Source organism: Amblyomma americanum, chromosome 4, assembly GCF_052857255.1.
Source record: "Amblyomma americanum isolate KBUSLIRL-KWMA chromosome 4, ASM5285725v1, whole genome shotgun sequence".
NCBI lineage: Eukaryota > Metazoa > Arthropoda > Arachnida > Ixodida > Ixodidae > Amblyomma > Amblyomma americanum.
In genome coordinates, this window is record NC_135500.1 from 79287548 (window position 1) to 79359397 (window position 71850).

The window sequence follows — 71850 nt, forward strand, 5'->3', positions numbered from 1 at the left end:
GCTATAATAGGGGCTGCCTGAATAAATCGTTCCTTCTTGTTGTGTCATTCCTGCGTGATGCTATATTGCAGTGGCGACGAGATAGCGCGCCGGCGCTAGGCGAACTTACGTGCGCAAGAATGAGTGCCGGGCGGCCACCGGAATTCACGGATGCAGAAGGTACGTGGCCTACGTATCGTGTTCGGCTGGAGGCTTACTTCGAAGCCCATAGCATAGCGGAACCAACGAAAAAGCGAGCGCTGCTCATAGCTTCGCTCACAGACAGTGCGGTGCGAGTGGTGCAGGGGCGGTGTCATCCAAAACAAGTGAATGAGCTGAGTTACCAAGAAGTCGTCCAGCATTTGGAAGACCACTATGCTCCGCAAGTTAACGAGATCGCTGCAAGTTATGCTTTCTTCAGGCGCTCGCAAAAAGACGGGTAGTCTGCCCAGGACTTCATTGCGGAAATTAGGCGGCTAGCGGAGAAGTGCAACTTCGGAACGTCACTGGAGCGCATGTTACGGGACAGAATTGTGTGCGGTGTGCAAGATGAAGACGTCCGGCGACACTTACTGACTCAACGGAAGCTTACACTAGAAGAGGCGGAAGACTTTGTTGTCTCGGCACAGAAAGCCTCCCAGAACGCCAAAAGCATGCACTCTTCAGAGCCAGGAGAGGTACATTTTGCCCGTCAAAAGAGTCGTTCATCGAAGCCGCGCCCAAGGCTGGAGAAGTGCGATACATGTGGCAGGTGTGGTGGCGAGTCGCACACCGAGGCGGAATGCAAACACCTTCACGCGGTGTGCTACCGGTGCGGCAAACGAGGACATCTGCGCCGAATGTGCCAGTCCAGCACAAGTTTCCTTCGGCACGCATCGCACCCGGGAGGCCAACGACGCCAGGGCTCCTACGCAATGGCAGCAGCAGGGGACACGAGCTCGGACGACAGCGAAGCCCTGTACACTATTGCAGCGGTTCTCCACCAAGAAGCCAGCATCCGCAAGGTTCGGCCAATTTACAAGGACATTAATTGGAATAACGTCCCTCTTACTATGCTGGTGGACACAGGATCACCCGTGAGTGTCATCTCCGTAGCGACGTTCCGGAAGTACGAGGCGCTGTGGCCGCCGTTGCGCAAATCACAGCTTAAGCTATCCTGCCTCTTGGGCGAACTTCCAGTTGTCGGACAGCTCAGTATGACGGCTACATGCGACGGGAAAGGCATTCCGGGTACGGTCGTAGTGGTCGACAGCGTCGGACCATCTTTGTGCGGCAGAGACACAATCAAGGCATTCAACGAGGCTGGGGTGGCAATGCTGTCGCGTGTGGTCGCGAGTGTGCAACCAGTCGAGATAAAAGCTGACAGCACGGAACTGCAAGAGCTGCTCAACGAATATGCTGACGTGTTTGCTCCAGGACTCGGCGTATGCAAGGGACCACCGGTCACATTGCAGCTGAAAGAGAATGCGTGTCCAAAGTTTTTTAAGGCCCGTACGGTTCCCTACGCTTTGAGGGACAAGATGTCTGAAGCGCTGGACCAACTGGTTGCGCAAGATGTCCTGGCGCCTGTGAAAACCGCCGAATGGGCAACACCAGTGGTACCCGTTTTAAAGGGCGATGGGTCTCTCCGAGTGTGCGGAGACTTTCGTATGACAGTGAATGCAGCCACAGTGATGGAACAGTACCCGTTGCCTCGAGTGGACGACATTTTTGCTAAGCTGAATGGCGGAGAAGTATTTACGACGTTGGACTTAAGCCAAGCCTACAACCAGCTACCTTTAGACGCGGATGCCAAAAAGATAGCAGTGCTGAACACTCAGAAAGGCCTCTTCTGTTTCAACCGATTACCTTTTGGCATAAGTTCTGCTCCAGCTATATTCCAGAGGCGGATGGACGCGCTGCTGGGCGATATTCCAGGAGTTCAGGTGTACCTGGTTGATATTATCATCGCTGAAAAAAAGGACGATGTATCAAGGCTGAAGAGGGTGCTGCAACGCCTGCGGGAGTACTGTCTCCGACTGCACAAGGATAAGTGCAAATTCCGGCAAGACGAAGTCACTTTTCTCGGCCATCGGATCGACGCTAAGGGTCTGCGACCAAAGGACGATAACATCAAGGCTGTTATCGAAGCCCCAGAACCTACTTCAGTGAGTGAGCTGAAAGCTTTTCTCGGACTTGTAAATTATTACGGCAAGTTCTTGCCCAATCTGGCCACTGTGCTGGCTCCGCTGTACGCCCTCCTAGCTAAAGGAGCCAAGTGGGAGTGGAACAAGGAACAAGAAAAAGCTGTTCAGAAAGTTAAGCAGGCAATTGTGGCTTCCAAGTTCCTTGCTCATTACGACCCGGATAAGCCACTGCGGCTTGAGTGCGATGCGTCATCAGTAGGCATTGGGGCCGTTTTGTCCCACCGTGTGAACGGTGTTGACTACCCCATCGGATTCCGGTCCAGGACACTCACAAAGGCAGAGCGTAACTACTCTCAGTTAGAAAAAGAAGCACTAGCACTGGTGTTCGGCGTCGCACGGTTCAAGGACTACTTGTATGGACATCGGTTCGTGTTAGTAACCGACCACAAGCCTCTTACTGGTTTATTCAATCCAGGCAAACCAATACCACCGATGGCGGCTGCGAGAATCCAGCGCTGGGCCTTGTTCCTTGGCAACTACAGCTACACATTGCAGTACCGCAAGGGCAGCGAGAATTCCAATGCAGACGCCCTCAGTCGCTTGCCATTGCCGGTTACGGAGCCGCGGGATGTCGCTCCCGACGAGTACGTTTTGTATGCCCAGTGTCTTGAGGAAACGGCGGTCGGCGCCCGGGAGGTTGAACAAATGACAAACCGAGACGCCACTCTTCAACAGGTCAAAAGGTGGATTGCCGACGGAAGGCCTCCGTATCTACCGCAGGATCTTGAGCATCTCCGGGCGTACTTCAACAGAAGAACAGAGCTAACCGTGAGCCACAATTTGGTGTACTGGGGACATCGCAATGTTCTACCTATGGCGGCGGCAAAGCGTTTGTTGGGGCTGCTCCATGAGACGCACCCTGGTATGACGTCCATGAAAAGCACGGCGAGAACGCTGTTTTGGTACCCGGGTCTGGATTCTGACATAGAGCGACTGGTGAAATCATGCTCTATTTGTGCACAGGCCGCTGCGATGCCACCGGCACAGATACCTTTGGCGTGGCCAGCAACCGGGGAAAGATGGAGCAGACTACACGCAGATTTCGCAGGCCCAATGGACGGACATATGGTATTGGTCGTCGTAGACTCTGAAACAAAATGGATAGAAGCAATTCCAATGAAAATTGCCACATCGCAAACAACGGTGGACGCACTACGGTCAATATTTGCACGCTTCGGCCTTCCAAAAACCTTCGTTTCAGATAACGGTCCACAATTTGTGGGCGCCGTTTTTCGCGAGTTTCTGGCACGAAACAACGTAAAACAACTCACAACAGCCCCTTATCACCCACAATCGAATGGTTTAGCCGAAAGAGCTGTGCGCACGCTCAAGGAAGGGCTAAAGAAAAACCCTGGAAAAGACCTGGAAATGCGTATAGCTCGGTTTTTGTTCCGATATCGCCGAACGCCTGTTAAGCATCGCAAGTCGCCCGCGGAACACTTATTCGGCTACCAGATAAGAACAAAGATGGATTGCATCACGCCCGGTGAGAAGTCGGCAGAAAGCCAGCGAAGAGTAGGTGCGACTAAATTGGATGTGGGAGAACCGGTCTGGATGCGCAGTTTCGGAGCAGGTCGCAGGTGGATTCCAGGAGTAGTGCATGGTCAACAGGGCTCCAGGATGGTCTCCGTTGACTCGGAGCAAGGTCTTCAGCGGCGGCACTTGGACCAACTGAGACGTCGGACTGAATCAGAAGACAGAGCCCCTGGAGAAGTTGGCAAGCGGGAACCTGCGGACGACGCTCCGACCACGTCGCAAGATAGCCCAGAAGCATCCGGGACGGAAACTGGCCCGCCTGGTTTGCGAAGATCAACCAGACAGCGACGGCCACCTGTACGCTTTCCTCTTTAACGGGGGAGAGATGATGCGTCGTCGGCAAACCTTGGCTTGACCACGTGATCACAACGTCACCTCACCGGCGGGCTATAAAAGGGGCTGCCTGAATAAATCGTTCCTTCTTGTTGTGTCATTCCTGCGTGATGCTATATTGCACCACAATAATCTGCAATATAGCTATATAGCAAGCTACGCTAGTGGCGCATTGGCGGGAAGGTCCGCGTAGCTACGACAAATGCCCCTCGACGAAGAGACGCGTCTCTGCTGAAGGCGTTCGTCGCCCGTGTGACCCAGATAGGGACGACATTGCGCAAATGCACTCGCCACGGGCAGAATCCGCCTGGCGGACCGAATCGTCGGTGGTTCAGTGGTAGAATACTCGCCTGCCACGCGGGTCGCCCGGGTTCGATTCCCGGCCGACGCATTCTTTACTGTTTTTCTTTTTAAAAACGTCAAGCGCAGCTTTCAACAACACGCTTACCAAACACAAGGCAACAGCGACGGCACGCAAGCCGTTTAATGTCCCGATACGGCACGTGGGCTGTGAGGAAGCCGTGTTAGAGAACTGCCCATTTATTTCGATCACCTGGGGCTCCTTAACGTCCAGGTAACATCAGAACGTTACAGCAAGGTTGATTTTTTCATTTGGGCACAAGTTAATAAATTGTTTGTAATTTAGTTTACTGCTAACGCTTGTGCAACATTATGTATTAAAGTTAATATATTTTTATTTTCATTCATTCAAATACCTACATATCACCCTTTTACCTAAATAACGCCATTATTGAAGGATGTGACATGAGCCGTATTGGTAAGTGGGCAATAATGAAAGCTATGTAACAAAACTAAAGCGGCGCATGCAAGCTATGGCAGGCATGATCTAACAGATTAATTGCGAAGGACTACTAGTTGAGGCAGAGCTTTACTGTAAGAATAATGGGGAAAGTTCGAGAACTATATGTTTGTAATGTTGATTTATAGTTATGCCTCAAAGATTGCAACGATATTTAGAACCCAGAATAAAAAAATGCTAATTTCAGCGATGAAGTAATGCTTATAATAAACAGGGAACATATTTGTTCATAATTAGAATTAATTAACATTTGTAAACGAAGGTTAGCAATATGTTTACTTTTAACTTAATATATAGTGTTTCTGATAGAACATACAGCTATTAGTAGGGCTTTTTGGTTTCTATTGTTTGAAAATTGTGCGGAACTTTTTAGGTGCTTACATAGGAAAGAAAGTATATATTTTTTTAGTGTCCAATATTGCCGTTGGCGAAAGCTGTACTGACTTTTTTCGGAGATTTAATAGGATAATCATGTGAGCTAAAAATTCAGAATCTATTTAAACACCTTTATCAATTTGTTTAGCAGTAATGAACTTGCAAATATGAAGACTTGGAGCTGAGGTTGTACAACGGCTTGCTATCTTTATTAAAACAGTAAGGCGGAAAATGCAACAGGCGGCAGACAAAAACGCAAGCGGAAGTTAACGTCCAAGAACTAGGTTGACATGTTGGGTTGTTGAGCTGGGTTGGGCGAAAAGGCCTTGCAGCAGATGGTCTGCGTGGTGATGGCGGCGACGAATCGGCAGCTCAGTCGTCGCCTGAACATGATACTTTCTTTGGCCTATGCACGGCTTCGTTCCAATGTGCTACGTGCATTTGATGAACCTACTTAACCGAGTAACTCCTCTAGGTCGGCCACGTTAGCTAACAAACCATGATTTAGCAGGCAGAAAAGAGGTGGTTGTTCTATGTCTGCAGATGCGCGGAAGCTAGCGGAACAATACCTCACATCGCACAAATGCGCTGCTTATCCAACAATGCCACTGATGCATGACACCCATAGCTTTCTGACTTCGTTTATTCCCAATTTCGACTGAGCTAACCCTTACTAAACGCTGAGCTACCTATGCCTCGCATGCCAAGAATGCTAATATTTCGGTTAAAACCGAATTTCAAGATCTGAATACGGCGTTGTTTCGTCGTCTTTTTCTCCTGCTGAAATCGAGTCAAGCGTTCGGTAATATCTGCAGTGCGGCGACTTTGTATAGCACTCGAGCGTTTCTCCATTTCACCTTCTGCGAAAGGCGGTCGCCTTTGTCGGGATTTGTTTCCGTCGCCTTGGGTTCAGCTGTGCAAAATGTTGTTCTTTTATGGCTGTGATTACGAGACATCTATCATATGTTATCCTTACAAGAGCCTGATGGAAGTTGTCGTTGCTGTTGTTGTCCTCGCCGAGTTAATGGCGGGTACCCACTGTGGCCGATTGGCCGAGACACTGGCGGCGGCTGACTGACAGGTGGTGAAAATTGTTTTTCAAACTGGGAAAAACAATGAGAATTAAGGAATGCAGACTTGTGTGATTTAAATAGAGAACAAATTGGAATCTGTGAGGTTGGTGACTTAGAATGGAAACGGGTCTATTCGTGCAATGTTTTTGATTACAGATGAATTTTAAACATGAGTAGACAGAAGATAGAATTCAGAAAGGTGTTATGGTGGCAGCCGTTTCGTGTCTAAAAGGAAACTTAGAATGGCGGAGAGCTCATTCTTGTTGCTGTAGAAACGGGTATTCTAGCAGGCATCTCCGTAAAGAGGCGAGGCTGCGGAAGAACAACATTAAATGGTCGATCGTTTCGAGTTTGATGCTCATACTGCTTTTTTCTTTCATTCTTTTGTGAAGACCTTCTTACCTGCGGCTAGACCGTGCACTGCGGGCATACATACTGTTGTGTATCAGACGGACGCCAGGCTGGAACTGAACAAACGTTTATTGAGACAGTGCCTTTTTATAGGCCGATGAACATGTGATCTGCCGACGACTGCTTGCGTGGCTGATAAGCGATACATGAAAATGCAGTTTAAAACATGCGCTATCAGTATACCACACTCCTTTCTCCTAAGATTTGCACAATCCAAAACGGACTAGCTAGCCATTAATGCCATAACGCAGGACAGGCCGTCGAACACGCGTTGATCTTCGCGGCTCGACCGGTACTTGGGTGGCTTGGCCTGGACTCGCCCCAGGGGTTGCTTCTGGGCTAGCAGACAGCGGCTGTGGCTGCCTAGCTGTAGGAGGAAGCCTGACGTGGTAGTCCTCACTTGTGACTGGGTCAACTACGAGCCGCGTCCAGGCGCTCCTCAACTGGTTGCGGTGCCTGTGATGACGCTCGCCGTTGTTTAGCTGTACCACGTACGACACCGGACCTCTGACTGCCACAACACTGGCAGCCTTCCACCTTGGACCTGGGCAAAAGCTTTTAGCGTAGACCGCGTCACCGACACGAAACCTCTTAGTCTCCGGTCGTTGTAACTCAGGCGCGTGTTGCCGGTCCGGATGGAGTCTATCTAACGCTGACCTCAGTCTTCGTCCGAACATTAACTCTGCTGGCGATTTTCCCGTGACCGAATGTGGCGTCGTGTGTTGCTTAAACAGAAACCGGGAAATCTTGCACTGTGTCGAACCTTCCTGCTGCTTCTTCAATGCTTCTTTAACTTCTCTTACCATCCTCTCCGCCCTACCATTGCTGGCTGGATGATAAGGTGCAGTGAAAATTGCACGCACGCCATTACACTTCAAAAACATTTGCAACTCTGTGCTAGTGAAAGCTGTGCCGTTATCTGAAACGATAACGTCCGGTACACCATGTGTCGCAAACATCTTCCTTAAGCTGTTGACGACAGCCGTAGCTTTCATGGATGGCACGATTTCGACTTCAGCCCAATTGCTGTACGCGTCTACCACGACTAAGAAAACGTCTCCTTTGACTGGGCCAGCGAAATCAATGTGCAGTCGACTCCAAGGCTGATCTGGCTTGATCCAAAAATGCACTGGAGCCTTGGCATCACTTTGCCGGTTATTCTGGCACGGATGACAGTGCCGAACAAACTCCTCAATTTCGTGGTCCATCTTCGGCCACCACATGAGCCCTCTAGCTGATGCTTTCATGGCACTCATCCCTGGATGATTTGCATGCAGGAGTTGCAGCACATTCTCTCTTGCTGCGGTTGGAATTATGACGCGATTCCCCCACAGTATGCAATCACGATGCAATGACAACTCCGACCGTCTCACCTCATAAGGCGCAAACTTGCTGTCCACTTGTGTTGACGGCCAGCCACTGAGTAGCCATTCCTTTACCCGGGATAGAACCGAGTCCTTTTTGATCAGCGCAGCAATGTCCGCCGCTTGCAGCGGTGCGCAGTCGACCGCTTCCAACAAGAGCACGTCCCCAGGCGGTCTTGGCTCGTCCTCGTCTCCCGGGGCTGGTAGACGACTGAGTGCACCGGCGTTGGAGTTGTCTTGGCCTCGTCTGTACTCAAGGTGGTAGTTATACGCAGACAACAGTAAAATCCAACGCAGCATTCTGGGCGACACAACTTCGGGCACCCGCTTGTCCGTGTTAAACAGGCCGAGTAACGGCTTGTGGTCTGTTATCACTGTAAATTCTCGCCCAGCTAGGTACTGGTGGAACTTTTTTACGCCAAAGACCACAGCCAAACCCTCTCTATCAATCTGAGCATAGTTGCGTTCACTGACGCCAAGAGTGCGAGAAGCATAAGCTATGGGCTGCTCCTTCCCGTCATCCGCACGATGGGCTAGCACTGCCCCCACCCCCACAGGCGATGCGTCGCAGCACAAAATTAAAGGACGCTTGCAATCGTAGGGCACAAGTACGGCGTCTGAGCTGAGAAAATTTTTCAGTCTCTCAAAAGCCCGCTGATGCTCACCTGTCCACTTCCATTCGTGGTCACGGTCTAGCAGTCGATAAAGCGGTTCGGCCGCTTCCGTCCTGCCCTTGAGGAAACTGCTGTAGAAATTCAGCAATCCCAAAAAGGCTTGCAGCTCCTTTTTGCTTGCGGGCGCAGGCGCTTGCTGGATGGCGTCCGTCTTGCTTCGGCTGGGATGTACTCCTGAGTCATCAATCCTGTGTCCCAAGAATTCGAAGCTCGTCTGGTTAAATTCACACTTGTCCTTGTTTACTCGTAGCTGTGCCTTCTGCAGACGCGATAGCACAGTCTCTAATCTCTCGGCGTGCTCTTCGGCGTTACATCCAGAAATTAATATGTCATCCAGATAAGCTTTCACTCCGGGAACGCCCGCTAACAGCGTGTCGATGACTCGTTGAAAAACCCAAGGTGCGACCGAAATGCCAAACGGCAGCCGCTTAACCTTGTACAGTCCCTTTATCGTGTTAACTGTGAGCACCTCAGCCGTCTCGTCGTCTAGCTTAAGCTGCTGATAAGCTTGGGCTAGATCCAACTTGGTAAAAAGCTTGCTTGAACTTAGAGCTGTGAGCATTTCCGCTGTAGTGGGCAAGGGGTATCCACTGCTCTTAATAGCTTTGTTTACGGTACTGCGATAGTCGCCGCAAAGACGTAAAGTTCCATCTTTTTTTCTTACCACTACCAGTGGTGTTGCCCAGTTGGAGTAGCTGACGGGCTCCCATACACCTTGTTGCACCAAGCGGTCCACTTCGTTGGCCACGTCGTCCTTGAGGGCCAATGGAACTGGTCGACTTTTGAGGAACACCGGTTGGGCGTCATCTGTCAGTTCGATGTGAACTGGCGGTCCGTTGAAGCCAGGAAGGTCTCTGCGAAACACCTCGGGAAATCGCGAAGGCACGTCCTCCACGTTTACTTGCTGTATACCCCGCAAGCCAATACCTAACGGGTTAAACCAGTTTCTCCCAATCAGGCTGTTGCCTTGCTTCTGTACTACGAGCAAAGGTAGCTTTGCCTTCCTGCCTTTGAATTCCACCAAGACACTTGCTTGACCCAGCACGGGTAACGCCTCCTTTGACCAGGTTACGATAGTTGTTCCAGAATCTTGCAGTGGTATTTTACCGTGATTCCTTTCCACAACCCTGAACGTATCTTCACTCACAATTGAGCACGATGCGCCAGAATCAACCTCCATCGGAACTTCTTGCCCCTCAATCGTTACTTGAACCATGAACTTCTGTTCTTGCTCATTCACTTCGCACAGGGAAAACAACGCACTCATTTCGTACACGCCCTTGCTCTTATCTCCTTTCTTCTTTTGCTCATACGCTGTCTTCCGAGCAGTTCTACTGTCGTCTTTCGACCGACAAGCCTTAGCTATATGTCCAACCCTTTTGCAGTTGAAGCATGTCGCCTTTCTAAAACGGCACAAATGTGGAGCGTGCTTACCGTTGCACCGGTAACAGCTGGACCCCTCCGCTGGGGTGTCTTGCTTCGCACGGGTTGCTTGTACCATTTCCTGGCAGTCCGTCTCGTATCGACCGTGTTTGCGTATGTCTCGCTGTTGCTTAGCGGTTGCTTCTGCAGTTGTGGCCAAGTCATACGCAACCTTAAACGTAAGGCTGTGTTCTGCGAGAAGTCGCTGTTGAACCCCTTCGTTCCGGAGTCCGCATACGAAACGATCCCGCATCATGACGTCCAACGGGAGTTGGGCGCTGCCAAAACCGCAGTCTTCGGCTAGCTTCCGAAGCGCCGTGACGTAGTCCGCAACCGATTCCTCGGCAGCCTGGTTTTGCCTGTAGAACAAAAACCTTGCATACAGCTCCGAAGGCTTTGGATGCAGGTGCTTGCGAACGGCAGTCTTGATTTCTTCGTAGGTTGCTGCTGTCGGTCTTTCTGGCTTCACCAAAGTTACGATGAGCCCGTACACTTCTTCGCCGCAGCTGCTCAACAGGACTGCTCTTTTCTGCTCTTCTTTCGTTATCTGGTTCGCTTCGCAGAACATTTCCAGGCGCTCGACGTATTCGTCCCATGACGCGTTCGTGCCGAGACGATACTCGCCGATCCTGCCGACGGCCATCGCCGTCGCTGCCTCGTCGCCAACTGTTGTGTATCAGACGGACGCCAGGCTGGAACTGAACAAACGTTTATTGAGACAGTGCCTTTTTAGAGGCCGATGAACATGTGATCTGCCGACGACTGCTTGCGTGGCTGATAAGCGATACATGAAAATGCAGTTTAAAACATGCGCTATCAGTATACCACACATACTTTTTCCAGTTTTTCATTATTGGGTGGGGAGGAGGAACGGCTTTTTATAAACTTTTCTTTTATTTAACATTTGTTGCATTCTTAAAAATGAGGGAGGCTATTTAGCCTACTATAGGTCTTTGTGCGTATGAGCTCGTTATGCAGTTTGAGAACTGATAAATCTGCGCTTGAGTTTATGCACCAGGAAACAGCAACACAAGTTCTCTTAAAGTGTGCAACAACGAATCGCCGACGTTTAGCGAAAAACTTGCACTCTGCAGCTGCGGCGAACTATCATCGGCTCATATAGGCCTGTCACAACGGAGCCATTATTCTTTGACCGTTAAGACTACCAACAAAGCATCCGCGTTGCCCCCAATACACAACACAATACTCTACGGCTTATATACCAAGCTATGCTGTAGTGGCGTGTTGGGCTTAGTTCCGCTTTGCTATGACAGGACAGTTTTGTGTAGGAAAAGAGGCGGCGCGTCTGTGCTGAAGGCGCTCGCCGCTTGCGTGACCTAAATAGGGATAGGATTACGCAAATGCACTCGCCACGTGCGGAAGCCGCCTTGCAGAAAGCACTGTTGGCGTCGGTGGTTCAGTGGCCGGAAGCAGACTGCGTGACGGACGCGGGATCATGAGCTCCGGCGGAGCGGCGATTGCTGGCCGCGGAAACAGGCTTGTTGCCGACGCAGATAAGGACTACGAGATTGTTCTGCCTACTCTGCCAACAGGACGTGTTGTGTTTAACACGGTGTTTCTGCATGGTGACGTGCGAGCGAGGCCCTACCGGGTGGAAGATTTTCGGGACGCCCTCGCCAACGCTGGTGCGCTCCCCGACGTCGTGGCGTTGGAGGCGTATCAGATTAATCATGTGTGGGCGGTGACGTTCAGCAGTGCTGAAGCCACGAAAAAGCTTGCTGCATTGAAGGAGCTACAAGTGAAAGGACGCCGGTGCATCAATTTCGACCCGGAGGATCAGCAGGTTAAGCTGCGCCTGCATTCGATGCTGCACGGTGTGGCTGACGAAGACATCAGGACTGCTTTCGCGGCGTTCGGAAACGTGACGGAGGTGACGCGGGAGCGTTGGCGCGTCCAAGGGATGAAGGAGAAAGGCTCAACCACCGGGACCGTGCTACTCAAGTTGAAGCCTGGAATGAAGGTGGATGATTTGCCACACCAGTTGCGAGTAGCCGGTGAGCTGGCCCTCGTGGTTGTGCCTGGGCGACCGATGCAGTGCTTGCGTTGTCACGGCACGGGCCACGTTCGCCGAGATTGCAAGGTTCCCAGGTGTTCCCAGTGCAGGCGCTATGGACACACGGACGCGGACTGCGTCCGTACCTACGCGTCGGCTACCGGTCTCGGAAAGGCGAACGACACCGTGGAACTCATGGACGTCGCCGAGGCGGAGGAAGCAGCGACTGGCACGGACGAGGCGGGAAGCCGCCTTCGACGCTTGCCACGTGTGTGAGCTCCGAGGATAGCACCAAGGCGGCTGACGAACCAGCGAGCCAACCGCCGACGGTAGACTGCCCCCGCTTTGCTAACGAGACGTCAGCGAACGGGGTCTGCCCAACAGAGCCTGAGGACTTCGAGGCAAAAGAGCCGAGCGAAAACATCCACGAGACGAGCGGCGCCCGTGCAATTAGCGTCACGCCCCCCGTCACCACACTGGCGAAGCGTCCCCACGACCAGACCAGCCCCGAAGGGGACAAGGTGGTAGCGCCCGGCGTCGAGGAACCCCCTACAAAGACGGCTCAATCCCGGCGTCCGAAGTTACGGCCGCGCCCGAACCTTTCGGATGACAAGCGTAAACTTCCGCTTGCGTTTTTGTCTGCCGCCTGTTGCATTTTTTTGTCTTACTGTTTTAATAACGATAGCAAGCCGTTGTACAAGCTGAGTTCTAAGCCTTCATATTTGCACGTTCATTACTCCTAAACAAATTGATAAAATCATTTAAATACATTCTAAGTGACTTTTTAACGCATATGTTTATCCAATTATGACTGAAAAAAGTCAGTACAGCTTTCGCCAACGGCAATATTGGGCAATAAAAAAAGATATACTTTCTTTCCTATATAAGCACCTAAAAAAGTCCGCAGAATTTTCAAAGAATAGAAAACAAAAAGTCCTACTAATAAATGTATGTGCTATCGAAAATACTATCTTAAAGTAAAAAGTAAATATATTGCTAACCTTGGTTTCCAAATGATAATTAATTTCAATAATGAACAAATATGTTCCCTATTTATTATAAACATTACTTAATCGGTGAAACTAACATTGTTTTAATGCTGTGTTCTAACTTTCGTTGTAATATTTGAGGCATAACTATAAAACAACATTACAAACATATTTCGAGAATTGTTGTCGCGAACTTTCCGCGTTATTCTTACAGCAAAGCTCTTCCTCAACTGGTAGTGCTTTGAAGTTAATCTGTTAAATCATGCTTGCCATAGATTGCATCCACAGCCCCTTTATTTGGTTACAAAACTTTCATTATTGCCCACTTATCAATATGGCTCATGGCACATCGTTCAATAATGGCGTTATGTAGGTACCAGGGCGATATTTAGGTATTTTGAATGAATAAAAAATAAAAATAACTTTAATACATAATGTTGCAGAAGCGATGGCAATAAAGGAAATTTTGAGAAATCTATTAACTTTTGACGAAATGAAGGAATCAACCTTGCTGTAACGTTCTGATGTTACCGGGAAGTTAAGGAACCCAAGGTGATCTAAATAAATGGGGAGTTCTCTACCACGCCCTCTTCACAGCCCACGTGCCGCATCGTGACATTAAACGGCTTGCGTGCCGTCGCTGTTGCGTTGTGCTTGGTAAGCGTGTTGTTGAAAGCTGCGCTTGACGTTTTTAAATAGGAAAACAATAAAGAGTGCGTCGGCCGGGAATCGAACCCGGGCCACCCGCGTGGCAGGCGAGTATTCTACCACTGAACCACCGACGCCGACGATGCCGTCCTCAAGGCCGATTCTGCACGTGGCGAGTGCATTTGTGCAATCTCGTCCCTGGCTATCTAGTTCACACGGCCGGCGAACGCCTTCAGTAGACACATGTGTGCTTGTCGACGGGCAACTGTCGTAGCAAAGCAGACCCTCTGGCCAATGCGCCGCTAGCGTGGCTTGTTATATATGTCGCAGAGTATTATGCTGCGCTCGGCATGAGAGAAAATGAGCTACCAACGCGGTTGTTTTGTTTCGAGTGTCAACAGCCGCACAATAACAGTGTCATTGAACTGATCCAGGTCCATACGGGCAGATGTTCATTCGCCGTCGCTGCATAGTGAAGTTTTTCGCTAAATGTCGACGTTCTGTTTTGCACAATTTAAGGGAACGAGTGCTTCTTTATCCTTCACATCAAGGGTAAATTCCTTGCTCCACAAACAGTATAAGAAGGTCGTATGCACTAAGACTAATAGCAGGACAAATGGCCTCCTTCTTCACGATGCAACAAAAGCTGTTTAAAAAGTGAAAGTTTATAGAAGGGTCCTATCCCAAAAATAAGAAACGGGATAAAGCATATTTGCTCTCAGTGCGCTTTCTAGCCGCAGGAAGGAAGGTCTTCACAAAAAAAAAACTGAAGAAAAAAGCAATGTGAACACTGAACCTTCGCCAGGCTATAGTAAGGGCAAAATACGGTAGATTTCTCGTAAATCACGAACATAAAAGAACAACATTTGGCACAATTTGTATTTCCCGGCCGGGGTGGGCATCTTTCGATGGAGGTGAAATGAAAAAACACCTGTGTGCTATACCATCTCACCGCACTCCTGATATTACCCAACATTTGAGTAATCCTTTAAAATTAGTATGTATAAGGTCGAGTAATTTTGCATGTTACATTAGAGAAGTTACGTTAAGGTTAAACACGAAATCGAAAATAACGTTACACGTAGAATTCGGACTTCTGTTTTTCACCCGCAAAAAAAAAAGATTAAAAAGCGACGAATTAAGTTTGCTAAATTACATTTTAACCGAAAAATGTCACCAGTCTTGTCATGCAATGTATAGATAGCTGGTGGTTAAATAACTGTTACTCTCCGCTAGAATTGACAGTGAACAAAGTCGGGAAGCCAAAGGCACCATGTGACAGCGGCATTGTTGGATATGCAGCGCAGTTTCGCGAATTGAGCTATTACTCAGCTAGCTTCCACGCATCTGGAGACCGGGAAGAACCACTATCTGCCTGCTAGATATATTATGATTGTTCACTCTCGCGAACCGCTTAGAGGAGCTACTCGGCTCAGTAGAATTATCAGTTGCCTGTCGGACATGACAAAAAATCGTCTATGGGAGTCACCACGTTCTGGCTATAACGACGACTGAGCGGCTGTTTTATGGCGGCCACCAACACGCAGACCACGTGTTGCAAGGCCCTCTCGCTCAACCCAGCCACACAACCCAACTGTAACTCGTCAACCGAGTTCTTGGATATCAACTTCGATTTGAGTTTTTGGCTTCCAGCAGTTTTGTTTTCTTTGACCAACTTTTGTTAATATCCGAATGAGAACCTGGGTATTCAGCATGGTATGATATGGCAGGGGAGTGCCGGTCTTATGCAGTTCTCTCAATATCCCTCAACATAAAAGTATATAGCAATTATATCTTACCGGTACTCACCTATGGGGCGGAAACGTGGAGGATGTCGAAACGGGTACAGCTCAAGTTGAGGACAATGCAGCAGGCGATGTAAATGAAAATGATATGTTTAATATTAAGAGGCAGGAAGAGAGTGGTGTGGGTGAGAGAACAAACGCGAGTTAATGACATTCTAGTTGCAATCAAGAAGAATAAATGAGTTTGCACAGGGCATTTAGTGCGAAGGCAAGATGACCGCTGGTCATTAAGTGTAACGGAGTAGATCCCAAGAGAAGGCAATCGCAGCAGGGGGCAGCATGAAATTAGGTGGACGGATGAGATTAAGAAGTTAGCAGGGATAGGGTGGCCGCAGCTGGCAACGTACAGGGTTAGTTGAAGAGATTTGGGAGAGGCCTTTACCCTGCCGTGGGCGTAGTCAGGCTGATGATATGATGACTTTCCTAATAGCGATAGCAATTCCTTCTGTAAGCTCAGCTCCTAGTATTAAAATTTGCACGTTTATTACTCCTAAACAATTTGACAAAAACACCGAGAAAGACTCTAAGTGACTTTTTCCCGCACAGGATTGCCTCACTGAAGTACTAAAAAAGACTACATCTCTCGTTGAAAGCAATAGTTACCAATAAAAAACATATAAAAAACGCATATAGTCTGCGGAATTTGAGAAAATAAAAACCGAAAAGTCCAACACCGTAGTTATGTTGGCTATCGGAAACATTATTTTGCTGGTCATAACCTTGGTTTGCAAATGTTATTAAGCTCAGTTGTATTCCTTAAAGGCCTCCATTCAACTTGGTGTTACATAATGATTGGAATTACAGTTGAGTTCTGGACAACAAACGGCGATGATTATGTATCATTGAAGATGATCAGTTACACAATATTTAAAAGCAGAATGATGAGGCGATGACGACGATGTCATTGGGTAAGCCGTTTCCGTCTGTAGCTGCTCGAAAAAAGAGAGAAGCAGAAAACGTAGCAGTATGCGATGGCGTGCGCGCAACTTGAAGTCGATGACGATTTGCGCTTAAGTTGATGCACAAAGAAGCGGCAACACAAGTTATCTTAAATTGAGCAACCACGAATCGCCGTCGTTTAGCGAAAAACTTGCACTCTTCCCCTGCGGCGAACGAACATGGGCTCATATAGGCCAGTCACAACGGAACCATCATTGTGTGACCGTTGAGAATACCAACAAAGCATCCGCGTTGCCCCCATTACAAAACACAAAACAATATGGCTTATATACCAAAGCTATGCTATATTGGCGTGTTGGGCTTAGTGTCCGCTTTGCTATGACAGTTGTGTAGAAAAAGAGGCGGCGCGTCTCTGCTGATGGCGTTCGTTGCCCGTGTGACCCAGATAAGGAAGGCATTGTGTAAATGTACTCGCCATGTGTAGAATTAGCCAAGTGGACTGCAGCGTCGGCGTCGGCGGTTCAGTCATTCTGCTTCCGGCAGCCGAGCTGATCGGATCGCAGTATTGTGGGCTCCAGCGGAGCAGCGACAGTGGCCTTCGATGGCCACGGAAACAGGATTGATGACTGCGAAGATAAGGAGTACCAGAGAATTTTGCCGACACTGCCGACAGGACATGTTGTTTTCAACACAGTTTTTCTTCACGGAGACGTGCGAGCGAGGCCGTTTCGCGTCGAGGATTTCCGCAACGCCCTGGCCGAGACCGGTACGCTCCCCGACGTGGTCGCGTTGGGGGCGTACCAAATCAACCATGTGTGGGAGGTTACCCTGCGGAGCACAGAGGCAGGAAAGAAGTTGCTCGCCTTCAATGAGCTGCAAGTTAAGAGACGCCGCTGCCTCATGTGAAGACCCCCATAATGCGCAGGTCCACACGGGACGGAGAGGCAAAGAGACACCGTATGGCTCAGTTTAAACAAACAGGTATATTCAATAATTACACATGATTAAGATTATACATCAGAGGCTGGGGCGTCCGAGCTTACGTGCCGACGACTTCATGGGGGCGATGGAGTGGCTCCGGAGTTGGGCTCGAGCGGTTGCTGGCAGAAGCTGCACGCCGTCGGGCTTCGGCGCTGAAGGCCCTCTTGGCGAACGATGTCGTCCTGAGCGTGTATGCAGTAGAATTTCAATAGTCGTCCGTTTCTTCGAGGATGGTTCACAAACCCTTCCTCTAGTGTCGTTCGGCTTGGAAGATGAACAGGAGGCGAGCTTGTAGATGATGACAGCAGAGCATAATTTTACAACATACATATACAGAGAGTTAAACTGGAAAAAGCAGAACTGAATTTACAAAAGAACAAACTTTGCACTACTTTACTCATCGACCGGGCAGGTTAGTGCCTAAGTAGCATCACATTACATGCTAAGCATGGAGCCCCAGCTCAGACTGCACTGCATCCGTTTACATGCGCTTTTAAGCACTTGATTAACAAAGGACTAAGGGCGGTCATTTCCAGTGGCCCGCCCAAAGCATCAATTCTCCAATCCAAAATAACATGCGAGATGGGGACCACCCCTTGGGTTGGGCTTAGCCTCGAACCCAGAGTCTGTTAACAATAAAAACTAAATAAACAACAAAAACGCCACCACTCTCTCTCAAGTGAGAGTATACACAGGCTCTCTCTTCGGAGCTAATTCACTAGCGCCCGTCTTTCCACCTTCTTGGCGAGTACTGCCTGTCCGCCATGACAGGTGTCCGTCACGGCCCTTCTGGGAATGCGCTTTTGTTCACGAGGCACGGCGGGAAGCTGTGGGTGCCTTCCCGGCGATAGCCCGCGTCGAAAGGGGAAGGAGGGAAAGAATGTTGTCTTCGCGGTAGCGCATAGCGTCGGCTGTGGTACGGCGCGCTCTGGCCCGCTGACAGCTCCCTTGTCCTGGAATGTGCCCGGAAATTGGGGAGGATAAAGCCTGTTTCCCCGCGGCGGCGGCGGCGGGTCCGGTTGTTCTGGTCGTCTCTCAAAGAGCATGGCTGGGTAATTGATGATGCCGCTGTCACGGCGGCGGGTCCCTTCGTCTACGCCGCGCCGTCGAACGTGGATCCTCGTAGCACACACAAAGAAATACCTGGGTTTCCGTCTACGCCGCGCCATCGAACAATGTACCTCGTAGCACACAAGGAATGTCACACTCGCTCACCCTCCAGAAGAATGTTCTCCGAACATTTGAGTCCCTGCAGCTCCCCTTGTCTTTCTGAATCGCCTCGCACAGTGCGTCCGACAAAACACTTTTCGCTGCACTCAACACCACTGCACAACACCATATGCCTCCGCTGTCATAACTGGCGTCTCCAGGGGCAGCACTGATCTTCTTTTACAGATAAACATGAAACTCAGCACCCAAGCCTCTCCTTTCTAGTCCAAACTGGACGAAATAAATTTACCACAGTTACAAAGGAGCTCCCACTTCTAGCACGATCACGGCACAGACAAAAATATAGATAACGAAAGGAAGTAGGGCAGGTTCTGCATGCGCTCCGCATGCTCTCCTGTGAAGGTGTTACTTAATGACAGAAAGGTTTAACTACCAACTCCGATAACTTAACACATAAGCACATAGCAATGTTATGAGCTGCGGCATTACACAATTCTAACCAGTTCACAACTCCGCTCTGTTTACGCCATTAGTCCGACTTAGCTTTCCGATTTCGCAGCGGATATCGGCCTTCATGAGTCATACTAAGTAAGTCTGTGCCCCTTTGTCTGCTTTGGGACTCGCGAGGGCTCGTGGCAGGAGCCTCTCCTGGCGTTATCTGCGCGGCAACCTCGCGCGCTTCTTCTTCTAGCAATGCATGAAGTAAATCCGGTGGCATTCCGGCCGTCACCTCGGGCGCCTGCCGAACAAATGCAGGAGAGGGCGTTTCTTGCGAACTACCTGCGCGCTCCGCTTCACTTCTGTCCCCATCAAAATCCGCGCTTTCCCTTTCCTCATTTCGTGAATACTGAATCGGTGCCGACTTGAGGCGATTTGCGTGTATCCTTATCAAACGCCGGTTCACGTCTCGGACTCTGAAGTTTACCGGAGAAAGCTTCTCGACAACCTCGCACGGTCCTCTCCACTTCGTCTGGAACTTACGAGCTAGCCCAATCTGCCTTTGGCAGTTTTCAATGTACACGCTGTCCCCCACATCAAACGGCGCGTCTCTAGCACTGCGATCGTGCACCTGCTTCCTGCGCTTCGCCGCTTTCTTTAAGGACTCCTTTGCGATGTCCCTCGCCACTTGCAAGCGCGATTCTAGCTCAACCTTATAGTCGTCCAGTGAAGTGTATGGGACACGACGGGGGCCCTCTGGCACTTCACTAGACTGGTCCGGGTCTCGGCCGTAGAGAAGAAAGAATGGCGATTCGCCCGTGCTCTCGTGTGCTGCGGAATTGTAGGCAAACATTGCATACGGGAGCCACAAGTCCCAGTCCCGCTGGTCGCGTGAAACAAAATGCGACAGGAACCCGGCCACGGTTTGGTTCAGTCGCTCCACCGCGCCGTTGCAAGCCGGATGGTACGGTGTTGTCTGCTTCTTAGCGATCTTAAGCAGCTCGCAAACTCTCCTCATTAGCTGCGACACGAAGTTCGTTCCCCGATCTGTCAAGAGTTGCCTCGGGGGTCCATGTCGGAGCACGATCTGTTCGACAAATGCTCTTGCAACCGTGTCTGCCTTCTGATCTGGGAGTGCTACCGCTTCCGCGTATATTGAAAGGTGATCGACAAATACTAAAATGTACTTGTTTCCGGAAGTGGTCGTGGGCAATGGGCCCATTATGTCCATACCTGTCCGCTCGAAGGGAGCCGAAACCTCAGGGAACGGCTGAATTGGAGCTGGTCTTCGTCCCTTGGGTGTTTTTCTTTCGAGACAGGAATGACACTTCGCACAGTAGTCTCTAACATCCTGTCGCATGCCACTCCAAAAGTACAAACGCTCCACACGCCTGCGTGTCTTCGCTACGCCAAAATGACCGGCGCATGGCGCATCGTGAAACGCGCGAAGAACCCTTTCTGTCCACGACCGAGGTATGACGACTCTCTCCCAAGCGGTTTTATCTGGTCTCCCTTTCCTGGTTGGCCTCGTGCGCCGACACAGGGTGCCGTCTTTGCCAATGAAATAACCTAGCTGTTCGGGGTGAGACGGTGCGTCCTCTAAGCTTTCGATTATTCGCTTCAGGTCCGGATCTTTGCACTGCTCTGTGCGTAATTCGGCGGGGTCGACTACGGAGACAAACTCATCTATAGCTGCCACGGCAGCTGTGCGGCTGAGTGCATCAGCATTCAGATGCGTCTTTCCTGACTTGTGCTCAACTTCAAAGCAGTATTCCTGCAGGTGTAGATTCCATCTAGCGAGTCGCGAGCTAGGGTCCCTGACACTCATCACCCATTTCAGAGGATGGCAGTCTGTGACTAGCTTGAATTTGCGGCCGTAAAGGTAGCATCTGAAGTGCTTTACTGCCCAGACAACGGCGAGGCACTCCCTTTCCGTAGCTCCGTACTTTTGCTCTGTGGGGCTCAGCTGTCGGCTAGCAAAAGCAACGGGATGTTCTTTGCCCTCGATAACCTGAAATAGCACGGCACCCACTGCGAACTTTGACGCATCTGTGGCCATAACGAAGGGCAAATTAAAATCCGGGCGGCGCAAAAGCGGTGCACTCATTAGCTTCCTTTTCAGGGCCCCAAAAGCATTCTCCGCGTTTTCGTCCCAGCGAAAGGCGACATTTTTGGCTGTTAAGGCGGTGAGCGGCTTAGCGAGCTTGGCGAACTCCTCTATGTGCCTTCGGTAGTAACCGATCAGGCCGAGAAATTGCCGGACCTGGCGGACGCTAGTCGGGGATGGAAAATCCGAGACACACCTTAGTTTCTCAGGGTCCGGTCGCACGCCGTCAGCTGAAACAACGTGCCCGAGGTATTTCACCTCGTTTTTGAGGAATTGGCACTTAGAGGGCTTCAGCTTGAGACCCGCTCCTCTTAGTCGCACCAAAACCTGCTCAATATCGTTCAAATGGTTCTCAAAACTGTCACTGTATATGATAATGTCATCCATATACACGAAGCACAGCCTCCCCAGAAGACCTGCCAGGATAACATCAGCGGTTCTCTGCCAGACAGCAGGGCTGTTGGCCAGACCCATCGGCATTCTTTTCCATTCATAGTGCCCTGAGGGCGTGTTGAATGCCGTTTTCTCGGCATCTGCCGGATCCATTGCTATCTGCCAGAATCCCGCCGCCATGTCCACTACCGTGAAGTACCTGGCAGAGCCCAGCTGAGAAAGCGTCTCCTGTATATTGGGGATGGGGTATGGATCGATGCGAGTTATGGCATTTAGTTTGCGGTAGTCCACTACCAATCGATACGAGCCATCTGGCTTTTCCACCAATAGTGCTGGTGCTCCCCAGGGTGACTTTGAGTGTTCGACAATGCCGCGATCAATCAGGTCCTGCACCTGCCGCTCCATCTCCTCACGTTGGGAGTAAGGAATCCTGTACGCACGCTGGTAAACAGGCGATGAAGTGCCGGTTTCTATCCTGTGCTTTATAACGCCACAGCAGCCCAAATCCAGGTTGGACGCGGCGAATACCTCCGAGTAGTCGTTCAGCAAACCAGCCAGAGCCTCCCTCTCCCTGGATTTTACGTGAGAAAGATCGAACGACACCTTTGGAGCAGCCGAAGGACTAGCATGCTCTACAGTTGCGAGTACCGTATCGGTGGGCTCACGTTGCTCTATCGCAGAGGTGAAGAAAGCCAATGTTTTGTTCTTGGGAAGGCTCAGTGGCTGCTGGCTACAGTTAACCACCCGTAGGGGCACTCTGTGGGCGTCATTAACTGTCACGAGGCACGCGGCTGCCTTCAGGCCATTGCTGAGAGAGTCGACCGGCTCAAGCACTCCCACGGCGCCGCTCTCTACATCTGAAGGCACAAACGCGTACAAAATGTGCTCCGACCAAGGAAGGACGACCGCCTCCTCGACCAGCCGGACGGCAACCCGCGAATATACCTTCTCCAATGATCCCACTGTTTGACGGGTGTCAATATCGGTAATGCGAATCTCAGCCCCTCTCCTGTTCAAAAACGGAACTTTTGAGCCGCCCGCATTAACCTCTTCCTCAGAGAATGAGACTACTACCTTCCCTTTTCTCAAAAAATCCTGCCCTAATATACCTGACACTCCGTTTGGCAGAGACACCGTGTCCGGGCATACGTAGCATGGGTGCTCCAATGCAATTCCGCCGAGAGAGAAGTGTAACCGGTAGAGTCCACTTATGCCAAGAGGATCCCCCGTTATGCCTACAAATTTGGTTGCCATACCACCAGACGCTTCCAACACCTCGCGGTCCCCCTTCCTTCGAAGCGTGTTAAAACTGCTCTCCTTAAGCAATGTCACCTTTGACCCCGTATCTATCAACAATTCCATACAACAACCATTTAACTTGCAACGCACAACAGGGCATGCCTCGTCGGCCACACAAACTACCACCACCTCATCATCTACTGCTCCCTCCCCACGCTCCTCAGGCTGGGGAGGACTAACTAGTTTTTTGACTCGGTATCTGGAGCCCCGCTGTAGGCTTGCTTAGGGCGTGTCTCGCCTGCTTCTCTTTGTGGCTCCCCACGGCGCACGTTTTGGCAGAACCTGGCGATGTGTCCGCGACCCTGGCAAGCGAAGCATACGATTTCTTCAAAATCTCGCATACCGCGCCTGTAGCTTTGTGGCGGTCTCCGGTTTCCAGCGAATGGGCGCTGTTGAGCGCGCGCTTCAACCTGGCATTCTACCTGCTGAGATAGCAGCTGTTCTAAGCGATCTAACCGCTCTGTCAAGAGAGCAACCTCAGGGTTGAGCACCGCTCTCTCTATGACGCGTACTCTCGCTGCGGCTGTCGTTAACGCCTCATTTTGTTCCTCATCCAATGCGGCCTCCACGGCTTGGTCGAAATTGCTCGGCTTGCGCGAGAGCACGAACCGGCGCACGGGGTCTTGCAGACCAGCCACGAACAAAGCGGTCATTTCCTCTTTAAGTATATCCTCCGCGTATTTCTTCTTAAGCTGGTCTCCTTCCTCCTCCCTGCTTAACGTATCGCGCGCTAAGCGCTGAAGCCGCGACGCAAATGTTCGCACAACCTCCCCTACCATCTGTCCGGCGTCACGGAACCTCTGTACCCGCACGTGACGTGGTTCAGTGTCGAAATGCTCAAACGCGAGCTTCTTAAATTCCGCAAATGATTTTGTGGATTTTACTTTTTCGTCTCGCCATGCAAAATCATGAGCAGCTCCTGCCATCTTACACCTCGCCATTCCCAGCATTTGAGCATCGGACCATCCCCCCATTTTCCCAATCTCTTCTAGCATGGAAAAGAAATCGCAGATTGGAACCCCTGTCTTATCTCCCGTAAACGTCGGAATGACGCTTCCTAATGCCAGCATGCTTGCTCCGAGCGACGGCTGTGGAGTGGGAGCTCCCTCAGATACAGTCATTTTTTTTTTCAAGCCCTCCAGTGCCTCAAGCCTCTCAAATGGGGGTAAAAGTCCCACAATCAGTCCCGTGATTTCCTTTTGATTACAATTTTGAAGTCATGAATGTCGCAGCATTCAGAGGACATTTGCTTTTGAGACCCCACTTCTGACACCAGTGTGATGACCCCCATAATGCGCAGGTCCACACGGGACGGAGAGGCAAAGAGACACCGTATGGCTCAGTTTAAACAAACAGGTATATTCAATAATTACACATGATTAAGATTATACATCAGAGGCTGGGGCGTCCGAGCTTACGTGCCGACGACTTCATGGGGGCGATGGAGTGGCTCCGGAGTTGGGCTCGAGCGGTTGCTGGCAGAAGCTGCACGCCGTCGGGCTTCGGCGCTGAAGGCCCTCTTGGCGAACGATGTCGTCCTTAGCGTGTATGCAGTAGAATTTCAATAGTCGTCCGTTTCTTCGAGGATGGTTCACAAACCCTTCCTCTAGTGTCGTTCGGCTTGGAAGATGAACAGGAGGCGAGCTTGTAGATGATGACAGCAGAGCATAATTTTACAACATACATATACAGAGAGTTAAACTGGAAAAAGCAGAACTGAATTTACAAAAGAACAAACTTTGCACTACTTTACTCATCGACCGGGCAGGTTAGTGCCTAAGTAGCATCACATTACATGCTAAGCATGGAGCCCCAGCTCAGACTGCACTGCATCCGTTTACATGCGCTTTTAAGCACTTGATTAACAAAGGACTAAGGGCGGTCATTTCCAGTGGCCCGCCCAAAGCATCAATTCTCCAATCCAAAATAACATGCGAGATGGGGACCACCCCTTGGGTTCGGCTTAGCCTCGAACCCAGAGTCTGTTAACAATACAAACTAAATAAACAACAAAAACGCCACCACTCTCTCTCAAGTGAGAGTATACACAGGCTCTCTCTTCGGAGCTAATTCACTAGCGCCCGTCTTTCCACCTTCTTGGCGAGTACTGCCTGTCCGCCATGACAGGTGTCCGTCACGGCCCTTCTGGGAATGCGCTTTTGTTCACGAGGCACGGCGGGAAGCTGTGGGTGCCTTCCCGGCGATAGCCCGCGTCGAAAGGGGAAGGAGGGAAAGAATGTTGTCTTCGCGGTAGCGCATAGCGTCGGCTGTGGTACGGCGCGCTCTGGCCCGCTGACAGCTCCCTTGTCCTGGAATGTGCCCGGAAATTGGGGAGGATAAAGCCTGTTTCCCCGCGGCGGCGGCGGCGGGTCCGGTTGTTCTGGTCGTCACTCAAAGAGCGTGGCTGAGTAATTGATGATGCCGCTGTCACGGCGGCGGGTCCCTTCGTCTACGCCGCGCCGTCGAACGTGGATCCTCGTAGCACACACAAAGAAATACCTGGGTTTCCGTCTACGCCGCGCCATCGAACAATGTACCTCGTAGCACACAAGGAATGTCACACTCATCATCGACCCGGAAGACCAGCAGGTAATGCTGCGGCTACACTGGATGCTTCATGGTGTGGCCGACGACGACATCCGGACGGCATTAGCGGCATTTGGCAAAGTGACCGACGTTACGCGAGAGCGGTGGATCCAAGGCGTCAATGACAAGAGCTCAACGACAAGGACTGTCCTACTGAATTTGAAGCCCGGTTTGAAAGTGGATGACCTACCACACCAGGTACGCGTCGCCGGACAGTTGGCTCTTGTCGTGGCACCTGGACGTCCAATGCAGTTTAAGGTTCAAGGTTCGTTTATTATATGTTTATGGTACAAGGCTAGAGAAAAACATTGGAATACAGAAGGATGTCCCAAGTCAGAGACTGTGGACGGGACCTCCTGTAAGAGCTATTGTAAGTAACTTTATTTGCAGGAAGTAATACAATTAATCCCTGCATGTGGCGTAAGGCTAAAGGCTCGGAAGCCAGACGAGGCCTTAGCCCCCAATTGTGTACAGCCTGCAGCAGCAGAATCACATTTTCTTTACATAAAACACTTACGCGGCTACACTAGCACAAACATATTCCTGCACTATCAAATACAACACGAGTACAGCAGTTAAACAATACAATAGAGCAATACAACACAAATACACTTGAGGGATTTTGTTAAGGAAGAAGGGTACAGATACATTCATGTACGGCCGGAAGTAAGTTGTCAGAAATCAAGGGAATCAAAAAAGTATGTTAGTGAGAGTTTCTAATACTACCATCAAGTAGAACTGAGCCTTATATTGTGTGGTGTAAAAACAGAATAGCAGCTACAGACTGCATGATAGCCATCTACGGAGGTTTATGGATTCTTGTAGTTTAGTCATGGCTCTAAAAATATTTTTGAGAACAATAATCGTTGATATGTTCTTTTAAAAGCGCTGATTGAAGTCAATATCAGATTCGTGTAGGTCAAGTATTTTGGCTACTTGGTAGTCCATACCCTGTTTGCCATAGTTAGTTCTAAATTTTTTAATCTTTATTTTAGGGTTTCTAATATCATATTTCGAGGAAGTATGGCAGATTTCTTCAGTATACAATTGTTTTTTTTTTGTAAATATATTGCATTAGCCTTAAATTGTATACTTTTATACCTGGAAGGATGTTATGTTTAGAGAAAAGGGGTTGCGTGGCTGGGTTTTTTATTGGGCCTTTGTAGTTTTCAAGGATTCGAAGTACGCGCTTCTGCAGAATTAATATTCTCTCGTAACTTTTGGTGCTAGTACCCCACACAAGCATGCCATACAACAATTTGGAATAAAACAACGTGTAATAAATAGATCTTTTCAACCATAAAGGTAAAATATAGGATATTTTGGTTAGGCATCCAACGGTACTCGCGAGTTCCGAAATGAGGTGATTTACATGAAAATTCCAAGACGTATGTTCGTGAAACCATACTCCAAGGAACTTATGCACCTGCACTTCTTCCAAGGAATGGTCTTGGAACATTACCTGAATATCAGTTGGGTTTTTGTTGATGGGCCTGAATACTATGTACTCAGTTTTTTGTGCATTGAGCCGTAATTTATTTTTTTTCAGCTATTGCGACAAATCTACCAGATAGGCATTAACCTCCTCTCTTATTTCTTGAATTTTTCCACCTGTAAAAAATATGCTTGTGTCATCAGCGAATAGTGTGATGTCAGGAGTGTGTTTTAGCTCAGTAATGTCATTATTATACAACAGAAATAGACCTGGTTCCAGTATTGAGCCTTGTGGGACCCCTGCTTTTGTAAGTAATTTTTGGGACCTGACTTTGTACAACAAAACGTACGCCTGCCTCAGTGTCAAGAAACTCCGGAACACCCTAACGCCATATCTGTGCAATTTCTTAAGCATGATATGGTGGTTTACCGAAACAAATGCTTTTCGCAAATCGAGAAATATACCTAAGGTGTACAGCCTCCTATCAAGGTTATCAATTATTTGGTTTTTCACTTTTACAAGTGCATCTTCTGTTGTTTTATTTTTTTGAAAACCATATTGGGATGGCGAGAGTATATTGTATTTATTAAGGTATGCTATCAGGCGCTTATGGATGCACTTTTCATAAATTGTTGAAAATGTGGGCAAGACGAAGATTGGACGATAATTTGAGATATCATTTATAGGACCACCTTTATGGAGAGGAATTGCTTTGGCCACCTTCAATTTCTGTGGAAAGATTCCAGTCAAAAACGATAGGTTTATTAAGAACGCAAGTATTGGACTAATAGTTGACGAGACATCTTTTATTGGTTCTACTTTAATATCAACACATCCACTAGCAGCTTCGGCATTTAATCCTTTTATTAACATGTTGACTTCAACCGGGCTGACATCAAAAAGTACAAGAGATTTCGTTTGACGAGTTTCATCATAGGTACAGTAGTCTTCAACCTCGTCTGTTTCAGGTATTGCTGCATTCACAAAGTAGTTGTTTATGGCATCAACTAGGGGCTGCCCCTCTAATATGATGTTATTAATTTTTATCTGTTGAATCGTGCTGCCAGCCTTGTTTTTTCCTGTCAAGTAATTGACCTCTTTCCATATTTTTTCGCGTCAGATTTTATTCTGGAGAACAAGGACTCATAGTAATCTTTTTTTTCTTTATTTAGGCCGCTATTTAATTTGTTCCGAACCTCTTAAACTCAAGAAATAAAGCATAATCTCGACTCTCGAGAAATTTATGAAACATTGCATTCTTTTGTTTTATTCTGTGATGAAGCCCTACAGCGATCCAACGCTTACGAATTTTACATCTCCGCAATTTTTCCCTTAGCAACAGAAAACAGCCTTATAGCAGGATAGAAAAACGTCTAGAAACCGGTCGTACGCTTCATCTGCAAGGTGGCGGTTTGGGCTTGTTGGTAGTGCATGACGAATAAAAAAGCGCAACATCAGACAAGGACATGAAAGAACACACACGAGCGCTAACTTGCAACAGTTTATTGCGGAAGAGAGCCTGTAGATATATATGACATGGAGATACATTGCGCAAGCGCGGCAGACAGTCAATTGTTTAGTGGCTTCTGACGTAATCCAATTTCTTACGAGATAGCCCAACAGAGGGTTTCGCTATGCAGTTATCACCTAAGCTATCTATCATTTCAGCTTCGATTATTTCTCGCGTGAGTTTACAAGTGTTTTTGACAATGACCGTGCATGCTTGAGAAAGAGGTTTACACTTGGATTCACATTTTCTGCTGTGCGCATCTAAAAAAACCACCTTTCGTTTCTTTAACATTGTAGCGATGTTCACGAATGCGCTCGTTTAAGCACACTCCACTTTGACCTACAAGCTTCTTTCCACATGTCAATGGTATGCTGTACACAATGGATTCCGTACATTTAACGAACTTAGTTTGATTATTTATCTTGCACCCACTCCTTGGGCTTGTCAATCGGCAAAGTTTCTGCAGCTTCTCTGGAGCTGAAAAAATGACTTTCACTTTTTCCCGTTGTCCAATCTTCTTCAAGCGGTGGGACAAGCCGTGAGTTTACGGAATCACAGCAAGTTTCTGTTTGTTTAGTGAATGGGACGGTGGTAGATGCATGAGGGTAACAGACCTCCTTTAAGAGCCTTTCGGCAACACTTACAAGGATATGCACACGAAAACCGGCTTCAATTAGCCTCTGTACTTGTTGAGCGAAAACTTCGGTCATTAGCTTAGGGCAGGATTTTTTTATGGCATTTGTGAAGCATAACTTGGCAATGCCCCTCTTGACAAGTTTGGAATGCGCAGAGTCATACGAGAGCAGTGGGTTGTTGGCACGTGGTTCGTATTTCCAGTAAATCTGATCGTCTTGAGATAAAAGCCTGATATCAAGGAAGCTAAGACTGTCCTCTGATGGCAATTCATAGGTAATGATAAGAGGCGATAAGTCTGCACATACTACGTTTAGTGTGATAGTGACAAGTGATTCGCGTCATCTGCGAGATCTGCGTTTTCCTCCGTATACACTGGAGACCAATCTGCTTGTTCGATCAGTGTTAGAAATTTCCTCATTGAGGATTCGCATATACTCCGAAGCTCAAAATAATGATTGCTATCCTTAACTTTCTGAAATAGACGTCGGGTGCCAATGTATATCGGCTAATGATCACTTAGATCACTTGTCAGAACCCCTGCTGCATAATCCGAATTAATAAGATTTGTTATTGCGACATCTATACCTGTGGAAGAGTTTGAATTGAATTGAAAATTTATTTCTCCACACACATTACAGTGGAAAAAGGGGACACTGGGCAAAAAGCTGCATAATGTAGCTTGAAGTAGCACCCAGTGCCCCATGAATACTACGACAGCAGTGTGTTTCGCGAACATCAGGCTGAAGTTGAGCTGAATATCCCCATCAAAACAAACAAAGAAAAAGGACAACAATAGTGTAACCCTGACCGCGTACACAACAGAGATGCACATAAACAATAGGAACAATAGACGATATAATACACCAAACCTATTTACATTGATGCCAAAATATATTCGAAAATGCACATGACAGATAATAACTGTTTCTTTGAGATGTCTTCTATACAAACATTTTTCTCTGCCAATGTGTTGAGGTAATTTCCTAGGTTATAGGATAAAGACTGTTTACGGTATAAAGTACGGCAAAAGGGTAGAAGCCAAGGTAAAAGACATCGGGTATTGTACACTGGTGTGTATTGATGTAGACTAAAGGCTGCAAGGAACAGTTGATTGTTTGTTTTAACTGCATTTTTGTATGCACATAACAATATGAACGGGTGCAATATATCAACAGACAAAATACCATATTGTTTAAAGTAAGAAAATGCATGGGAATGCCATGGTACATTTGCAATCAATCTGACAGCACGCTTCTGTGCAACTAAGATCTTGTGTTTGTTATGTTTCGTTGTGGTACCCCAGACTCTTATACAGTAGGTAATGATTGGAAGTAAGTATGCATTATATATAAGAATCTTTATCTTTGTTGGAAGTGTGTATCTATGTCGACACAGGGCACCATTGACTGGGTTCATTTTTTTGCGGATAGTGTTTATATGTTTGTCCCAACTCAGGGTTTCCGTGAGCACCATACCAAGGCATTTTATAGTGTCTACAATTTCAATTCTAGTGTCACCAAGCATGAGGTCAAAACTCATTGAGATAGGCTTGTACTTTGGACGGAAGATAATGGCATTAGGTTTCTTAGCATTTAGTCTTAAGCAATTCTTTCTCGACCATTCGCACAAATATTCTAAAAATTGGTTTCCATACAGTAATAGATTTCTTTCATTATCACCGGGCAAAAGCATTGTGAGATCATCGGCGTAAGCTATTAAAGTCACAGGTAAGGGCATGTAAAATATATCATTAATATAGATATTGAAGAGTAAGGGGCCTCCAGAAAAAATAGGTTTTAATGTTGACGATGTGCGGTCATTGACAACCATTTGCATGCGGTTTGCTAGGTAGGATTCCATTAAGGATAAACCTATTCCTCTGATTCCATAATGGAGTAGCTTATGCAGTAGTAGACGATGGTGGACTAAGTCAAACGCCTTTGTAAAATCAATATAAATTCCAAGAACGATTTTTCGGTCCTCAAAAGAATCCATGATCAGTTCCTTTTGTTTATTAAGCGCGATCTCTGTTGACCTCTCTTGCCTGAATCCGTATTGACAGTCAGAAAGCACGGAGTGTTTTCCTAAAAATTTGGTTATTCTGGTATAAATAATTTTTTCTAGGCCCTTGGATAGTACAGGAAGAACTGAAATGGGTCTATAATTGGACAGTTATGTTTTCGCACCACCCTTATATATAGCCACAACCTTAGCGATTTTCATTTGGTCTGGAAAAGTTCCGGTGGAAAGAGCAAGATTGTAAATGCCTACCAGTACCGGTGCGAGTAAGTTAATCACATACTTAAAAGGCCTGATTTGAAAGCCGTCTTTGTCCTCTGCTTTACTAGTTTTTAGGTTTGTGAATACCGTTATTATTTCGTGCTATGTTACAGGCTCAAAAAACATCGACTCAGGAACACTTGGCGTTTGATAATCTTACCCTGGGGCACCAGTAAAAGGACTGCAAAGGTCCTTTGTGAAAATAACCAAAAAACTGTTTAGTTCATTTCAAAGCTCTTCGCCCTAATAAGTTTACCATCCCTTATGATACTATCAATTGCAGTCTTTGTATTATAATTCAAAATTTTATTCAGATGATCCCACGGTTTAACAGTTTCGCTGGGCGATCTAGAAAACTATTTAGTAAAGTATGCAAGCTTTGCGTTGCGTAGCTCCTTGTTGAGGAGGTTGCGGAATTTTTTATACTGTTTCAGTTTTGCGAGATCCCTAGACTTCAGAAATTGCCCGTACAGCCTCTGTTTTTGCTTTATATTGCGCAGTAACTCTTCGGTGGCGCATGGATTTTTTGCCCTACGTTTACGGCTACACACTAGTGGGAAACACCTGTCGTAAACTGCCTTTAGTTTAGTTAACAGAGTATCATATGCTTTGTTAACTTCCTGGAGACATTCATTATCCTCCCATGTTATCTCACTAACGCCCATATAAAAACGCTCAAGAGTGCTGTTGTCTATTCTTCTATAGTATGACGCAGTCCTTTCTGGTATCGGAGAAGAACAGTGGTCTGGAATGAAGGCAAACACAGGAAGGTGGTCGCTGACGTCGGACAGAATTGTTCCAGCATGCGTGTTCGTTTTATCGATGTTAGTGATGATGAGGTCAATTGACGTTGCAGTCGTACAGGTGATACGCGTTGGCACATCAATAAGATTGCAAAAACCGCAACTGTCGAGCATTGTGAGGAGCTCTTCTTGTGACGCAGAAACAGTTATATCAACATTAATGTCACCACCGATAAATAACGTAATCTCATTCAATGACACATGGTCAAAAAGAATTTCTAGGGTACGTAGCAATGTATCAAAATTTCCATTGGGTGGACGATACAGCACACTACACATGTATTTCCCGCTTTCTACTGTTAAAATCTCGTAGTCTGGTGTAGATTCTGTAAAACTGCTATTTACATCGACATTGCGGGATTTCAGAGCCTGTATTGAAACACCACCGCCCCTGCGACCACATCTGTTGAGAACAAATTGACTATAATCATTTAGGTTTAGATAATTGGATTCATCGTGGTACCACGTTTCCGTGACCATGATCACATCAAAAGAAAAGTCAAGAGACTCAATTAATGACGCTATTTCTTCACTTTTGTTATTTGCAGAACGACAATTCAAATGAAAAACTTTGGTGAAACCCAGGTCAGTATTGCAGGCTAGCTCATTTAAGGCTAAGGAGGAAAGGAGATGCTGAGAAGCCATCTGGAAGCAAACAAACGAGAATGTACTGATGGATTCTTAGCTCAATTGATTTTGGCTATATCATCCATAGTGTTGATCTTGAGCAACGTGCTGTTCTCGTACTGACGCGCGTAGATCTGGCCATTGCGTACCCAGACAAACTTCCAACTCTTCTACTTTATCCTGCCAATCGCTTTGCCAAGTAGTCGCTTCCGCTCTGGGCACAAATGTTCATTGACGTAGACCAAGTCTTTAGTCTGAAACCCAATATCTTCGCAGGTCAACCTGGTCTTTCGCGCCTTTTCGAGAACGGCATCTCGTTTCCGCCTGCTTGTGAATTGCACGACAATGTTTTTATCAGTTTCACTCTTTGCAACGGATGTTCTGTGCAGCACGTCGATATCAGAAGCAGAGATGCTTTCGCCGAGCTTGTTCGAGTTTTTCGCTTGCTTGCACCAGTATGCCTTTGATTTCCAAGTTCGCGTTCCGCGAATACTGCTCACATTGTACCATCCGCTGCTCATGCATTTTTACTTGAGCAGTAAGCTACTCACAGCATTGTTTCAATTTAGCATTTTCTTCTTTCAGTGTTGCGTGTTCGTCTAAGGTTTTCTGGATGTTCACCTTGATTTCCTCATAGTTATCATTTATGAAGGTAAGGCTAGCCTTTATATCTCGGAGTTCAAAGTAATATGGGTAGGTCTGCAAATGGCATTTTCACAGCCATACGGCACTATGAGATTTCTCAGGTCCCAGGCCGGTAAATCATATTTGAGCAATACAAGGAGTAAAAAGGAATTACAGACAGCAGATGCAACAAAAAATTTGTTGTTGGCATCATAAATGAGCAGTGAGTGAAATACGAGAAATAATGTACACCCTTCTTTGAATGAAAAATGATTACACACCTTATATCATACAGACCAATACAAAAGACTATTCATTGAGTAATATAAATGACAAAACTAGTACCATATACCAAGTAAAATACTATTAGGAGGATTGTAAAAACAGATGGAGAGCGGATTTAAAGGCACAGATATTAGGTGATTGCTTAATGCTAACTGGTAATGAGTTCCATAATGTAGTGGCAGTGAAACGAACTGTTTGCTTTCCATAATTAGTGTTAGGTTTAGGGAGTAAAAAGTTAATGTTATTAGCAAAACGCGTGTCGTTGCGACGCGTATTTTGATCACTGCTAGTTAACGAAAAAGGAAATAGATTTCCAAGAGATTTGTACATAAGGGTACATAATTTGAAGTCGATTATTTTGGGCACTGATAAAATATTGTATGATAGGAGCAGACGAGGGGCATTTGCAGAATTGTGACAATAAAAGATAATTCGAATTGCTTGATTTTGAATACTTTGCAGAGAAGATAAATGCGAATGATACGTGTTTCCCCAAGATGAAATGCAATACTGAATATAGGAGTAAATTAACGAGTAATAGAGGGAAATGAGAATGGGAACATAGAAATACATGTCGAACTTTAATTCTCTAATACCATACGCTATATTTCGGGAAATAGATGAGATGTGGGTCTGAAATTTAAGATGTTTGTCCAGTACTACGCTTAAAAAGGATATGTGATCTGCTGAAAGGATTGAGTTTGAGCCTATGCTAACAGACGAGATTTCGCAAAGAATTTTTTGAGGTGACCTAAAAACTATAAAGCTGGATTTGGATCCATTAATGAACAGCAAATTATTTCTGCACCAATCGAATACATTTTGTGCATCAATGTTAAGTTTATCGACCACTTTATTTATATGTGAATGTGAGGTTAAGATTGTTGTGTCGTCTGCATAAATAAAACAGTTGGAATTATAAAGACACCTAGGGAGGTCATTGATATATAATAAAAATAGAAGAGCGCCAAGAAGGGAACCTTGCGGAACTCCAACGTTAGTAGTCTTGAATTTTAAGTTTGCTCCCGAGATGAACACGGCTTGTTTTCTATTGAATAAATAGCTTCTGATTAGCGAAAGTGCAGGCCCAGTTATGCCGACAGCGTCAAGCTTATTGAATAAAATAGCATGGTTGAGGGAATCAAAAGCTTTGGAAAGGTCAATAAATAATGCACCAGCAAAGTAACCTGCGTCGACGTAGGATTTAATTTTATCGGTGAGAGCGATCACAGCTAATTCGGTGGAAAATCCCATTCTGAAACCGAAATGGTCAGGTGAGAGAATGTCAAATTTTGTTAAGTAATTGTTTATTCGGATACCAATGGCTTTTTCAATAATTTTACTGAAAAACGATAAATAGCGATTGGGCGGTAATTAGAAATTACTTGTTTATCTCCCTTTTTGAAGACTGGAATTAGCTTTGCCTTTGCCTGCGCAATTTAGCTTTGCCTGCGCTGCTACGGTACGGGCCACGTGCGGCGTGAATGTAAAGTTCCCCGCTGTACGAAATGTCGGCGGTACGGTCACACGGATACCGACTGTGTCCGCAATTATGCGGTAGCTACGGGAGCTGTGTCGAAAGACGACTCTGCGGAACTCCTGATGGACGTAGCCGAGGCCGAGGAATCTGCAAAGGGCATATGGGAGCCCGAAAAGCACGCAGGCGCGACGGGCCTTCGGGACCCTCCAGCAGCGATGGTGGGCGGAAGCCTGAAGGGGCAGAACCTTCGACAAATGGGATGGAGGCGTCGAGAAATGCAATAAGCGTGCCAGCGCTCCAAGAAACCGACCCAGTGACTCCGAACGAGAACCATGACAAGAGCGGCGCCCGTACTACCAGTGGTCCTGCCCCAGCGAAGCGACCACATGCCCAGACCGGAGCCGATGGAGACAAGGCGGCAGCCCCCAGTGTCGAGAAGCGGCCGGCAAAAACGACCCAAGGACGGTGGCCATCCATCCGACCACGACCTAATGTGTCTACGGAGAGGAGAGCCCTCGACAAACCGCCCCCGCCGCCAGGCCTGGAACCAGCACCGGATGGCTCCGGTGGCGAAGAAGTCGTCTAGCCACGTGCTAGTCGGGAAGGGTAAGCACCATGTTCCCGGCCTCTTTCTTCTGTATGAAAATGGCTCCTGCGTCCCCCATCAAAGTCGGTACACTTAACGTCAGGGGACTGACAAGCAACAAGAAGCAGAGCCAGGTACACCGCATTTTAACTGAGCATGACATCGACGTCCTGGCAGTGCAGGAAACGAAAATTGACGGGGAAGATGAGACCGGGAACATGGTGTGACGTTTCACGTCTAGGTTTATTGCAGTAGTGTCCCACGCTACAGGCACGTCTGCGGGCTGTGTCATTTTTGTTAAGAATTTACCGGGACTTCAGGTTCAGGGATATATGACGTGTCCATCGGGTCGATGTGTTTTGGTTGACTTCGTGTACAACAAAACATATTGGCGCAACATTTGTGTGTACGCTCCAAATGCGGTGGATGAAAGGACAGTTTTTTTTTCAAAACCTACAAAAGTACTTAATTTGTGAGAAATCCCTGAACATCATGGGTGAGTTCATTTGCGTTCTGAGAGGTTGTGATGAAACCACTGCACGGGCGTTTAGGGACAGAAGCACTGAGGCACTCTCAGAGGTTATAGTGACGTGCAACCTCGATGATGCGGCGGAATGTTTAGAAGGCGAGCGCTGTGTGAGGTTCACATATTTTCAGCGGTCAAGCCATGCACGGCTAGATCGCATTTATGTGTCGCCGGATGTTATTTCAAAATGCAGTACCTACAGTGTAGTACCGGTATCATTTTCTGATCATTGTTTAGTGGAGTGTGGGATACGGACAAAGAAAAGAAGAAATCAGTTTTCTTGGGAGATGTGGAAATTAAATAATACGATCATTACAGGCGGCATCTTTAGCAGGAAAGTGAATGAAGAAATCGGCAAATTAGAGACGAGCGGGGAACTGAAAGTATGGCAGCAGTGGGAACTTTGCAAACAGCAAATAAAGATAGCAGCGATCGAAAGGTCAAGCTGTGTACCACAAGAGGAGAAGCGTGAGGAAGAAAATTTAAGATCGTTACTGGCTAGACTTCTCGAAAAAGAAAGCGAAGAGCCTGGAAAGTGGATGGACGACATTAGAAAAATAAAACACAAGATTGAACTCTTAGAAGAAGAACGCTATCGTGGCGCGCTTGTGCGGGCTAGTGCGCAAGATGTAGCAGCTGGGGAGACATCGTCAAAACGAGCGCTAGGATTGGAAAAAACGCATGCTCAGCGAAACCACATTGAAAAAGATTGATTGGGGTGGGGCGTTATCTGGAGAAAGCGCTCATATCCAGCAGGCATTTATTGAATATTATCAGGTGTTGTTTGCGAAGCAAGAAATGGATGTGAGCGCGTTCAAGGAAAAGTTGGCGCTTTACCGCGATTAGACGACGAACAGAAAGAAAGGTTGGAGCTGTCGATAACTGCGTCAGAGGTCGAGCATGCGATAGAAAATTTGAACTTTGGAAAATCACATGGACCTGATGGATTAAGTGCGGCTTTTTACAAAGCATATAAACACGAAATAGTACCAGTACTGACAGCAGTGTACAATTAAGCCTACAAAGTAAATGAATTGCCTCCGTCTTACGATAAATCCCACAAAGTGTTAATTCCTAACTGTGATGAAGCAGAAAAGTTACAACAGGTCACAGCATATTAGCCTATCGCACTCACAAACGTAGATTATAAAGTTTTCATGAAGATTTTAGCCCGTAGACGACAGTCAGTCATTCAAGATATAGTCGGTCCTCACCAGACGTGTGGGATCAAAGGACGCTCCATTTTTACCCATATTCATAGAGTGAGGTGTGTGCTTGAATGTTGTGATCATACAAATAGCGGTATAGCCATATTTCAGCTAGATCTTGAGAAAACATTTGATTGTGTGTCACACGAAATCCTGCTCTGCATACTCGACCATGTAAATGCAGGGTCCATTATTCGTGAGGGAGTGGCCTCTCCGTACCGGAGCTGCACGACAAGATTAATTGTAAATAAGAGTTTAGGGGCCCCCATCGTCCTGCAGCGTTCCGTGCGCCAGGGTTGTCCCCTTAGCCCCCTTCTATTCTGGATTTAGATCGAAGCGTTGTGTTTGAATATCATGCAAAATGAAAAAAATTCGTGGCTTCCATCTTCAGGCGGCAGAAGTTTAGCTGCAGGCGGCCTATGCGGATGATGTGGCAGTGTTCACAGTGAATCGGGAAGGTGTGACCGAGGCCGTGGCATGTGTAAAAGAATTCACCAAAGTCACAGGCAGTAAAGTGATTTGGTCAAAGTCCCTGGGGCTTTGGCACGGAGAATGGCCAACGAAATCCTACCATTTTGCTAACATGTCCCGGGTGACGACCCCAGTAAAGTAATTGGGCGTCCCACTAGACGGTTATCGCGATAGCGAACCGTACTGGAGAGAACAGACGCAAGCCACGCGTAAAAAGGTAGAGAGGTGGAAAGGGCAACATCTGTCAATTTTCGGAAGGGCCACAGTGTGTATTCTGTTTTTTATGTCTAGGTGGTGGTACATGATGCAAGTGTTGCTTTGTGCAAGGATGAACATACAGAGACTGCACCGGATCTTTGCCGTTTTTGTGTGGGCTGCGGGCTGGGAACTATGCAGCCGGACGAATTTGTTTATGCGGGTCAAGGACGGTGGCCTGAGGTTGGGGCACTTATTTATACGGCAGATCGTAAGCAGATTTTTTTTTTGTGCGTGATGTAAGTGATTGGTTTTTGCACACTGTGTGCCAATTAAGGCTTGGAAATGCAATGCCGGATTTTGTTGTCTCAACCGAAAGATTATCGGGACGTATTTTTGGTTACTTTAGAGAGGTATTCGAGAGTGTTCGATTCCTATCTGTTCGGTTTTCGTATGAGTATTTGTCTTCTGTTAGCAGGAAGAAGTTGTATAGGGATTTGCGCGATGTAGTTCTTCCACAACCTATGCACAGGGCCATATACAGTGGAGGCCTGGGACGCGACGTACAGAAGCGTATGAAGGCGATGCTGGTGCCGCCAAGTGCAAAAACATTCTCCTTTTAGTTACATACCGGAACACTACCAATAAAAACGTTTTGGGAGGGGACGCATTTATTTCTACCTTGGGGATCACATTGTTTAATCTGTAAACAACCGGAGACAACAGACCACGTTTTTTGCATTGTTGGGAGGGGGTATACTTCTGGGACATCTTGCAGAGGACTTTAAAAAAGGAATTTCCGCTACACTTTCTTGAAATACGGTACTTGCCGGTAGAGAGTGAGGATGGGACACCATTCCACCTTATTATGCTAATGGGCCTCCGCTGTATTTGGCGCTCCAGAATGGCAGGATATCATTGCGATCCTGATGCACGTCCAGCACGGATCTATTTTCAGGAGTATATGCATAAGTAAAATGAAATTCAGAAAGTCGCTCCTGAAGCTCCTGTGTGGCTCGAAAGAGTAGAGCCTTTGGTGGCGCTTAGAGAGTTTGAGTTTTAATATGACGAAGCCACAACCCACCAGGCGGATGGTGTTAAATATTGTTTATTGTGCCGTGCACATGTAAGTGTATTTGTGTACTGTGGTTCTTGCCGATGTTAGGCCATAAAGAAAAAAAAGAGGGTCGGTGGTTCAGTGGTAGAATACTCGCCTGCCACGCGGGTGGCCCGGGTTCGATTCCCGGCGACGCAGTTACTTTTATTGAAGCAGTGCAACGTTTTTATATTTTTCCATAATTTTCGGCGCGAGCCGCCGCGGTGGCTGAGTGGTTACGGCGCTCGGCTGCCGGCCCGAAAGACGCGGGTTCGATCCCGGCCGCGGCGGTCGAATTTCGATGGAGGCGAAATTCTCGAGGCCCGTGTACTGTGCGATGTCAGTGCACGTTAAAGAACCCCAGGTGGTCGAAATTTCCGGAGCCCTTCACTACGGCGTCTCTCATAGCCTGAGTCGCTTTGGGACGTAAAACCCCCATAAACCAAACCAAACCAAACCATAATTTTTGTGGCCTGCGTCCTAACAGTGCGGTTTTGATCTTGTATTTTTCTTCGTATTCTTTATGTGACGCCGCTTCAACGATAACCCATAAATATGTCTGGAAAGCGTAGTCCGAGAGCTGCACACGTCTGCCTCGTTTATTCTTAAGATCGAGCACGGCAACAAGAAGGGCACGTATTTCAGCCTACTTTACATATTTGACTTAGCCATTACTCTCAATGTTTCCTATAGTGGTGGCTGGCAGCACTATGTCTCATTGCGCTTTTTCCCTGCCAGCTGATTGGTTCGTTGGTTGTTGATCTCTGTTTAATGGCGCATAAGCAGCTCTAAGTTGTCTTAAAAATTTCACTTCCGTTTACTGACAAAGTTTTTAAAGTGTTACAGTTTAGTGAGGACATTTTCTTGTTTTGTAAACTTAACAACTCATTCTAGGTTTGTTGCTGCATTCTCCAATAAAGTAAGTTGGGGTTGAAGGAAATGCCTTTGCCATAAAAATTCCTTGAAATCCATTTCGCGTAGCTTTCCGAGTTTTCTGTTCAAAATACAGCAAGGTTTACTGAGGTCGCTTCACCGCAAAGATCGCGAAGGCAGTTTCCTTGTTTCATGAGCATGAACTTACGTGTAAGATTAGTATGTCCAATGGCAAAACGCATAAGATGACATCAGTAAAGCGTTCTTCGCGGAAACGACTTTGAGTCGCGGAGGATCGACTTTGCCAAGTGAATGCCAGGCGAAAAAGAAAAGCACGACGTTGTATATTTCGGCACAAAGAAATACAGAACACACGGGCGCCGAGCGGCATATGGATTTACCTTCAGAGGCTCCCAGTACACGAAGCTGCTGCAGATGATCAAAGAGGTGAAAAACAAAACAGCATCTCAGAGTTCAAATGAAATGAAAGAAACAGTTTTTTTTGTTTATTTGGCAGCGCCTTAATTGAGGCACACTGGAACTGACATAAAATTAAAAATAACAGGAAATAAATGGGACGTCCCACCACTGTCCCTATGTTATGGATCATAAAGGGTTTGTAAGCTCTGTTGTTTCCTTTCTGGTGGTGTTTTCGTCTGCTTTACAATCACTTATCTTTAAAGCTGTTGCCCTATTAATCTCCCACTCATTCACACCACATACACGAAAGAAATAAGAAGTCATCCCCTGTGCTCCTTGGTTTCGGCGAATGTTGGCTTCCGTCATCCGTGTTATAATGAAACCCTCTTTTCTTCTCCCTTAACTACACGTTAGGTGACATTAGGCATACTGTTCAAGAACGAATAAATTCCGCTTGAGGAGACAGGAATTGATCTTCTTTACCAGCAATAATAAAAAATCTTTTTCGCTAGTTGAAAGAACATTTAGAACATCTAGATTCAACGAAGATGGCGCGCCTTCCCGTCCGAGGATGGATCAGTTGATCGGTGCTGTTGTTTCGCGGCCAATGAGGCTAGCCTCCGGACTTCGTCCCATTATCTCTCATGTCGCGCAGCCGCAGTGCGCCATACTTTGCTCTGTTCGTGTCACGTATAGGTTTACGATGCATTCATGTCGTGTAGTGTCACATCACGTTGTGTGTCTGTCTGCATAGGAGTGTCACTGGTTTACAGAGACGCGTGCCTCTGCATCGGGCTCTCCCTATTGGGGCTAACCTGCACAACGAAGGAACTGCGCAAGAACCATCGCTACGTACAGAATGCTCTTAGAGAATTCTGTCATCGGCGTCAGTGGTTCTTAATTTTTCGCTGTAAAACGTCCTAGAAGAATATAGCGTCAATGCACAGACTAAAACAACGGTCAATTGTCGCTCGTGTATTGCACAGGCAGCAATTCACCATCCATAGCGCAAGGACCTGCTTAACATGAAGCCACGCCTTCACAGGCAGCGTTGATGTGCGCAGTTTAAAGAAGAATGTTTTTGCGGCAGAAGATATGCACATTCGCCTAACACGTTTTAAAACACTGGTGTCAAGGAATCCCAGAAAAGGTTGCCGATACAACTGTATAGAGAACAAATACTCTGTAAGTGCCTGAGTCATCTACCTCCTGGAGGGGCTATACAGGCAGTCTAACGAAAAGCGCACAGTGAGGAAATTGAAGGCGTCAGCAACTTCCTTAAGGAATCCCCATAAAGGCCCCTCAGGAGTAGGTCCAGTCGGAGCGAATAGCAAAGGCAAATGAGCACTGAGACGCCTAATAAGCACAGCTACTAAAAAGGGCGGTTTGACGATTCGGAAAAGAAAAAGAAAAGACGCGAAACAAGCTCATGCACGAATAAGTGAACAAGGCTTTGACATCACACCCTACAGAATCCGTTTTTTGCCTGTCGATAAAAAGTGTTGTGCCATATGATCTAATTATGTTGCTGGGACTATTTAGTCTCTGGAAGATCCGCATGATGGACAACCACGCCGAATCACTTCGGTCGTCGGAATCTTTGTTTCGTGAACAATGCGCTTTGGTGCGTGTAGTATATGCTGCCCTGTAAGTGTCGCCTCGCTGGCTCCTCTATCTGGATGCATGTGTGTGCCTCCCAGACATTTGATGCTTTGGAAGGAGGGGTTATGCCGGGGTAAGGTGGCCTGGTATTTTGAGGCGTAAGCGAGCTAAGACTTTTCTTTTCTGCACTATTTACATGCAATTAAGAAAAAAAATTGACGCCGGTGGTTCAGTGGTTGAATACCTGCCTGCCACGCGGGTGGCCCGGGTTCGATTCCCGGCCGACCCAGTCGCCATTTCTTTGCTCGCTTAGTGAGAACTGAAACGTCGGCACCTAATTAGGCAAGGGCTCAACTTCCGCGCGACGTTCCTCAGCTGTGGCATTGTGTTTGTTTCAATGGCCGGGTGCACGGGGCCAGCGGTTCGTCTGTTCGCTGTACCTGTTGATGTAATATCTCTTGTTTAATATCTTGAAGCGAGACGTGGCTGTAAGGGCGGAGCAATGGAGCACTTCACATTAATTTAGATCTGCTGGGGCTCTTTTACGTCCAGGTAAGACTGAAACGTTGCAACAAAGGTACTTTTTTGTTGTCGTCGAACGCTAATAGAGTGTTATAAATTAAATGTCAGACTACATTTCCCAACCTTATTGGGATATTGAAACATCCTAAATACAACATTATTACTGGGCAAGAGAATACACGCGCCAATTGCGGAATTGGAGAAATTACCAAAAACAGTCAAGGCCCTACGAGGAAGGCGACACTGGATATCTACAATACAGCACTAGCAATACACGAAGCTCACTTTCTTAAAAAATAGGATAGTCTTGCTTATATGGCCATTATTGAAGGCTATGCCATAGGCAATATAGGTAAATGGTCAATAAGCAAGATTTTTAACAAAACAACTATGACGTGCATGCAGTCTATGACCGGTATCACCTAACAGATTTAGTTGCAAAGTACTACTAGTTCAAGAACAGCATTACTCTAAGAGAAATTGAAAAGTTCTGGGAGTCAGTGTTTAAAATATATTTGTAATGTTGTTTTATAGTTACGACTAAACTTTACAACAACATTTGGAACATAGTATGAGAATAGCGTTTAGTTTGAATGGTCAAGTAATGTTTATAATAAACACGAAACGTTATTTGATAATTATTAATATTAAATATGTTTGGAAATCAAGGTTAGCAAAATGTTTACTTTGAACAGTAAAACAATGTTCCTGACAGAAAAAGTCACTTAGAGTGTTTTTCGGTGTTTTTGTCAATTTGTATAGGAGTAATCAACGTGCAAATGTGATTACTAGGAGCTGAGCTTGTAGAAGGAATTGCTATCATTTTTATGAAAGTCATCATTATCATCAGCCTGGCTCCGCCCACAGCAGGGCAAAGTCTTCTGCTATATCTCTCCAACTAACCCTCTGCTTTGCCAACGGCAGTCACCCGATACCCGCAATCTAACTTTCTGCAGCGCCTGATACGCTTGCCTTCTCTTCGAATCTAACCCGTTGACCATAAGGATCATAGGCTGTATTACCTTCCCATTAAATGTCCTGCCCAAGTTAATTTATTCTTCTTTATTGCAACTATAATGTCACTGACACGGGTTTGTTCCCTGGCCAATTCTGCCCTCTTCCTGTCTCATAGCGTTGTACCTATGATTTTCCTTTCCGTATACTATGTCTTGTTGTCCATAACTTAAGTGGAAGCATTTTAGTTATCCCCAACGTTTAGGCCTCGTACGGGTAAGATACGGGTAGCTTGGTTTATTGGTTCATGGGGGTTTAACGTCCCAAAGCGACTCAGGGGGACGCCGTAGGAAAGAGCTCCGGAAATTTCGACTACCTGGGGTTCTTTGAAGTGCACTGACATCGCACAGTAATTAGAACTCTAGAATTTTGCCTTCATCGAAATTCGACTGGCGCGGCCGGGACCGAACACGCTGTGGTTAAGATACGGGTAAGACATAGTTGTAAGATATATCGGTAAGATACGGTAAGATATAGCCGTTTATACTTTTCTCTTCAAGGATATTGAGAAAAGTATATAACAGCTGTAGCTCATCGTCAATAAACCTTCTCTCTGTCTAGGTGGGAAGAAAAATTTCTGTAGCTCACATATAAAAAAAAACAGTGTTTTGAAAAGCAGTCTATTTCCCAACAGAATGTGTCCCTACACTAATGCACTACACTCATTTGCCTGAGAAAAAAAAAGCTTGCAAAAAAACCCTTTTTTTTCCTGCTCATAAACCTACCACGGTTTTAATTGTGTTCGAATCATCGAACATTGTTTTCTTGAGGCAATTATTCGGGTTTGAAAATAAAAATTGACTAGTGGCCAGATCGGGACTGCAATTTTGGTGGCCGGGCTCTTGGAAAGCACACTTTCACGGGGGGGGGGGGGGATCTTGAGGTTCTGATGGCAATTTACTAACACCACTGAGTTGATTCCCATCCAGTTGAGCATTCACCACTTCGAGCTGTTGATAAGTTCGTTCACGCTCTACTATCTGCTAGCCGTCCTGGTGAGCCCACTCGGTAGAGCGACTTCCCCGGACTGGCACGATTGTCCCGGATTCGAACCACTGACCAGGAAGAATCAACTACGAAGTTTCTGTGAAGGCTGTGTAGGTTTCCTTTGTAGCCGCTTGGCTGCGCTTGGCTAGATCCTGAAGAGTAGTTACTCCCATATTACAGGAAGAGCTTACCTAGAAAGCACGACTGATCGCCATCGCCTCTGGGGTCCTGGACTAAGGGCACCAGCCGGGGCATCGAAGGTACCGCTCCTCTGCATTTGGTAATCAAGTTGTTTCCTCTCCTCCTCCTACGAACCTTGGCATGAAACGCCAGTTATGCAAAAAAAGTTAACTAGCAGCGCCCTTCATGCCGCTAAGAACGCTTATAGCTGCCACCTATGAACGCGGCCCATATATCCTTACACGCCGGACGAGCTGCGTTCCCCAATAGGTGCTGAACTATTGGACTTTAAGTGGCGCTTCCAAAGCCACTGCTGCTGCATCTTTGTTGCTCGATTCACTCTAGTGCCACGCGCCTTGCCGTCCCCACGTGACAGCGGAGCTGACCACAAGCACGTGCGTGTTATCAACGGACCGCGGCACTGCACAGGGCACGCAGATTCTGCGTCCGTTGATACAGCTGGATCACTACGTGATCAGGAGAAATGGGCGCGTAGGCATTATCATCAGGTTAAACGAATCTCACGCTTCGCGGTGTCGCCTTGTGTGCGTTTATGTGTGGTGCTGTTGTTATAAGGCTACTTGCCGCTGCCTACCTGATGTGCGGTGTAGATAGCGCAGAAAATTTAATTTATAAATTGAACTGTGAGTAGCCAGCGCTCTTCACAGTAGAGGGCTCTTAGACAACAAAAGCGCCTCCCTCGTGGGCTAGTCTGCGTCATTGCTTTCACAAGATGCACATACGCAGCGCAGGTCTGGCGAACTGCGTGCAGCGAGCTTAAATATGGCTGCACTTCAGTTTTTCCACTAAAGGCTAAAGAGGCGCATAAAACACCTAATACATAGTATATTTATTGCCTATATACAATAAATCTACTCGTGCACAAAGAGTACGAAGGCCGAAAATATATTTCTGTATCGAACTTCAGGTTTTATTAGTGGAGCATCAGTGTCGCTGTTATGATTAAGCAATTAGTTTGTTATTCGGAACTGATAAATCTGAGCGAGGAAAACGAAACGATTGAAGTTCAATACCACGAAGCGTACAAAATTCGATATCGACGAGAATAAAACGTATTGCAACGACAGCGGCTGCGTTCACGGAAGCGTGTAATTGAAGTCCGGAGCCTGGGCCCGCTCGTGGATCCAGATGGTGGCGATCCACTTGGAACCCCGCAGCACAGGGCACGAGCCGTGCTGAGTGCTCTCGTCTTGTTGCCAATGCCCTGTCGCATTTTCCTTTAGGTTGAACCAGAAGAGCGCGGATCCACGGCGAGGAGTGATTGACAGTCCGACCAAAGGAAACGCAGTGGCCCCGCCCTCTGCTACGTCACTGAGGTACACCAGCAGTGTTGCCAGCCGATCGCCATTAAAGGGCCCCAACCAGCTGTCCACGGGATCCGTGTGCTGCATGTAGTGTCCGCCGACTCCATTGTTCAGCAACTGGAGCTTTTCTGCCGACTCCATCGAGAGCCCAGTCGCCATCTCAGCGCGGTGGTATACGTTGGCGGTGTTGGCGTTTTTTTCCAGCCAGCCGAGCGCCGCGGTCCTGGACTCTTGCACCTCGCCTTGTTCGTTGGACACCATCACCTCGGCTGCTACTAGTGCTTCGGGCAACTGGCGAAGAGCAGCGCACTCGGCAGCGTTTAGAAAGTCGTGAATGAGCCACACCCGAGGCTCTAACGAAGAAAGCTCCTCCACGGCGAATGGAGCCAGCGATGCAGCCCCATGCTTGCCGCTTGACATCCAGCACCGCAGGGAGCTGGTGGGCCTCGCATCGCGCTCCCGGCTGGAGTGACACAGCTTACCGAAGCTGGAGTCACTGGTGAAGCTAGAGCGCGCGAAGCCTATCACGGCGTCTCGGTACGGCCACATTGCGAACGTCTCCGGAGGATATCCGACAACTCCCCACCACGTCTTGGATACCGCCGTCGCTGACAACATCACCAGCTCCCCCAGATAGTGCTCGAAGAAGTACGCGTATCGCCTCTCCTCCTCGCCTAGATCCGCCCATTCGATGGCCAGTGTAGGCTCCCTAAGTGCGCAATGGACGGCCAACGAGATCATGTCGTCCGACGTCAGTTCGGCTAGTTGGGGAGAGCGCAGCGTTACAGCGGCTTGCTCTGCACTGATGTGGTACGCCTTCTGGAGCCTGCAGACGCCCGCTGCAGCCCCGTCAAGATCTTCTGCTGTAGGCCAGGCCAGGTGGTTGGCTTTTTCGATTAGCAGTTGGGGGCAGTGAGAGCCGAGTAGCACACGGGAAATGGCGTCCAGTGCAGAGAGTCTTAGCAACTTCAGCAGCGGCTTTTCTTCAGGGCGATTTCTGTAGCTTAGTGAATAATCGGTGTGGAGCTTGAGGAAAGGCATTACGGAGGCGGCTCGGTGCCAGGTCGCTTCGCAGGGCTTCACGTGGCGACGCAGGGCACTAGGGCACTGGCCACTGCCTTCTCTGTTTCGAAAAGTCTGGCTAGCGCTTTCATGGATCTGAAGTAGTGGCCGCCCTCGGCATCAGCGCTGCAGATGCTGTTGTTGTTGTTGTTGTTGTTGACCTCACACAATGGCACATACCCACAAGGGGGATTGACCATAACCAGGCGGTGACTATTTAAATGACCAGTTGCATGTGGCAAGCATGGGATGACCTACCAAAATTTGGATCGCACAGTTTTCGTAGCCGAGGTGGTTGCAGGAGGTTAGGGGAGTCATACAAACTAAAATTTAGGCAAAGAAGGGGTAGGGATTACTATAAGAGGTTGTAAAAACCGAAATACAGAAGCTGATAATGGGATGGGCCGGACGAAAGCTCATGAAGGTAGACGTTTTGATTCTAGTAGATAATTTTGAACGGCAGAGCAAACATTCCCATTGGTATGGCCAAGCATAGAAGCGCCAAGAGACAGAACAACCGCAGAAGACAGGCGTAAACTGAGATTCTGTATTGGAACTTCTAATAGTCGCCTCCTAATCGATGAATAGCGACGGCAAAAAAGAAGAAAGTGCTCTATTGTTTCCGGCTCCGCACAATACGGACACAATGGGGAGATCGCCAGACCAGGCCTGTAGAGGTAAAAATTTAGTTGCGGCGCCCGGCAACGAAGCCTCGTGAAGGAAACTTCAAGATTGCGCGATCGCCAGACTGAGCTTCTCCAAGGGAACAGTAAGTGCTGGAAGTCGTCCAAGGAAGTAAGCGCTGATGCGCCCAATTCGTTCATTACAGTGTACCGTCGAAAGCGTGCCGCCGTGATGTAAGCAGTTGTTTGAAGCGGGTCAACAATCGGTCCACTCAGGGCTGTCTTCGCTAAAGCATCAGCTAATTCATTTATTAGAAGACCCCTGTGCCCAAGAACCCAAAGAAATCGAATTGATGTGATGTGTGGAGGGATCAGGAATTTTAGTATCGGAAAGAGCTGCGATTCAGGGGACGCCGAGAGGGAAGTGCATAAAGATAACAAGTGCGTAATTATTATTACTACTGATAAAGAAATTGGTACCTTGCGCAGAGCGAGAACCACTGCTAGAAACTCCGCCAGATAGATAGGAGTGAAATCTTGGAGACGGAGAGAAAAAGACCAGTCAAGGGACTAGGAGTAAATACCTACACCTGCCTTTTCTGCACACACCGAGCCATCAGTCGCAATTGCAACATGTGAGCTGAAGGTCGACAAATAACCCTGCAACATACCTTTTAACCATGAGAAAGGCAATAATTTTGCATTACATGGATAAATGTCATCGTAGATGATAGACACAGTTGCGGGGATGGACCGCACCGGAACAATTTTAGGTATTCGCACGTTGAGTGGGCCCAGCAAAGATTCAACGAAACAGATTTGGGGAGTTTGAAGGCGAGACCATCCGACACCCAAGAACTCCGCTCGCTGCCCTAGGAAGATCAACTCGGATGCATGCTGCTCCGAGTCGCAAAACTTTAAAAACGTTTGTACTGTCAAAAGGCGAAACCTTGGAGTAAGAGACGGCACCCGCGCTTCCAGATACAAAACTTTGCCACGTTTTTAGGGAGACCCAAACACAGGCGCAGAGCTTCTCGCTCTAAGAGCAGAAGTGGGCGCAGTTTGTATGCAGCTGCTCCAGAAAACAAAACGCAACCGCATTCCAAGATTGGCCGGATATACATTTTATAAATCAGCAGCAGAGCATGTCTGCGCATACCGCAGGGAGGGCTACTCATCCTTCGCAGAAGGCCTACCGCCCGAATCCCTTTCGCAGCAACCTGATCTATATGTGACCGCCAAGAGAGAGAGGAGTCATAAGTTACCCCGAGATACTTTAGGGAACTAACCTGAGGAATGACATGATGACGATAAGACAATGAAATGTGTACCTGTTGAGTAACCGGAAAAGGTAACAAAGCGCACTTGTTTACATTAAGACTTAAGTGTAATTCAGATAACCAGCGATCAAGGGAATTTAAATATGACTGTAAAACCATATACACAGAATGTAAATCACTCGCAGCAGCAAAGAAAGCTATATCGTCTGCATACACGTACGTAGTCACGTCAGGGGAAGTCGGAATTGAACTGAGTAAGAGGTTGAATAGAACAGGGGAGAGAACTGCACCTTGAGGCACACCTCTAGATTGATAAAATTTCTTTGTAGAAACTCCGCGCTGACAACAATAAAATTCTCTGTCAGCCAGGAAAGCTGACACCCATTCCACAAAATAACTTGGCAAGCCCAGAGCACGTAGTCTGTACATCAGAGGCCCATGTTCGACACTGTCATATGCTTTCGAGATGTCTAGAGTTACCAGCGCAGCATACTGTCGACGCCGGCTCGCTAGTCGGACACGGCTTTCGAGGTCAGTATGCGCACACCATATAGAGCACCCAGGCTTGAAACCAATCTGACAGGGGTTAAGTAGTCCCTTTTCAGTAATAATGGGCATGATTCGTCCATACAGCACGCGTTCAACCAATTTCACCAGATTCGATGTCAATGAAATTGGTCGAATGCTGTCTAAGACCAACCCTTCGCCTGGCTTTTTAAGCACCGAGATAATTTTGGAAACACGCCATACATCCGGGATCCATGGGGTTCTAATAGAGTAATTTACCAGCTCCAATATAGTATTGGGGGATTCGTCGAACAGTATTTTAATCATCGCAGAGGTGACACGGTCAGGACCAGGAGCTGCAGAAGGTAACCGATTTATCACCTGGGAGAGCTCAGAAACCGAGACATTAAGGAAATCATCATAGTGATTCCCAAGCAGTTGTGGGCGAGAGAGCGCAGCCGAAAAACGGTGTTCCAAGCCTTTGCCAATTTCTTCTAATGACCTGGCAAGTTCTACTGGAGTCAGTACATTAGAGGGAATGTTGTTAGGCGGTGGCAGCCTATTCCTTGACCTCAGAAAGCGAAACAAGGCTTGTCTGTTATTAGATTTTGATAGATGGTCATAATTCTCTTCATCATATTTTTCTTTTGCCCTAGAGACTGTGCGCTTGAAGGTAGCTGCAAGAAACTTATAATCAATCCAATTCCGGGGACATTGATTATGGATAAGTTTCTTCCAGGCTGCCTTGCGCCGCCTATAATCCTTTGAACATTCTGCATTCCACCAAGGGCTCTGAGAAGTGCCTATGCTATCGCACACTGTAAACTCTGATTGCCTCCGTACCCGATCTAAAATATAAGCCTAACACCCTGCTCTCCTGAGACAAATTCGGCAAAGAGTGTAGTTCTGAACTGAGTGAACTTTTGAACTTGAACTTGTTGTAATCGACTAGGGTGCAACTGAATCCGCCGATAGAAGTCATCGGACACACAATGTCAAAAGTGAGTGGGAAATGGCCACTGTTTGTTGCAGAGTCAACCGGAGTCCAGTAGGAAACTGCTACCCCTGGGGTTGAAAACGTTAAATCCAATGCTGATCGGGAGTGCCCACGGAGAAAGGTCGGAAAACCCGAGTTATGACAGTTTAGGTTATTCACACAAGCCCAATCCCATAAACGCAAACCGCACTGGTCTGTTCGATAACCCCAAGTCAAGTGATGCGAATTGAAATCCCCAACAAGCAACACATATGATCTGCTGACAGAGAGTAAGGAATCTAATGGCCGTGTGTCATGAACCCCAGATGGAAAATATACATTTGCGACAGTAATTTGATGGAAACCAGGAACTGAAAGATCCACTGCCTGAATTTCGCAATGAGCGTCCACCCGCTGAAACACCAATCGTGCCTTGTGACAGAATCTGGATGAAACCAGCAGAAGCAAACCGCCCCCCCCCCCCCCCTTGAGGGGCGGTCCATTCTAAAAATTCGATAATGTTCCATTTGAAATAAAAAATCTTTCGACAACCAGGTTTCTTGAAGCGCAATGACATGAGGAGAAAATCGATTTGAAAGAGTTACTATATCAGTGAAAGCTGATTGAATGGAACGGCAGTTCCACTGCAGCACTCTCAGAGACCCTATTCTGCCGAGAGATCTGCAGCAGCAACTGCCTTTTCCAAAATGCTGTGGTGACCAGGTTTTCCTGAAATACTCTTTTTTGTTTTGAATTGAGGGGAGCTAGACAGACCAGCAACGGCCAAAGGAGACCGGCTACGTTTCTGAGCTCGAGAATCGAGCTCCATCGGCTCAACACACCCATCAATTGCTCCGGTCGTGACTTCAGGTACATGAGTTGGAGGCATGCGCTCTTTTTGCGGCTGCATTGAAAGAAGGGAAGGCGTCTCCGCACTGAGTTCAGTAGGTACTGCAGGATCCACGGATGACTTCAACGCAGCATTGGAGGTCATTATTGAAGAGGTCATTTGCGCCACCATGACTTGCGATATGCACTCTGTTACTGAATTCACCAGCCCATCCATGACCTTGGCCATTGCCTTTTCAACCGCTGTAGCAATCGCACCTGACAGGCTTGAATCCACGACCGCAGTCGTCTGCCGTGCTGCCACACTTGAGTACCCGTACGTCCTTTCCTTAACAATAGACATAGCCTCGCGCCTTGAGCACCGGCGCTTTTCTAACACTTCCAGCACCTTAACCTCCTCAGCTCTTGCAGGACAATTAGAATATGTGGCGGAGTGACTACCGCTGCACAAGCAACACATCTCATCTTTTGAACACCTTCCTACACGGTCATGATTACCACCACACACACTGCACCTTGAGGTCGACTTGCAGGCGTTCGCGCTGTGGCCAAACCTCCAGCAGTTGCGGCATTGAAGTGGCCTTGATGAATACGGATCGACCCTGAAAACCAGGGGCCACACCTTCAACTCAGATGGACAGGAGAGACCCGCAAAGGTGGCAATTACCGTTTCAGTTGGAAGTTTTGTTTCCTAACTACCCGAGTGCACCGATGTACAGAGATCACCCCTGCGGAGGAGAGTTTCTCTAGCGTTTCCTTAGGGCTAAGGCGTGGGCCAACCCCTCGCACCAGCCCTTTAGAGCACGCCAAGTGCGGCGGTATAAATGCGCTTACCGACTGGCTTCCAAAAGCTGTACACGTTAACAAATCCATGATGCAGGCCTGGTCGGCCGACCTGCACACCACGCCTCCTCTGCCGTACTGCCGGACATCACAGATTTTTAAGTGAGGCGTAATCGCCTGTAGTGCAGTCTGAACCGCATCCGGGTTATTGAGTCGAATGGCGCCACCATCCGATGGAACCAAGGCCACGGGAATAGTGCCGACGCCACCCCGAAAGAAGGCGTCCAGGGGGAGTTGGTTAGGGGGGAGGCTGGCCGACCAGGGGGAGTTCCCCTGGCCAGGAGAGGACGTCGACATGCGCCCCTAGCGACCTGCAAGCGCCCTGCAAAAGCGAAAGACAATCAGGCAATCAGAAGCTAGTGATACGAACAGTCACCGCCCAGTGAGACCACGCTCGCCTGTGGGAACAGGGACAGCCACTTCATCTTCTCCGGAGTTTCTTTTTCGTCGGCTTCAATCGAGAAGCACACGCGCATGATGATCAATTCTTCATCTTCCTCTGTTATTTTTTTATATTCCTATTGCCCTACATATACTAGTGAAAGTCGAGCTCATGTCTACCGAGGAGAAAGACCTCACCATGTGGCTGACAACAATAACAGCCGGAGCCAACTCAGGTTTCTGGATGAAGATAGTTGGTCAGATTGTACAAGACGATACCCGCCTTCCACTGCGTTACAAGGTAGGTCATCGGGTGGACATCCGCCTGCGGCCACTGCGGCTCTCTGTGTACAAGAAATTTCACCCGTGCTTTTCCCTGGCGCCCATGCGAAGGGGCCTAAACAAATAAATGCTGCACAACGCATACATGTGAGAACACTGTAAACTGCCGAGGAGATTCCTGCAGTGGACAATCACCTCCTGCACTTGTGGGAGGTGCGCCGGAGTCTTATTTGTCGGTTGAGAAAGCAGAAGACCAATCGGAAACTTAAGGTTCGCATCGCAGAGATTATCGAGCAAGCTGCAGGGTATGCTGCCCAGCTCACTGACTCAAATTGGGTAGAGCGCCGCAACTCAGCAGTCCGACAGGCGAGCTCAGGAGGGACTTATCTCTTTCGCAGTTTCATCGACCCCGCTGAAACGAGATGGGAGATGTAAAGACAGCTCCGGCGGGCCTTGCATGGATACCAAGGTGCGAGAGTACAACTAGCCGAAACCCTGTGTGACAGCTACCTCTGTCGCATAGAAAACCCTGTTGGGTCCCACTATACGTGTTCAGGAAAGCCAAATCAGAATACAGACGCCCTTGCGCGTTGCAAAACCTTAAGGTGACACTGGAAGAAATGTAGAGGGGTACGGCTCCGGGTCGGGATCGCATAACAGTTAAGCTGTTGACGTATCTTTCGGATTTGGCCCATTTGCACCTAGTGAAATACATTTAGCAGATCTGGGACGGGCGTCCACTCCCTCCAGATTGGAAGACCTCCATGGTCAAATTCATACCTAAACCGGGTAAAGTAGTGAACACGGACAACCTGCGGGCCACATCACTGACCTCGTGTTTGGGCAAACTTAAGGAGACGACGGTTAGGGGTCGCCTCTCTCCATGCACAGAAAGTAAGGACCCCTGCGCGGACTATGTTTCGGTTCCGCATACATAATTCGGCGCAGGACGTCCTCCTAAAACAACAGCACGACGTACTCGGACCTACAATTATGCACCATAACGACAAGGGCATTCTAGCTCATCACCTTAAGGGCGCATTTGATAATGTCCGTCATGGGAGCATACCCTCCAGCTTGAGCTCAACCGGCTCTCATGTCGCAATATTCTCAGGCAAAAATTTTGAAAATTACAATATCGTCAGATAACTTTTTGGAAATATTTAGGATAATGACCCATTCTTCTGATATGTTGCAAAATATTTATTCTAAAGTGTTTCCATCAATCGCATAGAACGCTTAAGACTGCCATAGAAAACCAATGGGAACGCTTTTTACGATAGCGAAATTGTTGAGAGGAAAAAAAAATACAGGACTGTCGTCGAGTGATTTGCAGATATATTGATTGTGATAGTGAAATCATCCATTATATAAAAAAATTGCCTTCATAAAAGTTTTCCCGCTCAAATATGCCTTTGTCCAGAATTATTGGGTATGCTGGATCGAAAGCCTCTGCCTACATTCGAGACTTTCTTTCGCGACGGCAGGCACTCCTCTGTATTGTGGATAAAGAATATAGGGACCCTATACCATGGGAACCAGGGGTACGTCCCAAGGAGCGGTACTCTCGCCGCCACTGTTCAACAGTGCGGTGATGAATCTTCCGCAGCATTTACTAACGCCCGGGTGGAGCGAGTCAATCATGCACTCTAAGCAGAAGACTTAACAATTTGGACGGCTCGCATTTCAGTTTTTTTAAATGTTCGAAAGGACCAAGTAAGGCATTTAGAAGGGAGCGGATTACATTACAAAAAGTTGGGGAAACGTACCTAATAATGCGGAATAAAAGAGTGATGTTGGCCAGATGTTTATGAAAGGAACTAATGTTCGGAGAGAACGAAAAAACAACGCGGTGGGACATTTTGCACATGTCTAGTGCAAAGAAATTTAAATAATTTTACCTGGCTGCAGGATGAACGGCTGACCTACCTTCACTGGATGATAGTATAGAATGCACACCGACTACTTACAGAGGGAGACGGTTGCAGTTGTAGAACTTAACGTTGGACAACCGGATTTGCGCACTAATTTTGCTACAGGGAAATGACCTGTGTTTGCAATTATCAGGTGCATTTTAGAGATAAGATAAACAAAGCTGGGAAGAAAAGATGAGGTAGAAAAATAGAAACATATTGATCATGTACCTTCTGAATTAAGTAATGGTGACGTGTGTTCCGTCGTCAGAACAATTCAGAAAGAAAATCGGCTGTATGGACGTAACGCATGCCCCGCCTATAGAGGGCTAGGAAAGGAAAGGAGCGCTGGTATTCTGGGCATGTTTAATCAATGCTGTGAGTTAGTTCTCATCGGAGTCCGAGATAAACGTTCTTGTTTCGATGGAAACATTATTTTGAATAACTTTGCCTCATAGATATCGCGACAGCTGTCAGTTAACAATATATCAAGCGCCTAGTACTTAAACTTTGTTATATGGGTATATAATAAGCCCGATTAAAATTGTCTGTTCATGTTATTTATTTTTTCACGTTACCTCTAAACGCTCTCGCTAAAAGGGAATTCCTTGGGGGGGGGGGGGGGGGGCATAAATTTCTTTACTAACGTGTTACATTTTAAGAAGTGAAATGATAAAAATAAAAATAAAACAATTCGTAACAAAAACGGAAGGAAAACAGAAAAAAAAGCAAAAATGATCACAACACGTTTCCATCTCAGAGAATGAGAGTAAATTTATGATTCTAAAGAATTGATGAAGGGAATAACATTTTCATTGTTGCTCTCAGCTTTCAACCATGAAAGTAAAAAAAGCAAAAAAATAGAGTACAAAGAAACTTCTTTGTACTCTATGCGCGATCCGCAAAATAGACAACATATGGTTGCGTTTTATCAATTAAACCAGAGGATGTTGAGCATCTCATATGCTCAATTTTTCTCATTTTCGGCCTCTTTTAAAGCAATCGTAATATATAACTGTCTGCTTCAGCAAGAAAAAAAAACTACCGTACCAGGGACCCCGCGATTAGCGTTACTAATTGCTAAGAGAGCAGCTCTCGTTTTGATATATAGAAGATTTCACAAGAAAAAGTTGCGAACGCTTAAGCTTCGCATTTAAGAGTAGAACGCGATAGCATTATCGTGTCCCGTTCGTATCGGCTACTTAACGCTCACACAGCAACCCAACCTCTAACTAGCCGCGGTGGCTCGGTGGTTACGGCGCTCGGCTGCTCACCCGAAAGATGCAGGTTCGATTCCTACCGTAGCGGTCGAATTTTGATGAAGGCGAAATTCTAAAGGCCCGTGTACTGTGCGATGTTAGCGCACGTTAAAGAACCAGAGGTGGTCGAAATTTCCGGAGCCCTTACCTACAACGCCCCTCATAGGCTGAGCCGTTTTGGGACGTTAAACCCCATAAACAGTAAACCTAATCAAAATACTCATAATTACTCATTTACGCGTCAGTACAAAACTCTAAGACAGTTCACTCAGCCGCCGCGGTGGCTAGGTGGTTATAACGCTCGGCTGCTGACCCACAAGACGCTGGTTCGAACCCAAGCGCGGCGGCGGCATTTCAATGGAGGCGAAATTCTAGAGGCACATGTACTGCGTGATGTCAGTGCATGTTAAAGAACCCTAGGTGGTAGAAATTATCCGGAGCCCTCGACTACTACGTCCCCACAGCCTGAGCTCTTTTGAGAGATTAAACGCCATAAACCAGTTCACTAAGTCAAACACCACGACGCATGTGAACCGCTGTTCAGCTTGAACGAATCAGGATCAGATGAGACTGGCCAAGTAGCTGTGAGATTTACCTTGCGAAGGAATTTGATAAGGTTCATGATTATTTATTCTTCGCGGTCTTGTAATATCTAAATATTGCTGAGATTTTGCTCGCGGGCATAAGACTGTGCCCAGTCTTGAATGTTCGTAAGTCTAAACAGTCTGAAGACTGTTGAACGCTCTCGCTAGGAAACAGCAGTTCACCGTTGGCAGTTGGCAGCGAGTTGCTGGAAATGGTAAGGGAATACGTCTACTTAGGGCAGGTAGTGGCCGCTGATCTGGATCATGAGAGGGAAATAACGAAGGATAAGAATAGAGTGGAGCGCATATGGAAGTTCCTCTCAGATCATGAATAGCAGTTTGCCTATATCCCTCAAGAGAAAACAATACAACAGCTGTATCTTACCGGTACTCACCTACGGGTAGAAACATGGAGGCTGACGAACAGGGTTTACCTTAAGTTAAGGACAACACAGTGAGCCATGGAAAAAAAATGATAGGTGCAACTTTAAGAGGCCGGAAGCTGGCAGAGTGGGTGAGGGAACCTACGCGGGTTAATGACATTCTAGTCGAAATCAAGAGGAAGAATTTGGCTTGGGCAGGGCATGTAATGCAGGCAAGATAACCGTTGGTCCTTGAGAGTAAAGGAGTGGATTTCAAGGGAAGGAAAGCGTAGCAGAGGGCGGCAGAAAGTTTGGTGGGCGGATGAGATTAAGTTTTCGGTGATACGATGGCCGCAGCCACCAAATGACAAAGTTAATGGGAGAGTGAATGGAGAGGCCTTTGCTCTGCTGTGGGTGTAGTCAGGCTGGTGATGATGATATTAAGACTCTACTGCAAGGAGTCCTACACAAGGCTAATGAAAACCAAGAGCTAACCAAACCTATGCCACTTAAAACATCTGTTGGGCAATGTTTTTCATTATTATCTTCATTGTTTTCCCTATATCTTGAGCCCCTTTGCCTCAGTATTATTAAACGTTTAACTATCCATGGTTTCTTCCTGGCTCAATGTGAAATTCCGATTTCAGCCTGTGCTGATGATGTCGCCCACTTTAGTTCGGACAACAAAGTGTACTCGCGGTATTCCATTTCGGTGAACTTTGCGAGGTATCACGCGGCTCTTAATTTAGATAAATCAAAAGTATTTTGGCTGGGTCATTGGGGTGCTAGGACACGTCATTTTGGAGGCATAAGTTGGGACTGGGGCGGCCTTCAGTACCTAGGGGTTCCTGTGCACCAGGTTCGCAACAATAGTACCTACTGGGATGCACAGATTATTTCCAATAGGCGACAAACTCAGGCTTGGATGGTAGGGAAGTATCAGCGTTTGCTTGGGCTCAAGTCTGCATCATTTTCTTAGTTGCGGAATAAGATATGATGATTCGCTACCTCTTGGTTTCCTTGCGCATGGATTTTCTGTTTCTTTCTCTAGAGTCCGGTAGAATAGGCCTTGTTCACTTATTCGTGCATCAGCTTGTTTCGCGTTTCTTTTTTTTTTGTTCTTTCAAATCGGTAAACCAGTCATATTCAGTAGCTATGCTTATTAGGCCTCTTAGTGCTCATTTGCCTTTCCTGTTCACACCGACTGGACGAACTCGTAAGGGATCTTCATGGGGAATTCATAAGGGAGTTTCAGACAGCTTCAATTTCCTCACCGAGCGCTTTTCTTAAGATTACATGTATAGCCTCTCCAGAAGGCAGACCAGTTTGGACGTCGTTTTTTTGCCCACATTCGGCAGCAATTTCGAGGCGCGGGCCGTCCATTCCACGTGGTGTTCCCCTGAAGAGCCGAGGGCTACGCCGGGGGATTGCCTATTCCCAATGGATTGACCGGCTGGGTTGACCGGCGGTCGCGGGAATAGAACCCCCGACCTCCCATAGCCGAGGCGTGCATTCAAGCACGAGGCGACGGCTCTAGCTTGCTGTGTATTTATTTTATATACCGTTGTTTCGGCAGTCTTATCTGCAGTTTTTCACACCAGTCTTTTAAAACTTGTTAAGGGAATGTGAATTTCATCTGAGGCAAAACCATTGTTCTTTGAACAGCACGCATCGACGCTGCCTGTCAAGTCATGGCTTCGTTCTAAGGAGACGCTTGCGCCATGGACGATGAATTGCCGCCTGTGCAACACACCAGATACCATTGACCATTATTTTATTTTGTGCTATGTTCTTGTGGGAAATATTAGAAAGAGCAGTTAAGAAGCACATTTTTGCCTGTGGAGAAAAATGTGCTGTCTTGTTCCTGGTGCCGTTCACCGAATCGGTGCCGTGCGCCTCACTGCCAATTCGTCGCTGCCGCCTCAGAGTGCCGAAGTTCACATTGAATGACTGGTGCAGGAAGCTTTTTATTTTATTCAAAATGCCCCCGCAGAAACACTATTGCTGTATTTATTAAGTGAAGGATTGAAGCCAACCCCGGCAAACGTGAAAAAAATGAGGAAAAAGACAGGTCCCACTCAGGTTACAAAGTGCTCACATAATAAAGTGTGTGGAGAACCTGTTTCCCCCCTCCGTTTCGATGCGGCCCATCTTCATCGTTGGCCGTCGGGACGGACAGCCCCCGGCTAGGCGAGGAGGGAGGTCTCCCTCATGGGGGAAAGAGAACTGCGACGGGAGCGCCACCTCGTAGGTTACGCGGAATTCCGCGGAACCGGAGAGAAAATACGCGATCCGGCCAGTGTCGTGAGCGGTTGGAGCCGCACGCTCCCGTCACCTTCCGCGGCAGGCGCACGGGGATCCGTTGTTCCTTGCCGCTGGACTTCTGGTTCTAAGCAGCGAAGCGAGCGCAGCAAACGCGCACTCTGGTCGCCTTCCCCGGCAAATGCTAGGGAATGGCTTTGCCCAAAGAATGTGGCGCGCACGGGAGAACCCGGCCGCCATTATCGGCGCATACAAACGTTCGCCGCCGATACCTCCGAAGTCGCGCCCCCGCCCCAGCCGGTAAGTCGGAAGTCCTTCTTACGTAGCCTTCTATTTCCGAGGAATGCCTCGTTGATGTTTTGTAGCTAGCTGGCCCGCTCTGTGTATTAATTGCAAGTGTAATAAATAGCATATGAGTGTTAGCGCTGTGTCGTCCCTTCCCTTTGTCCCTCGAGCACGAACCCCTCCGCGGTTAGCGAGCGGGAACGCTGCATCCGGGGAGTGGGAGTGCGGGCGGGGCGAAAGGCTTTGTCCCCCCATATTTCCACAATGGCGCCCCAACGTGTGGCAAGCTCTTGGGACGTGGGACGGCAGTCAGTTCGGTTCGTGGAATGTCCGCCCGGATTTGGAACAGCGTTAGGCCTGACCCGAATTCGGAGTTGCTAGCAAGGCGAAGATGCTTTCTTGACAGCGAGATGAGCGTAATAGCAGCATGGGAGGATTGCCGTGCATGCTACGCTTTTGATGAGCACTTCATCGGTACAGCTGTGGAAGGTGAACCTACGAGGTCCGCTCATGGAGAGCGAGACCGAGACGTCCACGGAGAACAGCAAGCCAGAATCGTGTGAATGCGGAAGCCTGAAGGGTGGCCCGATTTTTCTTGTACATAGTTGTAAATATTCTCTGTTCTGTCTCTTTGGCTCTGGGAGCCGGGTGCCGTAGTCAGCTGTTTTGGATTGCAGTCGTGATTACAGGAAAAACTCCGGGGCGCTGCGACACCGCGAGAAGCGGTAGGCGCCGTTCGCATTAGGGTCACCTTGGCAGAAACGTTTCTCCTCCTGGCGTTGTGTTCTAGCTATTGTCCTTGGCCCTTTGTTGGCACCCGGAAGTGTAAGAGCGAATAGGCCTAAGGCTCTTCGGGAGCTGCCTGTCGCTTTTGGGAGGACACAGTCGTACCGCGGCACAAGCACGCGCAAACAGGCTTGCTTGTTGTATATTTAACCTCGCTAGAGCCGAGAGGTCTCGCTCAACTACAGAAAGCTGACTTTGTTCGAACGAACGTATTTTTTTGGGTTGCGAAGCGAATTTATAATATCGCGGAACCAGAGCTCAAGTGAGCTTAACATCACCATACCGGAAAGCGAAGCGCGAATGTGCTTCGTCGGAAGAGAGCCAGCTACGTTCAAATGAACCGAGCGTTAGGGCGGTGCCGGACAGGATTGTTTGGCACTTGCATTGCTCCGCACTTTACCAAATGAGTTCAGGAGAAGCTGCCCCGGCCTGCTGTCCATTGTATGGGTCTCTGCCTGCTGCCTTGCGGCCATGAGTCATCGAGCTGCAGTCTCCGGCGAGCAGTTTGCAGCGGCTACGAGAGGGGGGGCCAGCCCCTCTACCTTCCAACAAAGGCGCGTCGGCGCGAACACCCTCCTGACACGCTAATTTTGGATGCCTGCCGCGGGACAAGGACGGGTGCCCGGTGACCTTGCTGCTCATCGGATGATCCCGGCACCCCGCCTGTACGAGCTGTCTTGCAGTCATCACCGCAACGCTTGTGGCCCCCTTCGTCGATGGCATCCATGGACGGGTTCAACCGTAGGCCGACATTTAAGGAGGGAGGGATGTGGAGAACCTGTTTCCCCCCTCCGTTTCGATGCGGCCCATCTTCATCGTTGGCCGTCGGGACGGACAGCCCCCGGCTAGGCGAGGAGGGAAGTCTCCCTCATGGGGGAAAGGGAACGGCGACGGGAGCGCCACCTCGTAGGTTACGCGGAATTCTGCGGAACCGGAGAGAAAATACGCGATCCGGCCAGCGTCGTGACCGGTTGGAGCCGCACGCTCCCGTCACCTTCCGCGGCAGGCGCACGGGGATCCGTTGTGCCTTGCCGCTGGACTTCTGGTTCCAGGCAGCGAAGCGAGCGCAGCAAACGCGCACTCTGGTCGCCTTCCCCGGCAAATGCTAGGGAATGGCTTTGCCCAAAGAATGTGGCGCGCACGGGAGAACCCGGCCGCCATTATCGGCGCATACAAACGTTCGCCGCCGATACCTCCGAGTCGCGCCCCCGCCCCAGCCGGTAAGTCGGAAGTCCTTCTTACGTAGCCTTCTATTTCCGAGGAATGCCTCGTTGATGTTTTGTAGCTAGCTGGCCCGCTCTGTGTATTAATTGCAAGTGTAATAAATAGCATATGAGTGTTAACGCTGTGTCGTCCCTTCCCTTTGTCCCTCGAGCACGAACCCCTCCGCGGTTAGCGAGCGGGAACGCTGCATCCGCGGAGTGGGAGTGCGGGCGGGGCGAAAGGTTTTGTCCCCCCATATTTCCACAAGTGCTATGAAACTTTTGGTAATAAGAAACTTTACACGATGTTGTATGAAAATTTTGAAAATAATGAACACTACACGATGTTCTATGCAAATTTGGGAATAAGTAACAGTACGTGATCGAGTGAAGACTGCTACAAAATTGTTGTCCGGAGAGGAGTGCAGGGCTCGCAGAAAGCAGCGCGAAGGCATTGCCCAGCTAGAAAAAAATGGCCAGAAATTTTTTACGGTACTTTATTAGGTAACCAGATCTGCAACTGCCTATCGCGTCTTTTATTCTGACGTCGCCAGCCCATCGCTTTAGAAATATGACCAATGACCGGCGCCAGTTTCTGTCAAACAACGATATGTGTCGGTAGGTCCACATTCTCACTGAAAAAACCGGGAATTCCAAAAACAATTTTCAGGCTGCAAAAGCAGAGACTTTGTTCGCAGATTTCCGCGCCTCAGTGCGCGCTGCTGGCACTAGGAGGCAATCATTGGGATATGTGTGGAAGAGAACCTAGTCGCTCAAACTTGAGCGCATACACATATGCCGGCTACTTTTCGGTTCATCTTGAATTTGCTCCCGTATTACTACAAATTCACTCTAACTTGGGGGATCGCCCTAAACATTTCACAAAGCTAATGCACATTCCTGGTCCGCTTCTTCGACTGCTGAAATTTTTTGGCTCATCGCGCAGCTTTAGAGCTCCCAGGCGATGAGCCAACTGCAATAGTGCAGCCCTCTCTTCCGGCTTTCAAAAATTTGGCCTAACAGCCTATCCTAATTTTCTCCTCGTTCCATATAGTAAAAAGCAAAATTGCAAACAGGTCTTTCCTGCGGCATGCACAGCGACTACTACAGGCAACTGCAACTCATTAACTCCTGCCGCCTCTCACAATCGCAACAGAACTGACATCCGCTTCCGACGTTTCGGCCAGTCGGGTGCCACCGAAAAAGACTCTCTTTAAAAACAGCCGAAGTAGAGTTTCGGGACGTAGATAGCATTAGAAGACGCACGAATGAAGTTGTTTATTAAACCAATTTTATTTGCAGTGGTTCTACGGTCGGAAACAAGTCGGCAGTGAAGCTTCGACCACATGGATTCTTGGCAAACAGAAGTCCTTCTCAACGAAAAAGTATTCCATTGTTAAACCTTTTCAAATACCCGATCGACTAATCATCGTCATCATCATCAGCCTGACAACGCCCACTGTAGGACAAAGGCCTTCCCCACGTCCCACCATTGAACTCTGTACGCCAGCTGTGGCTACCGTATCCCCGCAAACTTGTTAATATCTGCCAATCTAACTTTCTGGCGTCCCAGTCTACTAACTTCCGGGAATTTCTATGTGCGCTATGTGCTGAGTGCTTTGCTACAACAGCTCCTGTCGCGAAAGAGTGCTTCCCGGTGTAGGAGACGTCGACCGGCGCGATGACCTACATAACGAGGAACTAGCGTAACAATCTTGGCTATAAATAGATGGTTAGTTGCTCTTCGGGCCATCGGTGTCGGTGGTTCACTAGCAGAATACTCGCCTGCCACGCGGGCGGCCCTGGTTTGATTCCAGGCCGAGGCATGCGTTTTTATTTTTGGTTTCTTCGCACATGAATTTTCAATAACCGCCGTTCTCACACCTATTTTCCTTTTTCCCCCACTCTGCACGATTTGCAATGTAACGAAAGTTCAGCTGTTACAATTTGTATGAAAGTTATGACAGCTGTGCAGAAAGAATCACAGGTTTAGGGGCACCAGGACAACACACGTTACGACAGTCCATTGACGAGATGACGAGTTCGATTATAGCTAGAATTTAAACTATAATCATTAGAATTCTTTAGTTTTAGGCATACCGATGGACATTTCATAGCTGACTATGTTCATGAAGAAGGAGGCTCCAGGTGGTTTTGTGCGCATCTTCAGGACAGAACGAAAGCGTCTCCATAGATGCCAAATAGTCTACAGAAAGCAAAACGTTATCTTAGCATATCCATGATAACGCCCAGTGCAGTACAAAGGCCTCTCCACGTCTGTCCAATTAACCCTGCCCTGTCCCAGCTGCGGCCACACTATTCCCGTAAACTTCTTGATCTCATGCGCCCACCTTTCTTCCGCACACTGCAACGCTTGCCTTTCCTTGATATCCAGTCCGACCCTTAACGACCATCGGTTACCTTGCAATCGCCTTTCGCGCCCTGTCAAGCCCATTTCTTCCTCTTGATTTCGACTGGGATGTCATTAACCCGCGTTTGTTCCCTGACCCGCTCTGCTCTTATCCTGTCTCTTAACGTTACACCTATAATTTTCCTTCCCATAGCTTGCTGCGTTGCTGATCCCTTTTCGTTATCCACCACATTTCTGCCCCGTAGGTGAGAACCGGTAAGATGCAGCTGTTGTATACTTTTGTCTTGAGGGATATTGGTAAACTGCCATTCATTATCTGAGAGAACCTGCCGAATGTCTCCACCCATTCTCATTCTTCTAGCCAGCTTATAGCGAACCTGTATGAAAGGCACAACTTACACCAGTATTCAAACGAAGAGAATAAAGTCCTTCCATAACTGCCGACTGCAGCGGGGAACGAACTGGGCATTGCACGACAGTAACTTAAACGAGCTAGTATCGAAAGAAGAAAACAAACGTATTAATCGTATTACAACCGGAATGACCTAAAAGCAACGCGAGTCCGAGGCGAAAACATTGCAACGGGCACATTTTATTTTTTTTTTTCAGCTGATAAGAGCAGCAATTTGCAACCACGACAAGGAACCAGGCTTGCAAACTCACGATTGCAATAAAGACCGTCGTGTCAAAATAAAGCAAGTTGCAGTACAGTTAGTAAAAAAGAAAATTCGTTTTTTCGAAGATACGTTGCTTTATTGAATATTAAATTTGTCTTAAGATTTAATGGTAAATTGCTGGTAAAATGCACGCGCTTATATATTTATTATTTTAGAGCTATCACATTTGTCTCCAACTTTTAGTTGGGTTCTATTCGCTTTAGGTTGACGTCGCTGGCAACTGGTTTTAGACCGTGTTAAGAGGACAGCATTGCGACCCAATTACTTCTCGCGATGTCTGTGTGAAGAATTTTTTTCACCTCTAAAACACGAGCTAGCGCCATTCGAAAGCATATAATTTGGGTTTAGGAGCTCCTTTTCTAAGTAAAGAATGAACAAAGAAGCTGTACGCCCTGTTTTGTAGAATATTTCACTCGGTGCCTAAAATTTTTAAAGCAACTTTTTTTTTATGAAGGTCAAAACGTAGTGGTGTCCATCCAAATACAACAGCTCTTTCATTTCCGACTGGTGTGTTTCTGCTCTGCACAGGTCGCAACTCGCTGTCTAGTATTAAGAGAATGGAGATGGGCAGATTTATACAACAGTTGTATACGTATATAAACTAGGGAGAGTGTGGCTTCCTTATCATCTGAAGCATATTGTCTGTACATAACACACTATCGACGCGTGGGCCCTGCTGCCAAGGAAGTGATACAAATACTAGCATCAGGACTCCCCAGTTTTTTGCTTTAAGTGATTTTTGGTGTAGGAGGTCGTTCTTTGCAGTACGTTCCGCATGTGGAAGATAAAGAAAACAAGAGAAGACGCGAAGCTGGTGACTCCAAGCATCCGGTAATAGTTGTATGACCCTCTTGCGTCCCGAAACAGCCCTGAAGTATGTGGAAGCAAAAGGGAGGAAAACAGTAAAGGTAAGTGGCAATGAAACTCCGATGGAGCGGCGTTTCTTAGATATATAATTCACTTGTGGGTTTACTCGAAGGCTGCATCTGACTACTCGCTGTTCGAAAAATTATGTATGGAGAACGCCATGGAACGAAGTATTGATAGTTAGCTTTTATTGCGCCAAGTATAAGACGCACTTCACGCGAAAACCTACGTTCAATTACTAGAGATTACTGTGTGCACACAGAATAACCAGTAATACGGTGAGGTCGTTTTTGTATGTCACCCAAAATATTCGCCAAGATATTAAAAAACACGTTTGACTGTGTAAGTTACCGGAAACCAGTGGAGTAAGTTTCATTCTCAAAGCAGTACTAGCTCCTTTAAGTGCTTGAGTCAGGTTAGCTGGAATACCCTGGATTCTCGTGTCAAGCATTCGCCACTTTGTGACGATATCGCCAGTGAATGATAGTATCCAGTGTGTTTGTGCACTCACCTACAATCCATGGGCTCAGGGCAGCCGGTGGAATCATGGCGAGGCCAACGAGGCCGCAGCATGCCGCCGTCCGGTCGACGCCCAGATAGGACACAATCAGCACGTACTTCATGCAGAGGATATACCCTTGTGATACCCCAACGCCAACTGACAATGTAGCCAAGACTGGGCAGCCGAAGACGTGGGGCATAGCCATCATGGCTGCACACAGCACTAGAAATTTGAGCGCGTACAGAGAACCCCGACGCGACAGTAGCAGGTCGGCCTGCACCGGCATTGCGATGCATCCCATTAGCTCGCCCACAGCGAAGAGGGTTATCAGCTGCTTGGCTGCGCTCAGCTCGATTCCTTTGTCAATGCCGTAGTCCACGACTGTTGTTTTGTACTCCACGCATATGTAGTCTCCGAAGAGGATGTTCACTAAGAGGACATAGAAAGCCGGCGTGCTGAACAACGCCAAGCCCTGTCTGTAGGACGTGCCATGTCGAGTTTCCGACTTCTCTGCTTCCACTGGATCTAAGCGTATCTCAGGCTTCCTACTGCGAAGGAGAAAAAATGTTTCATTGGAGCTAGGAGACACTACTGCGCTCAGTATGACTTGCAAAGCGCATATGGCGGACCAAGCATGAAAGGGAGATGATTCTGCCAGTCGAAACGCGCGCATTATCCAGTGAACTTATTCGACCTCCTCCTTTGCTACGAAGCAGTGACAATTCAGCGCTTCAGTGGTCGAGCATGACGGTGCAGACGCAGCTTCCTCTGACTTGTCAAAATGGTCCGTTTGCCCGCGTGTCATATGTTTCGTTTATTTTTTTTGGCCATGATGAAATAAATTGCATATAAGGTAACAGCCCGCGTGAGAGTTTAAAGGATCTGCGAATTATTTCGCACGCAGTGCGACAGCGTCGCGGTTTTTAAAGGGTGATCGTATAAGAACTGTTGAACTCTGGAGTTGAATCCGCAACTAGGAATCGCCAGTATTACAGCAAGATGAACACACAAGGCACGCAATATACTTCATGAATGGATAAGCGATAATCTATGAATAAAGAGCACATACATACTGCTTCTGTACAAGTAGTGCGGCGCTTTTATATACATACTTATGCTCGCGGAAACGTGGGACGGAGATGAATAAGAACATTTACTCTACGGCAGCAGAGGTGGCGGTGCTGCCGTATACATATTGCAACCTGGGTTTCATATTGCATCGGACTATTGTACAATGAGCCTCGATTACGAAGCGTAGTATCATTGTGCAATGAGTGTCGATTACGAAGAATGTTCTCGATGTTGTGTACAGATCTCTAAACGGAAGTGGTGTGTTTTCTGAATTTCGTGTATGCTTTGTTGTCTTTTACATCTTTTATAACTTTACATGGATATATTCTATATTGGAGGAAGTTTAACCAATGACATCTTGAAAAATTGAAGTATTGCAACAGAGTGAATAATGGTTTTAAAATGCTATAACTATCCTTATATGCAAGTCCCACTCACTTTAAACCCGTGACGGGCTCCTTGATCGACATGTTTATTACGAGTGGCACAAATGACAGTATCATAACTAATGTCTTCAGCTCTAACATCAGTGACCACTTTCCTATTGTTTTTTTTTCTCAGAAATATTGGTCACATTCAAAACGCTCTTCAACACAACTCACATGCCGCCAGATATATGAGCGCACGATTGGCGCTTTCACACAAAACATATGGTCTGACGATTTGAGCCTCATTTGCTTCCATGGGGGAGCTAATAAATTTTTAGACCGTTTCTTAAACAGCTTTAAAAGAGGCAATTACGCATTTCTCAGTGAAAACGTATCGCCGATGTAAAAAAAGTCGCGTAAGGCACGCATCACCGGAGGCCTGTTAAAATTAATTCGACGGTTGTGCGAATCTTCGTAATTTTCAAATATCGGATGGATGAACACCATAATCGATTCACTAAACGAACCAAAAAGTGGAGAGTCAAAAGTATTAGAATCTATTGAAATATTTTCCCAGGTTTTGAATTATTGGCATGAAAAAACTTCCCGACATCTTCAACAACACTCTCGAAGGCAGCACCAACTTGGACCCCGCCCACCACGCTGCTACGATGTGCTTGCACGATAATCAAGGACCCCACAAGCTTCAGCGCCGCGACACGATCCATTCATGAGGGAACATTCGTAATGCTGGCCTGGCAGCCCTCACTTGCCAATCTCGGAGGCGACGTCTCATAGCCGTGTCATAGCTTATATGCCTCTCATCTATCGCGTCATGGCGCTACAGTTTTATTTACTGTAAATTGAATTCAATTTCGTCATGAATACCTGAAGACAATGTCATTATGCGTCTGGCGTATCACATGGCTGTTGCGTGGAGGTAAGGGGAGAGGATTTTATCCCTTGATCTCACCCCCACGGCGCTATCGTGCGCTGCAAACTTGAAGTCATGCGCTTCAGCATTCGCGCCAAATTTGCGGGCGGCGGTAGAGCTTTGTAAGCTTTGTCCGTACTGTGACTTGCCATGACGGGCGTCGTGTCAACGGCGTCGGAAGGAGACGTTATTAGAATGCATTTGTTGGATTTAAAGCAGCAAGGAAACACGGGGACAGGATGTGCACTATCTCGTTAAGTGTTTATGAACCTTCAAAGGGAGCTCGTCTCCATCAACATAATGTTCGAAAATAACCACTCTTAATGTCTAGAACTTTCACGCATGGGAACTCTCGCGGCTGCATATGTGTCATGGCATTATGCTTACGTCGTTGAGTCCGTTTGTGAACTACACGTTAAATTAGGAATACGGCGTGCCCGTCGAACGGATTTGAATTTATCAAATGGCTGTGAAGCAAGAATAACATCGCGGTGAAAATAAGCGCCAGCACGGAGTGTGTGACTTGCGGCAGAACCGGCGCAGCCCCGGACTGGTATTCCGAGGTACCTTCACTACTTTGTCAATCAGCCTAAGGGCAGCCAAACATATCGAAATTCAATCCGAAGTTTCATTTAGCACACGGGTGCAATTTGCGTTTCGCCCGCATCGAAACGCGACGGCTAATTACTAATGTGTGCGACAAAGGTGTGCACACTACTCTAACAGCGCCTACCTGGCGCAAAGAGCACCGGTTATTTATTACAGCTTTAACATTGAAAGGCTCCGTGCAAGCGGAAAGGCCGAGCAGCGTCTGCAAGTGGGCAGGTAGCAACCTGCCCACCGGCCTACTTACGAAATTAGTATTCTACCCTGGCTACAACGAAACTTAGCTATCTCGGACAGAGCTACCTTTCGTGTGTGAATCCTTGATATAACAAACGTTGGCATGCCCCCTTGAATACAACGAACTTTCATGCCTGGACAACGGATATAATGAACATATTGTTTTGGTCTTGGATATAACGAACGTTTGGCTGCAAGTGGTTTCAAACGATTGAGAGAGGGTCGCCGAAGAGTTTTTTTTTTTTTTGTCCAAGGGGGGGGGGGGGGGGGGGTTGTGCAGCGCGCCGCGCTGGAGAGGAACGATGGAGTGCTTGCTCTTCGCAGAGAGATGAAAATGTAAACAAAACAAAAGAGTGCACCAAGGCGCCGGGAAGCAGGGAGGACTACGCATAGACCGTCACTGCTGTTATTATTATTTTTTTTGCAAAGCCATCCATTCGATACAAGCCGCCGCGGTGATTATGGCGCTCGGCTGCTCACTTGAAAGACGCGGGTTTGATCCCGGCTGCGTCGGTCGTATTTTGATGGAGGCGAAATGCTAGAGGCCCGTGTACTGTGCGAAGTCAGTGCACCTTAAAAACCCTGTTGACTGAAATTTCCTGTGCTCTTCACTACAGGTGCCGCTCATAGCCTGAGTCGCTTTGGGACGCTAAACCCTCACAAACCATAAGCCATCAGTGCGATCCTGCAACTATGACCCCCTACGTAAAGGCTTCGTCTTATTTAGGAAGTTACGACACCCCGAAGCCCAAAATCTCTATAGAGGATAGGAGAAGTATCGTTCTCACCTCTGAGGCGTTTGCTTTATTGCTAACAAAAGGGGCAGGATATGCCGCTGAAAAGCAGACCCTGTGGCCTGGGAACGTTTTACCAACCCTGCACGTATTCGGTAAACGCTGCCGTGGAAGCAGAGAACTCCGTTCAGACACCCCCGGCACTGTTCGGGTAGAATGCTAAAGCAAGTCACTTGAACTTACAGTGCACGCTACCATTGCGAACGACTGCGCATCCGCAGAGAGCGTTGGCTGCGAGATCAAGTGATAAAAACCACTCCCCTTATCAACACGCACATCCACGCAACAGCCATGCGATACGCGAGACGCATAAGAAAATTATCTCCAGCTATTCATGATGAAAGTAAATGCACTTCACATATTGAATGCAATCGTAGCGCCACGACTAGGCAGATGAGAGGCGTATGAGCTATGACACGGCTATCAGATTTGGCTGCTGAGTTTGGGAGTTGAGGCCAGGCAGGCCAGCATTACGAATGTTTCCAAACGAATGAAGTGAGGCGCGGCTAGTCGCACAGCTGAAGCGTGTAAGCCCCCTACTTCTCGCGCAGGAAGAACGTGGCAGCGTGCTGTGCGGTGTCGAAGCTAGCGCTGACTTCTTGAGAGTTGTGTAAGATAACTGGACTGCCTGTCATGCCATTTAAACGAAAACCTGCGAAAATAATAGGCTCTCCGTCATGCCAATTAAACGGAAACCTGCGGAAATATTATGATTGTTTCCATTAATTTTGACTCTTCATTATTCGATTCGGTTAGCGAATCGAAGAGGATGCTATTCGATTCGATATTCGAAAATTTAGAATTTTCTCACACCCCCTACGGCTTAGCGTTCGAGCGAACCCTGGTAATGTTACAAATATCATGCATTTGCGAGTGCAAGACATACACTGTGTTGTGCCCTGGACCGCCTGGATCCTCGCCCATTAACAGAGCAAAAGATCCTCGGTCCGTGGCCACAGCAGTCGACTGCCCTCAAGGCTTACAAGGCACCCTTTGCCTACTTGAGAGCGACTGGATTGAGTGACAAATTGTGACAGCGTTGTGCGTGTGTGTGTGTTATGCCTTTTTTCCCGTCTCTCTTCCTCCTTTTAGTCCCCTAATCCCTCTTCCCCAGTGCAGGGTAGCCAACCGGAACCCCTTTCTGGTTAACATCCCTGCCTTTCCCTCCTCCTCTTTATCTATTTAAGGAGAGTATTGAGAAATTCGGCGCACATTCGGGAGACCGGTGTGGAAGCAATCTCTTCAGTGTTCGCCATAGAGGTTTCTGGAACAGTGGGAAAAAAAACAACAACCGGAGAGCGCCTAACCTTGCGTGTGTTGCTGCCCTCTCCTCTTCGCTCGCTGGGGTCGCGCCAAAGGAAGCATGTCTGCGCGCGCCGTCGAACAATCGAGAAGGATAGAGAAAATGCTACTCATTGCCGACGGAGAGGACATAGCTTCGGGTGTGCCAAGCGAAGCAGTTTCCACTTCGCTCGCACGCCGGCGGCGGCGGATTGCAAGAAAGAACTCGAGGGTTCTGGAAGCCGGTCTTCGATGGGTATTTGAAAATGTCTATAGTGGCTGCACAGCTAGTGTAGGCCCCCATGGGGAAAGTGACAAAAACAGAATCAAGAAGGGGTGACAAGCATCTGTCCAGTAATTTTGACCGCGTGCTTGGCAGTGATATTCGAAGAGCTGGGTTGGGATGTTTTGGGGATGCAAGTCAATTGAGAATATCTTAGTATCTGCGATTTCCTGATGACATTGCCTTCTGAAGTAGCTTAAGGCCCGGATGGCGAA

General features: G+C 47.6%; 2 protein-coding genes and 4 non-coding genes across 6 annotated transcripts; 4 read left to right on the top strand and 2 right to left on the bottom strand.

Annotated features, from left to right (window-relative positions):
• The first annotated feature begins 4354 nt into the window (after positions 1-4354).
• Positions 4355-4425, top strand: TRNAG-GCC (transfer RNA glycine (anticodon GCC)). The gene has a single exon. It is a non-coding gene; the product is annotated as a tRNA-Gly (tRNA).
• A 7110-nt stretch (positions 4426-11535) lies between these two features.
• Positions 11536-13551, top strand: LOC144130198 (uncharacterized). The gene has a single exon (XM_077664186.1). It carries the CDS (start codon positions 11630-11632, stop codon positions 12461-12463), a length of 834 nt encoding a protein of 277 aa, XP_077520312.1. The 5' UTR covers positions 11536-11629; the 3' UTR covers positions 12464-13551.
• A 339-nt stretch (positions 13552-13890) lies between these two features.
• On the bottom strand, positions 13891-13961 carry TRNAG-GCC (transfer RNA glycine (anticodon GCC)). The gene has a single exon. It is a non-coding gene; the product is annotated as a tRNA-Gly (tRNA).
• A 25392-nt stretch (positions 13962-39353) lies between these two features.
• On the top strand, positions 39354-39423 carry TRNAG-GCC (transfer RNA glycine (anticodon GCC)). The gene has a single exon. It is a non-coding gene; the product is annotated as a tRNA-Gly (tRNA).
• A 2955-nt stretch (positions 39424-42378) lies between these two features.
• Positions 42379-42449, top strand: TRNAG-GCC (transfer RNA glycine (anticodon GCC)). The gene has a single exon. It is a non-coding gene; the product is annotated as a tRNA-Gly (tRNA).
• A 3511-nt stretch (positions 42450-45960) lies between these two features.
• Positions 45961-47229, bottom strand: LOC144129601 (uncharacterized). The gene has a single exon (XM_077663723.1). It carries the CDS (start codon positions 47227-47229, stop codon positions 45961-45963), a length of 1269 nt encoding a protein of 422 aa, XP_077519849.1.
• Between the last annotated feature and the right edge of the window lie 24621 nt (positions 47230-71850).

What these genes read in the sequence shown, in the direction of transcription:
- LOC144129601 (XM_077663723.1), bottom strand. Translation starts at nt 47,229, where the DNA reads ATGCCTTTCCTCAAGCTCCACACCGATTATTCACTAAGCTACAGAAAT.
- LOC144130198 (XM_077664186.1), top strand. Translation starts at nt 11,630, where the DNA reads ATGAGCTCCGGCGGAGCGGCGATTGCTGGCCGCGGAAACAGGCTTGTT.